The sequence below is a fragment of the Brienomyrus brachyistius genome, chromosome 25, assembly GCF_023856365.1.
Source record: "Brienomyrus brachyistius isolate T26 chromosome 25, BBRACH_0.4, whole genome shotgun sequence".
NCBI lineage: Eukaryota > Metazoa > Chordata > Actinopteri > Osteoglossiformes > Mormyridae > Brienomyrus > Brienomyrus brachyistius.
In genome coordinates, this window is record NC_064557.1 from 12,066,298 (window position 1) to 12,137,017 (window position 70,720).

The 70,720-nt window shown below is 52.6% G+C and overlaps 2 protein-coding genes across 9 annotated transcripts in view; both read left to right on the top strand.

Moving 5' to 3' along the window:
* LOC125720723 (zeta-sarcoglycan) overlaps positions 1–827 on the top strand; it is a 62,733-nt gene extending 61,906 nt beyond the window's left edge. For all 5 annotated transcript variants that reach the window (XM_048996502.1, XM_048996504.1, XM_048996503.1 and 2 more), the window contains exon 8: positions 477–827. In XM_048996502.1, coding sequence (XP_048852459.1) covers positions 477–668 — 192 coding nt within the window. In that variant the 3' untranslated portion in view covers positions 669–827. The remainder of the gene's footprint in view (positions 1–476) is intronic.
* Positions 828–14,038: 13,211 nt separating this feature from the next.
* LOC125720619 (rho GTPase-activating protein 7-like) lies at positions 14,039–54,308 on the top strand. 4 transcript variants are annotated; one of them, XM_048996264.1, is made up of 17 exons: positions 14,039–14,631; positions 15,867–17,106; positions 20,735–20,869; positions 27,313–27,346; positions 47,376–47,447; positions 47,717–47,798; positions 48,043–48,106; positions 48,676–49,892; positions 50,048–50,227; positions 51,285–51,444; positions 51,570–51,768; positions 51,978–52,191; positions 52,491–52,605; positions 53,020–53,223; positions 53,484–53,701; positions 53,878–54,051; positions 54,151–54,308. In XM_048996264.1, exons 2-17 carry the CDS (start codon positions 15,952–15,954, stop codon positions 54,248–54,250), a joined length of 4,323 nt encoding a protein of 1,440 aa, XP_048852221.1. In that variant the 5' UTR covers positions 14,039–14,631; positions 15,867–15,951; the 3' UTR covers positions 54,251–54,308. The 4 variants fall into 4 exon arrangements, with proteins under 4 accessions (XP_048852221.1, XP_048852222.1, XP_048852223.1 ...); XM_048996265.1 differs by lacking the exons at positions 14,039–14,631; positions 15,867–17,106 and adding an exon at positions 19,179–19,202 and having other exon boundaries at positions 54,151–54,306; XM_048996266.1 differs by lacking the exons at positions 14,039–14,631; positions 15,867–17,106; positions 20,735–20,869; positions 27,313–27,346 and adding an exon at positions 43,904–44,207 and having other exon boundaries at positions 54,151–54,306.
* Positions 54,309–70,720: the final 16,412 nt, after the last annotated feature.

Below are 70,720 nucleotides of genomic sequence, written 5' to 3' on the forward strand. Positions count from 1 at the left end.
ACCTGAATACATGCTCGACAGAGAAACCACAAACAGGCACAAGCAAAACATGGCTGTTAGTGAACGGGAACGGCACCCCCGCCTACCTCTAGCCACTTCTTGTAGCCACGGCATGATTTGCCATTTACGAGCTACGAGCGCACACACCTCTGTCACACAGGGAGGACAGTAATGAAAGGCCTAGAGGCTGGGCTGTTTTACATATCCAGGCCGGGACAGAGGTGCTGTGGCGAGGGACCGTTCACATCGGCCCTGCAGGCCAGCAGGAACCTGAGAACCTTGTGCTAATTGCTCACGGAGCTGGTGGTCCTGAAGTAAATGGTTGTTTTTGCCGTGAAGCGGATGCCCTAACCATGTGTGTCTCCCGCAGGATTCATGTGACCCCTTCATAGCTGGGCTGACCAAACAAACAGAACAGAATCTGTCACTTTCTACCAGCCAGTTAACTTTCTCGCCCCCACCATCTTCCCCTGCAGATATTTTTAAATGCAAAGACCATCCGGCTGGGGAGTATTCCACATGGCACACCGCCCAGCTCGCTGGGGACCCCCTACCCCCGACAGACTGTGTACGAGCTCTGCTCCTGCCCCAACGGTCGACTGTACCTGGCCCCCGCGGAGGCCGGCTCCACCTGCCAGGCTGTCAGCAGCGTCTGCCTGTGGAGCTGAGGACCACCCCCTCTTCCCAGTACCAGAGAAGCCTTCCTCACCCACCTCCTCCTCTTCCTCACTCGTGGACAGAAATCAGGAATCGTGTATGGAACTCCTAGTCGGCAAGGGATGTGAAAATGCAATTTTTCATGTCCCCCAATTAATGAGGGGGGGCAGAGCAGAAAATTTACACGGGTGCCTTTGGTGTTGGTAAAGCACATAGTCTCACACGAACGGTGTCAGGAAGCGCCTCAACACCACCCTCTGCTGGCGAGACGAAGGACAGACTTGTGACGAAGTATGCATTTTCTCTACTGTTTTACTAAAAGCACAAATTATGCCATGTATATAAGAAATGAGATGTATGTTAATAAATGGGCGGGTTTATAAAGACTGTATGTGAGAATGCTGTCTTTAGTTAGCACAGTCATGTCTGTTTCGATGTGCTTGTTTTGAGGTGCCAGACCATTCCCCCGCCCCGCCATGTACAGGCGTGAAATGTTGCCGGCAGAGCGCTGGGGGGGTGGGGGTTTAGAGTTAGAGGCCTCCTTTCTGTATCACCCTCGCTTCTCTCAGAACAGAAGTCAGCTGCTGCTGTTCGTCTCAGCTGAGGGACACTATGGACAGGAAACGTCCGTTTACACAGTTAAATAAGCATTGGCTGACGGGATGTGAGATGCCCCGTTTGGGGTGTTCTGGTGGTTCCGTCTATGGAATGCGACGTTACGCACTGTCACGCCTGCACCAGGTGACAGGAACCCCAAGTACCCCACCGGCTGGTTTGTGCATCCCGGAGCAGGTCTCTCTGTCAGCACTGTCGGGTTTGGGGGGGGCAGGAGTGGAAATCCAAGCTGGTACTGAGCTGGCCACTCGGGGTGGGCTCACGCGGGGTCACGCCTCACTTCAGTTTCTCTGTTCTCACCACCAAATGATATTTATATGATATTTATTGTCCATTTCCTTTCTGAGACCAGTATCCATTGTTAGACATGTTCCGCATGACTACAGAGATTATGATATCAATACTGTTTATAAGAGGGCAGGGTTTGAAAATAGGCTCCTTATTCCATCCACTGCTGTTAGCATTGTTTTTCATATTGTGTTATTTATTTGTAAAGTATTGTACATTATCGATTTTAAAAGTAAAGAATGATATATTTTCTCACAAATTAATGAGTGTTTTTGTATAATTGGCTGAAGGTTTCCTCTCAGCATGTTCCCCTATAGCAGTGTTTCTCACCCCAGTCCACATTTTTGTTTCCTCCCAGCTCCCTGTCAAACAGTCCACATTTTTGCTCCCTGTCACAGTCCACACTTTTGTTCCCACTCAGCTCTCTGTTACAGTCCACATTTTTGCTCCCTCCCAGCTCCCTGTCAAACAGTCCACATTTTTGCTCCCTGTCACAGTCCACATTTTTGTTCCCTCCCAGCTCCCTACCGGGGTTGGGTTGGGAAACATTGCCCTATATGGATGGTTGCACCCTAACCTTTAAAACATTAGGGATTTGTTTACTGCTAACCCTGCATGTGTCTTTTTCCACAGTCCCTTAACCTTGGCCTGTACTGGCGATGCTGTGTTCTTTATGCCTGCTGGAGGTGGAGTCTTTTAAAGGGGAAAGGTCAGGGAGCACATTGCCGTTGATCAGATCTTTCACACAGATAGGGTTAGCTTTATGATCCCTGCCTGAAAATCCCAATCGGGTTTCTTTTTTCCTGGAAGTCATTGAGTGTTTCAGATGAGCACATTAGCATTCAGTAATTGACCATTAAGACAGACCGGTTAAATTTCTCCGTTTCCCCGTAAAGGACAGCCGAATATGTCAGGCTGATGCACGCTAGCTAGCGTGAAATGTCAGCGCTGTTCCTGGGACCCTGTTTCTCAAGAAAGGCTGGGTCTGGTCTGAAGAGAGGTGCGGGGGGGGGGGGGGGTGGACCAGCCCTGGGTGGGAGTCGTGGAAACACTGCTGATTGGGCGTGGCAAACTCAGCCAGGGTACAACGGCTGGTTCCATAACCGTCATCCTGAGGCCTCCTACCTTGTGGCTTATTAACGTGAGACAGACGCTCCATCAAGTGTGCCTCCCTATCGGTCCAGGGAGGCAGCCCTCGGGCCCCCACCCCAGAGAGGCCCGGGCCGCTTTCGTGAGTCACCCCCAGAGCATGTCAGCTATTTTCCAAATTTAGCCAGTAAGACAGAGCTGGGTAGTTTGTCAGTGCCAGCCTGCACACTGGCACGCACACCGATTATACCCCGGGGTGTGAAAAGTGCGCGGAGTGTGTCTAAGGGGTGGAGGGAAGTTTAACCTCGTTTTCAATGACAACATTCATAACTGTCAGTCACACAGTGGCCTCTGACATAGATATGAGATGTTTCTGATAATCTGGTACTATGGCGATATCAAAAATGGGCTAATGTCTTGGGGGGCACTAGCTGAACAGTTGCACCGGCGAGGTGGGTGGTCAATCTCACAGCAGGACAGAACTGTGCTGTACAGATTCTCATGTGTCAGTTCTGTTTACCTGCTAAATAATTTCATTAGTAACTGTAACACAGCTCATCAGCACCAGTGCCACTTTTAATGAGATTAAATGTCTGACCTTTCACGGCATCCACTTCCAGGACTTGAACTGGAGCAGCTCATTAGTTAATTGAGTGATGGATGATACAGTTGTCTTCCTGCTGGATGATCTGAAGCCGTTTACTTATGATGACAGATCACTGGATGAACTATTACTGTGGCTTCAGCAAAATCTGACACCAGCCCGGTGCAGCTAGAGATCGCCAATCGGTTGCCCACGGACTGGACCTGATGTGACGGGATCTGATTGGAGGTTCAGCGGTGGACTGCGGGGTTTGCATGACCCTGCTGACCCCGGACCCTGTTTCCATGCCACAACGGGCTGGGACTTTTACAAATAATATGATGGCCATGAATTTCACAATATCCCTCGGCTCAGTCAGTTCTAAGGGGGTTGCCTTGGTGCTTGACAACAGCCTTTATGCGACAGCATCCCTGCCGGGCCATCTCCAAGTCCTGCGTCACCAGACATTCCATAACCAGTGTGGGACAGGAAGAGGAGTAACTCAATGGATTATAACACTTTTCAGATCTTCTGCCATATCGTTCCTCTTCACCCTAACCCCAGCAGGTGGTGCTCGTCTGCTCCGGTCCAGTGTGAGTCTGCTCAATTAAAGAACCATGAAAATATACGCAGATGGTTCCTCTTCACCTAAGCGTCTAAGAGACCATGATTTTGTTTCAACTAACCAACTGAACATAAAGAGTGACAGTCACAGTGTACGCAACTGGTTGCTTGAAACAAAATCTTGGTCTGGATTTATACTTTCTGAACTGCCATAGGTGAGATTCCATCAGGACTAGCAGTCGGTGCTCATATCTGACCTTCAATCTCTTTAGTTTACTTACTGGGATCGTTAAGGCCTGGTTGGGTTTGAACCAGCACATGGCCGGCTCGTGTCAGTCAGATAATGATCTGTCTGCAGACTTACAGGTTTGTGTCTGCGGAAAGCAGCTCTGCGGCTCTCAGCTTCCCTTTAACCTGCCGTCCGTTCAAGCATCAGGAAGCGGCCTGGCTTTGATGCTGGATGAGACCCAGATACTCAAACCCAAGTGCTTACTATATAAATGATCTTCAAACTGCTCTGGGTGAAAGTGACTAATAAGTTAGCCCTCTAAGGTTTATCTATGATACAGGAGTACCAGTGAGTGTCAGAGTACATTTTAAGACAGGCAGTGGTGTGGACGTTCTGGAGCAGGGCAAGGCTAGGTGGTGAGGACCCCAATTCACTTCCTGTCATTCCCATTCATTCCTGATAGGTGTGATTTCTCTCTTCTCTGGGCCTGAATACAGAGTCAGACCCCAGTGCTCCTGCTGTCACTCCTACTAAAATCGACTCCCCTGTCACTTCCTCCTGAAGAGGCACACTCTTACCTCCCCACCTCACCCCCCCCCCAAAGTCCCTGTCCCCTCCTGTTCCACCCTGTGTTTCACACTCATCCTGATGTTATTACATAGGCGCTGATACTACAGGCAATGTATTTCAGTGCTGAGCTATAGCACAACACAAATCTCAAACTGAACGCCACAGACTGGCCTCATTACCTTAAGAAAGAGCCAGGTAGCGGCTCATGTGCTGATCATTCGGCCCGTGGCCGATTCCCACCGCTGGGAATCTCCTGGCTCTTAACGTCTGTCTGGCACATAGACCCTTCAACCTGTCCACTCTAGCCGTCAGCCTGACTGGCGGAATCAGAGACGACCACTCACATGTGGCATCAGTGGGCAGAAACGTATCTATAATTTGACTGTGTCATCGTTAACCTGCAATGGAGCTGAAGCCATGCAAAGGGCTGTTAGCTTTGTTGCGGTGCATGTCCATGGAGATAGCAGGGATCTGAGTTCCTCTTTGGTTACCTGGTATTATGAGAGTACGTCAGGATTGGTGCGGATTCGCCTCGATCAGCCCTTTTTGGATAAAATATAGGTGAGCGTGTTCACGGTGGATCGCAAACGCCGTTTAATAGGCTAATGGGCCCCCGGCCGTTAGCACGTGGCTGACAGGAAATCGTTACCACGCGAGGTCCATCTGCTGCCGCCCACCCCCTCCATGTGTGTAATTACCACTCTTTCTTATGGATTTATTTACTCATTTCAGCAACACATCATTTATTTTCCAGTAGAGCCTTTCCCAGGAGCTCTGTGACACTGACCTCACAGCGCTGCTTGGAGGGGATGTGGTAGGGGCAATGGGAATCTCACCCCACCCCCACAGGGATCACACCCCCCGCCCCCCGCAAATTACTTATGTGTTTATTGGTATTTATTTATTGGTACATGAGGGGAAAAGGCGTGACCAGTGTGTGTCTATGAGAATGGATTAACGTACCAGATGGCCCTTGAGAGTCTCTTACAGACCGGGATGAGGGTGTCCGAGATTCACCACAGCACGTGCCTTTGTCAACAACCAGGATGGTGCACGCTGACGAATCAAACGAGAGAGGCTGTTCACACGTTGCCCGGACGAGCTTGGCACAGTCCTTTGTAAACATTTGCGAATGCTCTGTGACGACGAGACACACGACGAGCAATGATGCATATCAAGCTGATCCCCACGTCCCGTCCAAAACGACAGCAGGAAGGGGAAGCGGAAGGAATTCTGGGTAATCTGTGTTTAGGAACAACCTAACCGATGGATGCGTGTTCTCATTCTCAGCATCACGCTGGAGGGAGGGGTGTCAGACTGTATATCATCACCCTTCTAACCGCTCCACAAACACACACATTCTGTTAACAACACCTCACAGACGCTCCAGTACAGATGTCGGGGGAAATCGGGCCAGCCTCTCGTCGCAGATTTGCCGTCAATATGAAATTGCTTTCTGTTTGAGTGAAGAAATGCAAGTAGCCACAGTGCAATCAGAATTAGCAGTAAGCATTAACAATTACAGTAATTTAGGAATGATAATGACTCTGATGACTCTGACCCGGCGGGAAGGGAAATGCCCTTTTGTTGAAGGTTAGTCCAGGTTAACATTAGTTTAACTTAGCTGGTTATTTTTGTTTTGTTCTCTGTAGGTTGACTCTGTCTGATGGATCATGATGATTCATGATGATGCCCGTGCCCAGAGCATGTTGGGGCCTGGGGCTGGTGTGTCAGCGCTTTTACCCCCCCCCCCCCCCCCCCCCCTCCGCTTACTCCTGCTGTTGAGATCCTTTCTGGCCTGCAGACAAACCTGCGCCCTCTGAAACCTCTGTGCTCAATTTGCTGCAGATTCGATTTCAGATCGCATCTGCCAAACTGGGGGGGGGGCATTCCAGGCCGATGGCCAGCAGTCACACCCGTGGCCCGTACTTCCTGCACATTACAGCACTGCGCTTGACATCTGATGCTAACATTACAGTAAGTCTTCTGGGATTAAACCCCGCTAAAAGCTTCTGAGTCTGACAAATGGACTCACCTGGTTCTCAGGAATCTGATCAGGCCTCTTCCGGACCGCCTGGTTCTGGTTATGATTATAGGACATAATCTGGTGTTCGAGGGGGGTAGGGCTACAGGGTGGGGTATATTTTGATGTGCAGGGGGGGTTGGGGTATGGGGTGGGAAGGTCTCCCAGGAAAACCCTCTGCGGCAACTCTCCCGGGGCAAGGAGTATGAACAGTACTGCACTAAGGACAGCTCTGCAGTGTCCGCACCAATAAGGAGCGAGAACAGTACTGCACTAAGGACAGCTCTGCAGTGTCTGCACTAGCAAGGAGCATTAACAGTACTGCACTAAGGACAGCTCTGCAGTGTCCGCACCAATAAGGAGCGAGAACAGTACTGCACTAAGGACAGCTCTGCAGTGTCCACACCAGTAAGGAGCGAGAACAGTACCGCACTAAGGACAGCTCTGCAGTGTCCGCACCAGTAAGGAGCATGAACAATACCGCACTAAGGACAGCTCTGCAGTGTCTGCACCAGTAAGGAGCAAGAACAGTACTGCACTAAGGACAGCTCTGCAGTGTCCGCACCAGTAAAGAGTGAGAACAGTAAGGCACTAAGGACAGCTCTGCAGTGTCTGCACCAGTAAGGAGCGAGAACAGTACTGCACTAAGGACAGCTCTGCAGTGTCCGCACCAGTAAAGAGCGAGAACAGTAAGGCACTAAGAACAGCTCTGCAGTGTCCGCATCAATATGGAGCGAGAACAGTACTGCACTAAGGACAGCTCTGCAGTGTCCGCACCAATAAGGAGCATGAACAGTACCACACTAAGGATAGCTCTGCAGTGTCTGCACCAATAAGGAGCGAGAACAGTACTGCACCAATAAGGACCGAGAACAGTACTGCACTAAGGACAGCTCTGCAGTGTCCGCACCAATAAGGAGCGAGAACAGTACCGCACTAAGGACAGCTCTGCAATGTCTGCACCAATAAGGAGCAAGAACAGTATCGCACTAAGGACAGCTCTGCAGTGTCCGCACCAATAAGGAGCAAGAACAGTATCGCACTAAGGACAGCTCTGCAGTGTCCGCACCAATAAAGAGCAAGAACAGTACTGCACTAAAGACAGCTCTGCAGTGTCCACACCAATAAGAAGCAAGAACAGTGCCATGCTAAAGACAGCTCCGCGATGTCCGTACCAGCGAGGAACGTGAATGGTACTGTGCTAAGGACAACCGAATAAATATCGATGATGTCTGGCAAACATTATCGCTATGTGAGGGGGGATGGAGGAGTTGAATGGAGTGGGAACACAGGTAGCAACACTGGCACACTCACCTGGGGCTGGGCGCAGTGCTGCTCATCTGATGGAGTGGTATCATTGCACACACTGACTGCCGTGTGTGTGAGGTAGTGATGAATGTCAACCACGTGCAGAACTTTGAGTGCTATTTAATGTGCCTTATTTGCACTTGAGTGTTATCAGTCTGCTGTGAAGAGAGCAGTGGGTCCATTTTAATTAGAGCCTCTGACACGTTCACGGGCCGTGGAGAGAATGACATGCCATGGGTCTGAAGCTGATCATGGTCCTGAGGCTGCACACGGTCGAGAAGCTGGAAATGATCTTGAGGCACATGGTTCCAAAGTGATGTGTGAGCTTGTATGCTTTAACCGTCTCTCTATTTCTGCTCTACATTGCTGCCTTTAATGTTCTCCTGGCGCACCTATGATTGTAATGGAAGGCAAGCTGTGCATCATGCTTCATCCTTCCACCAGGGAGCATAATGGTTAAAGAGCACGACCATGTTCCTAGGGCACTGAAAAATACCTTGGCAGAAATGCCTCAGTTAAACGTGGAGTGGTTGAAAAAATCAGGAAAAATCCATTAAGCCATTTTCTTCTGCTGTGACGGTCGTCTGGAAGCAAGATTTACGCCTAATGAAACGCCTTTAAGTTCTTTAAACTGGAAGCTGTGGCTGAGGAGATTTAACCGCTTTACAGTGAATTATGACTGATTGCAGAGAGCAATCAAACCGTAAATGATGCCATATTGAAAATTAAAAATGGATATATATCTTTATGTCTCGAGGGCAGAGCTTGGCGGTGAGAGGCAGTGCATTTGGCTGCTTCAGCTATACTGCTGCTTCACTTAGCTCTTTCCTGTCTGATGGGAAGTTTGGACCATCTGGAGAAGTTAATCGCTGGTCTGGTTATGGTTTGTTTTTTTTTTCTGTGTAGTGTATATCTGTACACCTCTCATGCCACAGGGCCTGGATCTGCCGCACTGACGCTTGTCTTCCCACAGGGGGTGCCTTTCACCCTTTGCAGCAGTAAGACACACTGTAACAGAAAAGTGCAAGAGAACTTTATAGTTCATGGAATGTCGGCGACAGTGAGAGGCTCAGACGGAGGCAGCAGGTTTGCTGGGTGTCTGCGGTCACTCTCTGGCGCAGGGTGAGCCGAGGGCACTGTCTGCGGGTCTGCACAGCTGCCGTCTGTCTGCTCAGACTGCCTGCAGTGATTTCCATGTTAGCTCCACCTGCAAATCCACTGCCTTTCCGAGTGTGTGCCCCCTGCTGGCCGGCCTCCAAGCTGGCACCCGAGCAGAGACCCACGCTTTGAGCCGGTGTCCTGACTGTGGCTGGGTACCTAATCACGCTGCTCGCACAAATCTGGATCCCAGCCCGCTAGTGGGTGGATGGACCTGCTAGCCGGCGATTTCCTCTGGGCCTGGCTGTCTCTGCAGGACTGACTTCAGGTTAATCCCGGTGACCAAGGCAGCGGAAAATTCAGTGTAGGATTTGCAAACGTTGTTTGTTACGATTCTGCCCACGTCTGCCAAAACATCAGCTCTGCAGTCCCGATCAGAGAGCACTGGTGGGCCACGGGGGGGATGTTATCCGCTATTTGGGGTACTGGCAGGGGGGCTGTCAAACTCCTATGATCAGAAATGAAGGGATTGGAAGAAACCAGGCTTCAAATGCAGTTTGTGGTGCCTTTGAGAGAATGAGTCGCCGGCAGGGTCCGGAGAATCCGGAGCCCTCGTTCAGGCAGCAAGACTCTACAACTGTCACTTTGATGGGTGAGACTCCCAGGAAGATGGGATGTGACTCATCATTCACCCAGGGGCAGTGCGAGCATACAGGTGATGCCAGCAACTGCGCCACCCACCCTTGAGGGAGACTCAGGACGTCTACTGGGGGTCAGACTGGTGTCTGTCAGTGGGACTGCTGGGTGTTGCTGTTTCACTGTGACAGTTTACGCACATATGAATATGAGTAAACATGCAAGGCAGGTCCCCAGGGGCCACGCTGACTGCCAGGGGTCGCAGAGGGTAACTGCCAGTGGCTAACCAGCCACTCAACCCGCACCTCCTCTGATTAGCGAGCAGACACGGTGATGGGGGCGTCGGGGGATGGGTGGATGTTGTCCTCCCCCCAGAGGAAGCGGACACAGCGGGAGCCCTGTCTTCATGTGGGGGAGCTTTTCCCTCCAGACTGAACCCAGATGTCTCTGCTTGTATGGAATTCTGATAAACTTCAGAAAAAGGACACAAATAGAATTTTTTAAAATGAATTTCAAGCCCCCCCCCCCCCCTTGAAATAAGATGGTAATTAAAGCCATAAATAAAGCTTCCTGAAATGCTGAGCATGCTCATGTATACAGAGCCCCTGTCTGCCTTGCTGTTGGGGTAGGGGAGACCTAAATACCAAACTTATCTCCCACTACTCACGGTGGGTAAAGCCTCACTCATGCCCCTGCGGGGGCTTGCCTTTAATGTACCACTGAACACTCACTGCAGTCCCGCACATGCGTGACCCAGCCAGTAGGGCGACAAGGCCATTGCATCACAGGCCTTCACTGTGCTGATCTTTCCCAAGGAATCAGCATCCCGTTGGATTCCACTGCGCACACCATGTTCCCTGCACTGGCCCTGTGCCTGTTCCCAGGATCTGAAGGGGTGCGTTTCTGAAGTTGGCCTCCAGAGGGACTCACACATCTATTTTTATGCAGAGAGTAAAATCTTATTTAGCTGTTTATGCACTGTATTTAAAGAGGGTTTGTATGCAGGCCATCACACGTATATCTTTCTTCTGAGCCTTGGGTTATAATTACTCACAGCTCTACTCTTATGGAACGAGCCTGCTTCTGATTTATGGGTTATTGATATGAAATGTCCCGTTGTGACTGGGGCGGGATTCAGTGCCCCACTGTAACTGTGAAGGGAGGTCAGAGCCCCACTGTGACTGAGGGGAGGTCAGTGCCCCACTGTGACTGTGAGGGGAGACAGTGCCCTGCTGTGACTGTGTGAGGGGGTCAGAGCCCTGCTGTGATTAAGGTGGGGTTAATGCCCCGCGGTATCTGTAAAGGCGAGGTCAGTGCGCCCCTGTGACTGTGAGGGCTGATCCATCCAGTAAGAATCCTGAAGCCAGTGTTGCCCACGTGCTGCGTGCTGTCCGTGTCCATGGTGCTTTTTAGGGAACATAGCGTCAGAGGAGTTGGAGCCCCACACAGAAACACACAGTTAACACTGCCGCACAAACGTGACATGGCAGCTCTGATGTAATACAATGAGGCATTATATGAGCTGTCTAGATCATCGTGCGGTCGGCTGATCTGGGACCTGCTAGCCCATACCAGTGACGCTCTGTGCCAGGCATGTCCTGTAGTAACGGTATCCAAGGACAACAGTGGCCCTGCCCTGCATGTGATGGGCTGCTCGTGGGCATGGCGGCGATGGCGACTTAACTGACACTCGCCTGGTGTCCCCTACATCCCTCTCGGCCTAATTGGCACCCAGCTCTGCATTGGGATATGAGAATAATTCTCCTAATGCTCCTTTCATTCACCGATTTCTACCTTAGTTACAGATTCTTCATGTTCCATATGGAGTGACAGCAGGCTGGTGGAAAACAGAACTCGTCTCTCCTGCACCCGCACCTACCCCTGCGAGAGTGCTGCATGGACATACCAGTGATTGATGAGAGCCTGAGAGCAGGTACCTGCCTGTGGCCTGTTGCCCCTGATGGTCAGCTGTCAGGCTGTCACCTAGCAACCTGGACATGCTGCTCCCGTGCCCCAGATCTGCCCGCAAGAATCAAAGCAGCCACACTGCGAAAGCCTTGCCGAAAACGGGTGTGATTGTTAGCGTCTGACTCTTTGCACTTGAGAGAGTCTGGCAGAGAATGGAGGGCTGATATATCTGAAAGCAGAGCAGGGACATGTGGGTAGCCCTTTGTGGGAGACTTCCTGTCAGGGCAGCAGTGCTGGGCACCGTCCTCGCGCTCACGTCGCCGTCCCAGGCGTGAGGGGCTCTCGCCGGAAGGATCCCAGCAGCACAAGGAGTAAAGATGAGATCTCTTTTGGGTCGAATGTGTCACAGCTGATCTTTCCTGACCTCCACATCCTGTTCCCACATTCACAGCACTGCGTATGAACTTAGGCCCACCCACACGCACAGAGACAGATCACGTTCTGTGGGATGAAGCAGCGTTTCTAAGCCTGACCGTGAGAGTGGTGGTTACAGAGCAGCCCTGTCAGTGCGTAGCGGTGTGTGTTAATGACACGTCCTCACAGCACACTGTGTTATCATAATACTGCTGAAGACTGAGTGCTTCACACAGAGATGGGAAACTCGGCAACCCTGGTCCATCAGAACCATCGAGGAGCAGTGTATTATTCACTTCATTCCAGTGTACTATACACTCAGCCCCATGCCCTGTACACTCATTCCAGTGTACTATACACTCAACCCCGTGCACTGTACAGTCATTCCAGTGTATTATTCAGTCAGCCCCGTGCACTGTACACTCATTCCAGTGTACTATACACTCAACCCTGTGCACTGTACAGTCATTCCAGTGTACTATACACTCAACCCCGTGCACTGTACAGTCATTCCAGTGTACTATACACTCAGCCCCATGCCCTGTACACTCATTCCAGTGTACTATACACTCAGCCCCGTGCACTGTACAGTCATTCCAGTGTACTATACACTCAGTCCCGTGTAGTGTACCGTCATTCCAGTGTACTATACACTCAGCCCGTGTCTTGTACAGTCATTCCAGTGTACTATACACTCAACCCGGTGTACTGTACACTCATTCGATGTACTATACACTCAGCCCCATGTCCTGTACACTCATTCCAGTGTACTATACACTCAGCCCCATGTCTTGTACAGTCATTCCAGTGTACTATACACTCAGCCCCGTGTACTGTATAGTTATTCCTGTGTACTGCACTAACAGGATACTGTGAACTATACTAACTTGTTTCCATTAACTCATTAACTCGGAGCATGTCCTAACATGGATTTCAAAGACTTTTAGGGTTTAACTTCCTCTAAACAGCTGATTATGTCTGACATTTCAGATATGGCTCTGAATGGCTACGGTTAAAGACAGGGAATCCATTACTCTGTACTGGATTTTGTACTACATTTTAGTGCTATTATAGGTTATGACTCATAATTTAAATATACAATTTGGAAGGTTTTTTTTTATAATTGGCCAAGTGTGCATGATGACTTCATAGTCATAGACATTTCCAGGATAAGCAGAATAAATGTGGTTTTGTGCTGTCGCGCAGTGCACCACTTTCCTGAAAGATCTCAGAAACATACAGGCTTAGTCAGTCATTGGCCTACTCTGCTACCGAAACGTAATTTAATGAGAGTGGGAATCAGCAGCCAGGTGATTAACTAGCAGTTAGGCAGCTAGTCAGGGATACACAAATGGGAAGAAAGCAGAGTGGTCACGGGTCCAAGCGCACACAGTGTATTGAACTGTAACACACATTTTTGTACGTTATACCGAACATCCTATGGGGGCGACAGTGAGCGGCAGTTCTCCAGCATGCAGTGGAATTTTCCACTAATAAATGATGTGGGTCAGGAATGTGAGGCCACTTCCTGTGTAGCCAGCGAGGGCCCGTGGGGCCGTGGTGAGGCCGGGCGTGAGCGCGAGTGTGAGTGTGCTCGCACTCACTGACTCATTCATAGAGCCGCGCAGGAGCACGCCCTCATGTGCTGGAACTTGGCCCTGCACTCTGGAGGCTGACAGGGTTATATCTGAAGCACAGAAACGCACATCAGGTCCATTGTTAAAGGGCCAGGGAGCAGATGCAGAAATGCGACCCTCTCAGGTCTGTTTCAAAGCTGCCAGGTTCCCGTGGGTAAATCCAGTCGCTTGAGCCGATGAGCAGTGATGACAGGCCAGCCCGGGCACTTTAAGGGGTGTGTCATCATTCTAGACCCCTCCATGGAGGGCCAGTGGATGTCTGGATGGTTCCGAGCCACGCAGGGACCCCCACTGCACATGCGAGAGGTCTCTTGGCGAATGCATTTACGTGCCATAACACGGGCCACCTTGGGGGTCAAAACGGCGGCCATGCTGATCGCCCATCGGCAGCAATTAGAGAGGAATCTCCATCAGCGGTGCAGACATTCCAGAGCGGCCTGGGCCCGGCACAGGGAACAGCACGCACCCTGTGCCGAAAAACGCCCCTGCATTTTAAAAAAAGCGCTGCAGCTTGGTCATTCTCCTGGCTGAGAAATTCCGCGTGAAGTTGGAAGGTTCTTATCCCTTCACAAGGCACGCTACCTGGGATCATGTGTGCTGTGTGCTGGATGCTGGCAGCATAGAGCTATGCCACAGCACTCAGAACACTCCGGAATGACCAGTAGGGCGTCACAATCTTGCTTGGCTCACGGCCAGGCTTCCACAAGGCAGCCCGTCTGTTTCTAATCAAAAGCAGGACAGAAAACGCAGGGCTTCCAGTGCGGGAGAGCCGGCGGCTGCGAGGAGAAGGAGCCACAAACCTAGCAGCAAGGGAAGCAGAGACGCAAGCCACCACGATGTCGACCGGCCCCGGGGCCCGGGAGCAATCGGGCTGGGATGGGGTGGGGCAGGGCGGGGAGGCATGGTGGGCCTGCAGCCGGAGACGAGAGACAGCTCTTCCCCGATGTCCGAGCGATGGCTTCTCCACATTCACATGCCACAATACAGAGGTTCTGGGAGCTCTTCAGAAAAGGTGAAGACTGTGTGTGTGTGTGTGTGTGTGTGTGTGTGTGTGTGTGTGTGTGTGTGTGTGTGTGTGTGTGTATGTGGAGATGTTAGATGGATTCTTTGACAGGACTCCTTGTCCTGCTGCACTCCTGCATGTTGTAAATAGATCTCCTCCTTTTACTTGGCTCTTCCTTTCACCGCTGTGTGTGTCTTACTTTATTTATGCCTCTCAGGCAACAGCAGATGTAGCATGACGGGGACATGACTGCTATGTAGGTACTGCCTTGAGACCCATCTTAGCACAAGGACCAGGGGCTTCTCGGATTAGGCCAGCCGACACATGGCACACGGAGCTAGAGATGGAGATAGACTCACCATGTGGAGCAGGTCTACGTTGGCATGTTGGCGCACTCAGTCTGCGGCGTGCTTGACGTGTGGAGCAGGTCTGCGGCAGCGTGGTGGCACGCTCAGTAGAAGTGGGTCTGCTTCAGCACGGTTGGCATGTGGAGTGGGTCTGCGGTGGCGTGCTCGGTGTGGGGAGAGAGTCTACAGCGGCGTGGTGTTGCGTTGGCCGTCATGACTGGGTCTGCTGCGGAGTGCTGGTGCGCTTGGCATAGGCAGAGTGTCTGCCTCAGCGTGCTTGGAATGGGGAGGGAATCTGCAGCAGCATGACAGTACGCTGGATGTGAGGAGTGGGTCTGCTGCGGCATGGAGTTGCATTGGATGTGATGATCGGCTTTGCTGGGTGGGTGGGTATGTCGCAGGATGCTCGGCCTGGGGAGCAAGTTTGCTGCAGTGTGACAGTGCATTGGATGTGAGGAGCGGGTTCGGCCTGGGGAGTGGGTTTGTTGCGGAGTGGCAGTGCCCCTGGCATGGGGAGCAGGTCTGCCGTAGCATAGTAGCATGCTTGGCAGGCGTAGCGGGCCTGCTGCATCGTCGCGGTCCGCTAACCGTGGGAGGCGGGTCCGCCATGTTTGCTAAGCAGTGCTGTGAGGCCTGCTGCCCCAGCTTCCTCTATGCAGACCCGCTCTGTTTACATTTTTCTCGCGGTACTGCTGTGTGCTTCATTCCAGAGGGGGAGGGGAGGGGTCAGTGGTTCAGGGCTGGGATTTGGCAGCCACTAATTAGATACAATCTCACTTACCGAGGTCCTGAGTAAAGCAGGGTCACTTCAGCATGGAAGGTGCTTATCTTTAATCCTCAGGAGATGGGGCCGTGACCCTTTGAATGCCCCTCTGTCACACCTCTGTTCCCCTGCAGATGGGCAGCTTGGACTAGACCCGTATCCTGACAGCATCTCGACAGGATACAGCGCAAGGTCGGGAACGACAGGTGGAAGATAGTGATGATGCCAGTTGCCATGGGGACCAGACGCTTTGACCAGCCTGGATCCGGATTGCAGTACAGTTACGATGACCTGGATATTTGTGCTTGTCACAGGGCCCCCCCTGGAGCCACATGCCCCTGGCAGGGGGTTCAGGGGCTGTGTGCCTCTCTACCGGGGCAGGGCCTCAGTCCGCACCCTCAGCAATGCTGGTTCATGCTTGTGGGGGGCCAGATCTCAAGTGAAATGGGAGCCCCTGCTGGTATGGCTGAATGGGCCCCCCCTAGAGAAGTGGATCCTGCTGTTTCCTGCGGGGTCAACCAAGTTGGGACTCTGAATGGCTTTATCACAGAGGTGGGGGGGCGGCCTCACAGCAGTGCTCAGGAGGAGGAAGGTGTATCTCAGGGTGACACTGAAACACTGGGGGACATGTCAGAGTGCCGGGTGTCACGCCCATTCCAGTGTGACAGGATAGCGGATCCTGTCTATGAGCTCCCACCAGCTGGGGGCGCCAGAGGCCCAACAGAAACTGCTGACCAATCTGCCGTTCCCCAGAGCAGTAAGGATTCGGCAGAGCTGTGCTGGGCTGCCAATCCCGAATGCAGCGGAGATGCCCAGATGGACGCGGATGCCAAGGTTGAGCCCAGAAGCACAGAGCCCCGTGACATCACTGGGATTCTGAGCTCCAATGGGGAGGAGCTCAGAAAGACCTCAGAGTGCTGCCTCTGGAGAACCTCCTACCAGAAGTATTCTAGCAGAACTTGGGAACTTCTGCAGGACATGGGCGCCATCAGAGAGGATGGAGAGATACATCAGGAAATGACAGAGGACCAGGGGACACCAAGAGAATGCGATGGAGTAGAGACAGGAGCTGAGATGCTCTCACGCCAGGGAACTGATGGCCCAACAATGGCAAAGGAGCAAAGTCCTGTAGCAGGAGGGCTCTGGGAGGCCCCCAATCAAGCATGGAGCCCAAGCGGAGAAGAGAGCAGCTGGCCGGCTGAGCCACGCTCCTTCAGTGAGACCGCACACTCCCCAGGCGATCACAGCAAGCGCTCACTGGGAGGGACCACCTCCAGGCTGGGGGACCGAGCCAAAGGTGCCCATGTGAGGAGGGGAGAGGCACTGTGCAAGCACGGAACCGAAAACACAGCCATGGAACTGCGGGTGAGAAAGGTGAGTAGATTGATCCCACTGCTGAGAGTGGAGGGTAACTCTGGCTACCTCCTTAGCCAGGAATGGCCTTTAAGCAATTAGATGAAACTGTGTACTGTGTACTGTGTACTGTGTGTCTGCAGTGTGTACACAGCATGTCCACAGTGTGTCTGCAGTGTGTACACAGCATGTCCACAGTGTGTCTGCAGTGTGTACACAGCATGTCCACAGTGTGTCCTGCTGCCCAGCCCAGACAGGGTCAGCCTTCGTCTAGAGACATATGATCACAGCTGCTGTCCCTACAGGGTGTCAACTGTCACGGGGACTAACAGAATGTTCTTGAACATGGAGGAGACTGAATCTGTGCCTCTGCTGCAGCAGGAGTGTAGATAGGCCTGCCTGTGCATGTGTCTGTGGCATGTGGAGTGGCAGTGCGAATAAGCAGCAGAACTCCCTGTACAGTGTGCAGCTGTCAGGGTACCTTGGCCCACACCAGGGCAGGCTATGGCAGAACTGTATATTAGGAGAATGTGGGCTTTAGGGTCAGGGTCGGACTGCTGGTTTGTGCTCTGATGTTAGGGTAAGGGTGCCAGTATGGACTCTGACGTTGAGCGGAGACACTGACTCCATGGCTCCCCCATAATGATTTTGCCATGTTGCCGATGATCTCTCCATGTGGAAAGTTTAAGATGTTTTTCCACTGTACACCAGTAAAACCATGTGAGCCCTTTAGCATTAGAACAGTGTTACCTCTCTCACCGCCCCCCCCCCCCCCCCCCCCTTGATTGCTAAGATGCTCTGATTCTCGCAGTGTGTGCCTCTTCCAGTGTATGGCTGGCTCTTCTGTTGTGCTGAGCTCTGGCTCTCCCAGTGTACAGCTCTCCTGTTGTTCTGAGCTCTGGCTCTCCCAGTGTACAGCTCTCCTGTTGTGCTGAGCTCTGGCTCTCCCAGTGTACAGCTCTCCTGTTGTGCTGAGCTCTGGCTCTCCCAGTGTACAGCTCTCCTGTTGTGCTGAGCTCTGGCTCTCCCAGTGTACAGCTCTCCTGTTGTTCTGAGCTCTGGCTCTCCCAGTGTACAGCTCTCCTGTTGTGCTGAGCTCTGGCACTCACAGTGTAAGGCTCTCCCACTATGCAACTCTCCTGTTGTGCTGTGTTCTGGCTCTCCCAGTATACAGCTCTGCCAGTTTACAGCTCTCTTGTCATGCCACGCTCTGGCTCTCCCAGTGTACAGCTCTGCCAGTGTACAGCTCTAGTGTTGTGCTGCGTTCTGGATCTCCCAGTCTAAAGATATCCTGTCGTGCTGCAGTCTGGTTCTCCCAGTGTACGGGTCTCCTGTTGTGCTGCATTCTGGCCCTCCCAGTGTACAGGTTTCCCAGTGTACGGCTCTCTTGTTGTTCTGTAGCACCATCCAGCCAGCTTTGGCTGCTCAGCTTCTTCCGAAGCAGGTGTTTTTGTCACTTTGGAATGGGCCGCTTCCTGTCGTAATGAAAGCTGTCAGCCACTCCCCAAGGGCCTGCCGCTGGATTCGTAGTGACACGGCAATAGGAAAGAAAGAGACCCCCCTAATTTCAACATCATTTTCCTACCCAATCAGAGAGCACTTCCTGTCTCTGAGCTATCTCTTTCTGTGAGTGCCCTAAGGGACATGCAGTGTAAGAGACTGACAGGGTGCCATGGTGTGAACCAGTATGCTCTCTGTGCCCGGGGGCTTCAGGTAGCCACAGTGATGGCAACATGTCACTGGAGAGCTCCCGGTCCACTGGAAAGTGTGGAGAGTCCCGCCATGCAAGGCCTGGGCCTGGTAACACGAGGGGGAACAGTAAAGTGAATGCTGGATTCGGAAGGCTGCCACTGCAGTGCTAAGGCATGAACATAACCCCACACGGTGTGCAGTGTCACATGAAACACACACATCACAAACCATTCTCATACACGTGCTGTTAACTCAAACTGCCAGTGTTTGACAGTGTATTTATATTTTAACATGAAATTTCACTTTGTATTTGAATGAAATTATACAGCCACACATATACATGTCTTATTGCATAAAGTCACATTAAATATCTTCTTGTAGCTAAGAGGGTGGGACATTCCTGCAGTTTGAAACGGCAGGCTGAGGTGAGTCACCCTGCTCTTCACCATTGTGCCCCCTACTGCTGAAGCTGAGGTGGTGCAGGTGATGCTGCTGCTCTATGCACACAACCCGACCCAGAGGAATAAGGCTGCAGAGAGCAGGAAGCAGGCAGCTCATTCTCCAGCTGCATTTATGGGAATTAACCACATGGGGTCACTATTGGCCCTGCTACTAAATGATGTCAGGAGAGCTTGTAAGGTGGCCCTGGAGGGGAGGGGGGGTGCTGGGTTGGAGGTGGAGCTGCAGTGTTTCCCCTGGGGGGGGGCAGACAGACACCGACAGTATTCATGGTGTTCATGTGTTTCTTTTAATGACAGCAGTCAACATAACAACTGAACTAAACATCAGAACATTTCTTTTTATGACAATTATCCACAAAGTTTGCAGCTTTTGTCACTGCACTGTATCTTTCTAGGCTTCTGGAAGAACAGTTCTACAGCCTCTTGATATGGGAAGTCAGAGGCGTCTGGCCCATTTATTGAGATCCGCATGCAGGCTGCAAGATGGTCTTCTTGCAGCCTATTGCGGATGTTTGTCTTGACCTGCAAATACATTAACTGTTAGGCTTCTAAGTAATAGCTGATAGCTTAACATAGTGATAGTTTAAAGCAGAAAACCCCATTGTAAACTTTATTTATTATCATGTTCATTTTTGTCTGCTTTTCAGGTGGTTGACGCGACATAGTTTCCGACGTACGCTCTCTGTCCGCTGGTGGGTGTGTGCTCACCTGTGTGTGCGCGCACGTGTCTGTGAGCGCATCGGGACGGAGCTCCACCATGCGCGATACAGAGAACAGAGGAGAACTGTAAACGCGCGACCGTGTACAGACAAAAATGACAAGCTGTTGTGTAAATAAGATAAATAACATAAGGCTATTTAGTTTGTTTAATAAAAGGACAATGTATAGACCTGTTCTATAGGAAAGGTAACCTTAAATGACTTCTGTTGTGATCTGGCGCTAAAATAAAAAATTAAATTAACTTGACCTTCAAGAGGGGCAGGAGGTGCCGTTGGGGGGGTGGGGCACCCTTCCTAATACAAAAGTAGCGGAAACACTGAGCTGGGTGTGGGATTTGTGATAGTTTGGGTTTGAGTCTCTGGGTGGTTCCCCTTTAGGGTTGGTACTGCATGATGCAATTGCTGTGATTCGGGTGCCCCGATGGATGTTGTGTAAGTGACACCAGAGCGACACACTGGCCTCACATAGGGGCTCACATCAGCGACCGTGTTAAGAAGGCAGCATGCGTCTGACTCTGGGCCGTCAAACAGGACTGTGTCAATGCTGCGACAAAGCTGCCACCAGTTTCGGCTCCAACGGTCTTCAGAGCTTCAGAGACATGTTATCCCGCGCTGAGGAGTGCTATCCTGTGCAAACGCGTCTTATCCCATGCAAAGTTGGGTTATCCAGTGCAGAAGTGCGTTGGGCCCCTCCAGTGCCAAGAAGCAATATTGACTGTTATACCCTCAAACCAAGGTCAACCCCAAATGCTTAGAGGCTTTTTCTGTCCCTGGAAGGTGCCCAAAGAAAAGCCGCCTTACATGGATTCCATGGCTCTGCTGATCCTGAAACTGGACCAGCTGGACCAGGACATCGGGAAGGCCCTGGACGACGCCTGCACTCAGCCTGCCGGCCAAGGGAGGGAGCACCCTGTGAGTGTTTACCGGGGTTACTAGGATAACTGGTGTGATGGTGCATGTCCAGATTCATGCATATATAACAAACAGTGGGGGCGGCATGGTGGTGCAGTGGTTAGCACTGTTGCCTCACACCTCTGGGACCCGGGTTCGAGTCTCCGCCTGGGTCACATGTGTGTGGAGTTTGCATGTTCTCCCCATGTCGTCGTGGGATTTCCTCCGGGTACTCCGGTTTCCCCCCACAGTCCAAAGACATGCTGAGGCTAATTGGAGTTGCTAAATTGCCCGTAGGAGTGCATGTGTGAGTGTGCCTTGCGATGGGCTGGCCCCCCATCCTGGGTTGTTCCCTGGCTCGCACCCCCCGCGACCCAGTAGGATAAGCGGTTTTGGAAAATGGATGGATTGATGGATAACAAACAGTGATGGGGGAAATGGGACAGAAAAAGCCGTGTGTGGAGTTATGGTGTGCAGTTCGTCACTGGTGTGAACCAATGAGAACCAGCCTTAGTAGCACTGGGTGGGAAGTGAAACTCCCTACCTGCCTTATCCTGGGCATGTGGCAAGTGGAGAATAAAGACCCTGGTCAACCCATGCCATCTCTGACCTCTGGCTGCCTGCATTCTGTTTAATAAGGACAATGGGACAGAGCATGTGTGTCCCTGTCCCCGTGTGTGTCTGTCAGCTGTGTGTGTGTGGTCTGGAGCGGCTTTGCGTGATAAGACCACCAGCCACCCCCCTGTCCTTCCTGCTGTGAGCCCCTCCCCCACCCTGAGGCAAACTGACAAACATCCTGAGTGGCAGCCTCCCCCATCCCTCCAACCTGGCGCCGTTTCCTGCCAGGATGTTCCGAGAGCGCCATGTTCGCGAGCTGCAGACCGTCTTGTATTCTAAACAAACGCCCGGCCTCTCTGGCGCTCACTGCAGGGTGACAAGCCCCCCTTTCTGCACGCTTGACACGTGCACCTGCCCATCCTTCTTACAGTTTCTTCCACACTCATCACTACCCACTGATTCCACTGGATAAAGATTACAGGTAATCACCTCCATACTTGAGGTGCTCTCCTTTAGTTCACTGGACTGCCCCATTGGTTGTCATGCCACCTGCTGGTGCTGAAGGTCATTGCACTGGGTACAGTCCTGTGATGTAAGCTTACAGGATCAATGGGTGCTGAAAGGAGAATTTTTGGCAGAAGTCGTAGTACAGGAACCTCACATCCGTCACGTCCAGCCAACTACTTTCCTGTGTAGGCATGGCTGTTTCCGACCATCGCCCCCTAGTAGTGGGACAAGAACAGCAGAAGGAGGGGGCTGGGGGTACCTTAGTACCTGCCCATTTTTCCTGAACTATTTTACATATACTTGTGCATGAGCTTTAAAGGTACTGAGTGCCCCTTTTAAACCTTTGAACACTTGTACTTCTCAAAGTCTCTGCACAGCCCTGAATCTCAGACTGTGGAATCCCCATCTGTCACCAGGACAAGCTGAGAACACCCCAGAATCATATTTCCTCTGCTCTGCTGTGCTGTCCAGATGGGTCCCTGTGAATAAGGGAGCATTTCCATCTTTTGGAGGGAACACTGTAATACTCAGTCTTCAGGAAGTGACATCAGTGCCAGAACTACCTAATCTTGGGGTAAAAATGGCTGAATTTGCCTTTGAGTTTGAAAACACTGTTTCGAAGCTTCTTCTCAGTAACCCAAATCTGGCATTTCTTACCCCAAACATAATGACTTCTGCCATAGAAATCACCCTGTCCGCTGGCAGGGCTGTCCCACGTCAGCACTGCCCCCTGGCAGGGCTGTCCCACATCAGCACTGTCCCCTGGCAGGGCTGTCCCACGTCAGCTCTGTCCCACGTCAGCACTGTCCCTTGGCAGGGCTGTCCCACGTCAGCACTGCCCCCTGGCAGGGCTGTCCCACATCAGCACTGTCCCCTGGCAGGGCTGTCCCACGTCAGCTCTGTCCCACGTCAGCACTGTCCCTTGGCAGGGCTGTCCCACGTCAGCTCTGTCCCACGTTAGCTCTGTCCCACGTCAGCACTGTCCCACGTCAGCACTGTCCCCTGGAAGGGCTGTCCCACGTCAGCACTGTCCCACGTCAGCTCTGTCCCACGTCAGCTCTGTCCCACGTCAGTACTGTCCCCTGGCAGGGCTGTCCCACGTCAGCACTGTCCCCTGGAAGGGCTGTCCCACGTCAGCACTGTCCCACGTCAGCTCTGTCCCGCGTCAGCACTGTCCCACGTCAGCTCTGTCCCACGTCAGCACTGTCCCCTGGCATGGCTGTCCCACGTCAGCTCTGTCCCACGTCAGCACTGTCCCACGTCAGCTCTATCCCACGTCAGCTCTGTCCCACGTCAGCTCTGTCCCATGTCAGCACTGTCCCTTGGCAGGGCTGTCCCACGTCAGCTCTGTCCCACGTCAGCACTGTCCCTTGGCAGGGCTGTCCCACGTCAGCTCTGTCCCACGTCAGCACTGTCCCCTGGTAGGGCTGTCCCATATCAGCACTGTCCCCTGGAAGGGCTGTCCCACGTCAGCACTGTCCCCTGGAAGGGCTGTCCCACGTCAGCACTGTCCCCTGGAAGGGCTGTCCCACGTCAGCTCTGTCCCACGTCAGCACTGTCCCCTGGCAGGGCTGTCCCACGTCAGCACTGTCCCCTGGAAGGGCTGTCCCACGTCAGCTCTGTCCCACGTCAGCACTGTTCCCTGGCAGGGCTGTCCCACGTCAGCACTGTTCCCTGGCAGGGCTGTCCCACGTCAGCACTGTCCCCTGGAAGGGCTGTCCCACGTCAGCTCTGTCCCACGTCAGCACTGTTCCCTGGCAGGGCTGTCCCACGTCAGCACTGTTCCCTGGCAGGGCTGTCCCACATCAGCACTGTCCCCTGGCAGGGCTGTCCCACGTCAGGTCTGTTGCCTGGCAGTTCTGTCCCATGTCAGGACTGTCTCTCTCTCAGCATGCATTAGATTACCCCCCAGCCCCTGTCCTCCCCCAGGGCTTCCTGTGTGTCAGTAGCCTTTAGTTGTGATCCACTTTGTTGGATCCCCAACCCCATCTGTCAAAAGCAGCGACCTTCTCAGATCTGCTCCTGTTCAGCGATTTCACAGCACCTTGGGGTAGCTGGCTCACATGCCGAGCTCAAAGCCTGGGTTTATGGGTATGAACAAGGTCAGCGTCCATGTGACAGTCAGGGCGTCACGTCAAGGAGACACAGTGAAGATGCATGGTGATACATGGACGTCCCCAACACTCCTTCAGCTGGAATCTTTTAAAGACATTTTCCAGGGAATCTAGTGTCCTGAGAAATGCCCACCTTACATCGCTATACAGCGCCATTCATGTAACGGGCCTGGAGGGACCTTCCTGGAAACCTTGAGTCAGTTTCAGGAACCCCTGGTCTTTCCATTTCATGGTCACCACTTTCGCTGAAATCTTCGACACGATTATATTTGATTTCCTCATTTAAGCATTTTCACAGAGGAAGTGGGAAAACCCAGAGAGGAGTGAGGTATACTGGGCAGGCACTCGGCTGGGATTCGGAGCACAGGGGTCAGAGGTCACAAAGATTCTCCGAAGACATGCCCAACCCCCTGAAAGCACACCTCATTGGTGGTGGTGAGGTGGGGGGGCAAGGAATGCAGCAAGAGGAAAGGGAAACAGGGGCAAAAACCAGCAGAGAGAGGGCAGGGGTGACAGGTCAGGAGGCAGAGAGTCGAAGAGGCCTGCCTGGACCCAACGGCGTAGGGGGAGGTGCAGCTTTCCCACGCTGAGTGCAAATTTATGACTCTGCTTATCAGAGTCATTCCTGGCGGTTGGGGACATTATGGCGACTGTCTGAAGGTGCACCTCCCTTAACCTGCCTCTTCTTATCTGTTGCTAACACGCTAACTCTTTGTCGGAGTTAGTGGGGTGTGCGGTCACACAGCGACGGAGCAGAACCGGCGTTTGTAGCTGATCTGCGGGTCTGCCTGGAGACCGTCCCTAAGAGATCCCTTAAATGACGGCATGTCGGTCACCCGGCTGCTGAGGCGTGACGATACTTCCTGTGACTGTGCAGCGCTTGAGAATCCCAAGGCGGAGGAGGCAGTGCTTCGGCAAGATCGCCCTCGGCTTCCCGGCGCTGCCGTGTTCTGGGATGACCTGGAGTTAAAGGTCTGCTCTGCTCTCTCGCCTCTGCCCATCGGCTCGGGCGGCAGCAGCGGGGAATGATGTCAGCATCCCCACACGCCTCCAGCTTAATGCCAGCTTTTGTTCAGTGACAGTAAAGGCTTTCTCTTGTTCATCTCCTCCTCCCGCGGCTGACGTCTCCTGCGTTTTACCTGCAGGACTAAGTGAGGAGTCTAAGAGGTGAAGTCAGCAAGCGTGTGGCGTCCGCTTGTCACCAGGAATGCTGCTCTGATCCACCTGTGGTGTTAAGCTCATAGCGTGTAGGGATGAGGACAGACACAGTGGTATCTCCTCATTAGGCAGCAGGAGGTGGGTTAACGTTGGGGTAAGTGTTAGCATTACGGCTAGGATTAGCATCATTGTTAGCGTTATGATTAAGATTAGAGTTAGCATTAGCATAATGATTAATTTTAGGGTTAGCATTAGCATTATGATCAAGATTATGGTTAGCATTAACTTTATTATTAGGATTAGGGTTAGCATAAACATTATTATTTTCATTAGCATTATGGTTATGCACCAAAAAGCTTGAGCATGTGTTAACATGGCCTGAACACCTAAGCTTAATTTCCAGCCATAAAGGAGGCTAAAAGTTAGTCCCTAGGCAAACAAACATGGTGTGTAAATCGACACAAAGGCACCAGACAGAAGAAAATGTCCAACAGCGATCTCTGACCCACAAGTCTGATCGTCTGTGTTTGGGAAATGCTATATTCGCAGCCACAGAGGACATGGTGTTACTCAAACATAAATACTTCCTTAGTCAGGCAAAGTTTAGGACAGATGTGCAATCAGCCTGTAACTGCGTGACTCTGGAGGCGCCGGAGTTAAAGCCGAGTGCAGGAATGGAGGCTGTTTGTGGGGCTCGGGCTGCCCTGTGCTCCCATTTTCTGTGTAAACTGGGGACGGCGTCATACTGCGCTGATGAAAAGGACGTCTCTCCACATCCCTGCAGGAACGCGCCACCCTTACAACACACAGCAGGCCATGTGTTGCTCACTGCCACATATCCCACAATGCACCCTTCTCACAGATAAATATACATGTATATAAGCTGTAGGACATTCCAGGAAGCAGACACTGCGGCCTCATGGTGCTGTGTGGTCTTTAGCAGGACCTCTGCCCCCCTCCACCAACACTGCTCCCCAGATGTGTTACTGAAAGAGCTCTTTTAATGTTGGGAGGAGGTGGGTGGCAGGTCGGGCTGCTCACGCTGCCCTCTTTTGGCATATCCAGGCATTTTGGATCTATGAGCATTGGGTGTTGGGGGGGCACGGCCCTGCTGTTTTATTGCTGTGTAATTGTGCAGCAAGTCAACTGTGTAACTGTGCGGCTGTGTGACTGTGCAGCTGTGTGACTGTGTAGCTGTACCCTGGTTGACCACCAGTCAGGCTGCTCACTTTACTCACAGCTGAGCTGAACACAACATGCTTGTATCCCTCCATGGCATAACACAGCAGCTCATCAGCTGGGCCTGGGTGTTCCTCTAATCAGTTCCTGCGCTCGTGGATTAAAACAAGGTCAAAGGTCAGTATCAGGACGATGAAAGAAAGAATGAAGTAGGACAGAGAGAGTCCTGCATTCCAAGCCCTGCAGAGGAGCACACCTCCCCGCAGAGGAGCACACCTCCCCGCAGAGGAGCACACCTTCCTGCTGAGCCCGGCTGCCTGAACATGCATGTGGACCCCACCTCTGCACACAGCATACTTAGCTTTGACGTGGAAAGTACATATTTATCATGAGGTGCGAGGCATGTTTTGCCCTCTGCAAGGAATTTCAAACTTGAGACGTTTCCACACTAGAAAGGAATGTTCTAGAAAGTGTTCTGTCCCAGGTGGAGCATGCCGTCCAAAAGGGGACTTGTCTCCCACACAGGCCGCCCTACGCCTGCATCCTGCCGAGCATTTTTTTGGGGGGGGGGGGGGGGGGGGGGAGGTTATGGGTGGATGCTGTTTCCAGAAGGATGCTCGCATGCCGCCCCCGCCCACAGTCTTGCATTCCTCGACAGGGTGATGCTCTTACGCTCCTCTCCCTTTGAGTTCCTGTGTGAACGGGGCTCTGATCTGGGGAGGCTCTGATCTGCATGGAGCGGCGACCAGGAAGACCAGGGTCTGTGCTGTGCTGAGAACTTCTGAAAGTACAGTCATGCTGCTTTTAAGATATCAAAGTCAGCAGCATATTAGATCTACAGTGAGTGTGTTAGTGGACTGTGTTATTTGGGGGGGGGGGGGATGCTCGCTTGATTCATAGGAGGATCAGCACACTCTGTGACCTGTCACTCTGTTCCCTGTCTTTCAGGTGTCACGAGCCCCAGTGAGGAAGGGCAGAGCAGGTAAGCATGGGTGCCACCTGAAGATGACTGTGACCTGGCTTATCAGATGACCTGCACATACTGGAGTGCCTGCATGTCAGTGTGTCAGATTGTGAAGACTGCGCAGTGTGTTTGTGTGATTGTGTCAGACTGCACTGACTGCGTAGTCTGTATGCGTGAAACACACCTAGTGTGATGATTGCGCAGTGTGTTTGCGTGACAGCGTTTCAGAATGCACTGACTGCGCAGTGCGTCTGCACAGTGTGTTGGGTATGTTCTCAGTCTGCAGTGACTCTATCTGAAGGTTTGAAGGTGTCTGTAAAATCTTGTTCCCGGCTGCCTGTCTCATTGACCCTTACAACCTCTGCAATACAGTTTGTAATCACATTTGCTTGAGCTGCTTGGGGGGGGGGGGGGGGGGGCAGGACACCGCTGTGATGCAGACGAGAGTGAGGCAGAGGGCCAGCTGGCTAACAAGAGGCCAGTTGCCCCTGGGGGTGTCATTAGACTGACATGGGGGTGCGTGCCCGCATTCATGCCTGTAGCGACATCCATCTATTTATGGGGGTCACTATCAGTGTGGCCACGGTGACGTGTTTCCCTCCTGTCTCCATGGAAACGCCCTGAACTGCAGCACAGCGATCCTGGCTTGTCCCTATCCATGGCTCATTTTCGCCAGTTCTGCACACATTCTGCTTTGTTCACCTGCTGGCTGACACCTAACAGCAGGGCTTTTTAAATAGTACTGCGTGAGTATATAAGCAACAGTCAGGAGTTGTGGCTTTAGAGAGCCCACCGCGGGCTGAGTAGGGCTCCCCCTGACTGCCCCCCCCCCACGGGGCCGGCAGGACAGAGAATCCGTAGGCCTCCCACCTACTCCGCTTATGTGGACCATTTGCATTCTGTTTATTTGAGATTTTTTACTCTGCCCTCCCAACACTCATCCTCTTTCTAAGGAAGACCGACAGTCTCCCAAGGTGCAGTGACTCGCAGAGTGACTCACACGGTGCCTCATGTATTGTGTTTTGCAGTGATTCGTGTGGTGCCTCACACAGTGCCTCATCCAGTGCCTTGTGCAGTTGCAGTGCCTCACACAGTGCGTTGCAGTGGCTGCATTTTCTCTGAATGAGAGGGACACTCAGATATTTTTACCTCTGGCTGGCTGAGACTTTTTGCCCCTGCTGGTTGACTCGCGCCGCTGGGTCACGAGGGGGACATGCCCCCTCAGAGAAATGTAGCCTCTTCAGGTGGCCTGGCATGACCTTGCACTCTGAGAGGATGGGAGGGCTTGCAGTGCAGTCTGATGCAGGACCCACAGTAAACAGACTATAAAAAGCTGTTGCACGTGTGTGCAGAGCCTTGGACTCACATTGTGTGTATGTACCTTGACCAAGGGACAAATTATACACACAGGCAGAACAGGAAAGAGCACTTTCTACCTTCTGAACAACACCTATGCACTGCCCCTGTTTCATAATCAAGCTTTGTAAAACCAACTTTGACCGATTTGAGATCTGTGCTTATGACCATCCTATGGTCAGGAGCAGCTGAGCACTGGCTTGGCGGCCTCCGTCCTCTGGGGGAGAAGGGGGTGTGGTCTTCCTACTGGAGGGGCAGTGCACAGATCCGGGTGCATGTCAGGGGGAGGGGTTGCCTGTTTAACAATGGGGAAACATTTGTTTACCTCAGCATCATAGAGACAGCACTCCTAGGTCACGTGTCAGACGGAGAGGATGGACTCACATCTGAGGAATCTCTTAATGGATCCCTGGGAACTGGAGCACTGGAGAGCAAACAGGTGCTGGGCCTCTCTCCCACCACCCCATCGCACTGAGATTTCCCAGCATCCTCTCTGATACCATGCCCACTATTGGCCTCGTCAGGAATGGAAAGGAATGAGCAGCATCAGTATGGTTTAGATGAATTAGCATCTGTGTCTGCTGGGTCTGTCCGCACTCTGGGGTGGCAGTGCCCAGTGTTTCAGAGCTTGTCCTGTACTGTGAATAGCTTCCCATTTCGTGGAAAGGTACGTCAGAGCTCCTCTGCATGTGGAAATGTGGGGGCGTCGGATGCCACGGCGACTCCCACCAGGTAATGGGGAGTGCCGCTTCAGGACATTCTCACAACTATCCGCCGCTTCATCCCTCCCCTCGATTCCTGTGATGCTGCATCACTTACAGTGTGGGGGTGGACAGACTCCTCACCGCGAATATAATACCACAGTTAAAAATTACTAGCAAAAGTAATGAAGCTGATCATACTGTGTCATAACATAGTAGGGATCAGTATCCTCAGTAGCCGGATCTTAGTACTCAGTCCTAGTATTCCTCAGCTGGGATCAGTGTCCTCAGTACTCAGTCCCAATATTTTACAGCTGGGATCAGTGTCCTCAGTACTCAGTCCTAGTATTCCACAGCTGGGATCAGTGTCCTCAGTACTCAGTCCTAGTATTCCACAGCTGGGATCAGTGTCCTCAGTACTCATGGGGCAGTATTTTATAGCTGGGATCAGTGTCCTCAGTACTCAGTCCCAGTATTTTACAGCTGGGATCAGTGTCCTCAGTACTCAGTCCTAGTATTCCTCAGCTGGGATCAGTGTCCTCAGTACTCAGTCCCAGTATTTTACAGCTGGGATCAGTGTCCTCAGTACTGAATCCTAGTATTCCACAGCTGGGATCAGTGTCCTCAGTACTCAGTCCCAGTATTTTATAGCTGGGATCAGTGTCCTCAGTACTCAGTCCCAGCATTTTACAGCTGGGATCAGTGTCCTCAGTACTCATGGGGCAGTGTGTGGCTCAGTGGGCTAAGCCTCTGTGCCTGTGATCGGAAGGTTGCTGGTTTGGGCAGGATGCTTTATGGGTGCTGGGGGCACATGGACGATGTTTTTCCTCTCCTACACTGGTATCGCTATGGATGGAATGCTCCGCATACCCAAACAAAATGAAGTCTGGTGACTGAAGTGTTTGTCCCTAACCAGGCTGGCCAGCTGCATTTCGGAGTGGGGGCGGTCAGCCCAGGGGACCACCCTCTTGTGCTGTATTTCCTGGACCGCAGCAGTAATGTGGGATGAATGGAGGATTAACTTTCCCCCATCATTAGTTCTCCACAGCCTGTTGCCACTATGCATGACGAGCTGTGTGTTTACGCGCCACCCCCCCCATGAAAAGGGGCGGCGGGGAGATGAACTCCCCTCACCCTCCGAAAAGCACACTCAGAGACCCCCAACTGGACAGAGCTTCCTAATCGGCCATTTAGTCCCAGAACTGCACAGTGAGCATCTCATCGCAGTAAAAGGAAAATACCTGGAGCCTGAGGGACGCGGCGGTCTTATGCTGCATGCTGAAATGCAATGTATGGACCCTGTATTCGCAGGAGAGTGCTTAGCCTTGAAGAGCAAAGAATAGCTGCATAGATAAGCAGTTCAGATAAGCTGTATAAACATGAGCGATTTGAGCTCACTCACAGCCTCACAGCAAGATAATGAGCTGCTGGCCTGGGCTAGTGTCTACATGGGGCTTTGCAGGGCATCCTGAGTGCCGGTCCGTGTGAAAATGGGTTAGGGTTAGGGTTAGCGCCGGGCCTTCTGCACATCCGGAGCACATGCCTGTTTTAAAATGGAGTTAACGCTAGGCTTTCTGGGGTGTCCAAAGTGCCTGCCTGGTTTAAAATGGAATAGGGTTAACGTGGCGACCAGAATGCCTGCCTGTTTTTAAAATAATATGCATACTTGACTGCACTTGCGTTGTCATGTACCTGTTTTACGTTGTCCTCCATTGCCAAAGACCAGTTCCAATACTAAGATCACAAGATCAGAGGTCGGTAAAAATCTCCATATGTTGGTCTTGCTCCGCCCCAAATATCAAGGATACTGGGTGCATCCTCACCAAACGAGACCAATCCTGTGATTCATTGTGTGCTGTTGTGATGGTGGAGGAAGAAAGAGCAAACCATAACTGTACTACCTGAATTACTGAATTATCTTCATGGGAGTAACGTTTCCGTCATTCCTATGAGATAGTTTTTCACTTTTTTGGCTTGTGAGACTCTAGAACTGGAGTGGTTACGACCTGCGTATAGCATTAGTAAAGAGCTGAAATAAATACGAATATTTTAAGTGTAAACTTTATTTGTGGAAAAAGCACAAGTAGTCATACCAGGAATAATTAGTCATTTAGACTGGACATTTCGATTATGTATCATTTATTAAATACTACGATAAAAATTATGGCCGGGGTAATTAACTGGGCGTCCAACATAGTGGAACAGCAAGTACGCATCTGTCTCAATTCACTGCATTTTCTGTCCTCATGATCTTGTGAGATTGTTCTTGGAAGGCAAGTTCACAAAACTGGTTTTGCCAAGACCACAAATATGATCTTTGCGTTCTTGGTACTGAGATTCACCCTACGGCACCTTGCTGGACATGCGGAGCACCTGCCTGTTTTAAAATGGGTTAGGGTTAGTGTGGGGCCTTCGGAGACGTCCGCATAGCATGCCTGTTTTAAAATGGGTTAGGGTTAGTGTGGGGCCTTCGGAGACGTCCGCATAGCATGCCTGTTTTAAAATGGGTTAGGGTTAGTGTGGGGCCTTCGGAGACGTCCGCATAGCATGCCTGTTTTAAAATGGGTTAGGGTTAGTGTGGGGCCTTCGGAGACGTCCGCATAGCATGCCTGCTTTAAAATGGGTTAGGGTTAGTGTGGGGCCTTCGGGGACGTCTGGATTGAGGTGCCCTTACTTGAACAGCTCATGTCCTCCTCCGGGGTGTATAGGTCCTGCAGTATTGTGATGGGTTGTTGGAGGGGACCTGCAGTGCAAAGAGGTCTCCTGCGTAACCCCCCCCCCCCCCCCCCCACAGCATTATACGCATCACTGAAGGTCCCTGTAAGCAGGGAGCCGCAGAGCCTGTGACATTCAGACACAGAGATCAGTCAGATTGCTGGTCCCCTCAGGCCCCCAGCCTGTGCTTAACTGCAGTGCCTTTAAGACGGACATGTGGACTGACCCCCCCCCCCCCCCCCCACCAGGGGGGGTTTAAGGTTGAGACACAGATAATTTCACAGGGGTCATTACGCGGTTGGAGTGCGCGGCTCGGACACGGTCCCCTCACACAGGAAACAAGCAAATTAGATGCTGGATCTGCATTTGGACAGGAAGTGGGCGGGGAGGGCTGACCGATAGGCTGAGCCTAGTGGAATGTGGGGGTGGGTCCTCAGGCCAAAGTTTAGCAGCAGGAGGGGGAGAGCCGCTGTTATCCCGGGACCTCAGGAGCGTCTGCTATGCATGTGGGTGCCGCCCGGAGACGGTCGAGCCGGCAGCGACTTCCTGCGGCCCCCCACCCACCTACATGTGGAGTCCCCCAGCTTCCCGATACTCCAGCATCTGGATACTCGTTGCATTATAGTTGAGCCCAGAGCAGCCGAAAGCGAGACACCCTGCGCTGTGGGAAAAACACGTGCGATCGAGAGGGGTTACACCTTTTCCCCTCAACTGGAAACTCTTTAAATAATTTCTCAAATGTATGAAACATATTCAGACAAGGATATACTCACCAGATATGTGTTTCCTGTCAAGGCATTTTACCTCTGTGGACCTGTGGGTGGCGATCTGCTGCCCATAATTTATGGATCATAGGTTTCACTGCCATAATCATCATCAACTCGCACACGGAACTGCACCGGCCCTTTAAGAGTGACATGAGCAAGCTTCAGCAAAGGTGGCCCACACCCCCCAGGGGAGAGAGACTCTCTCTCTCCCCAGGCGCCTGCAAAGCCTATGCTCAACAGTGATTAATGTTTTAAATACAATTGCAGAAGATCTGATGGCCAATTCTCTGCTTCTTCTTTCATAAAATCTTTAGAGTGTTTAAAGTAGCACCAGGACTGGGGCACACTAGGTGCTTTGACACCTGCAAAACTTTTTTCTGGAACCGTAACATTTTTCCGGAACCAGGACTTGTGTCATGTTCACATCGCAGGAACTCGGTCCGATGTTAGTTCTTTAGTTCTTTTTTAATGCCTACTCACTCCAGACAAGGTGTTTTTTGTTCAAACATGAACTACTGCTGCTTGCAGTGATAGGGTAGATGTTTGCAGTGATAGGGTAGGCACTTGCAGTGATAGGGAAGACGTTTGCAGTGATAGGGTAGATGTTTGCATTGATAGGGCAGACGTTTGCAGTGATAGGGTAGACGTTTGCAGTGATATGGTAGAGGTTTGCATTGATAGGGCAGACGTTTGCAGTGATAGGGTAGGCACTTGCAGTGATAGGGTAGACGCTTGCAGTGATAGGGTAGATGTTTCAATTGATAGGGCAGACATTTGCAGTGATAGGGTAGACATTTGCAGTGATATGGTAGAGGTTTGCATTGATAGGGCAGACGTTTGCAGTGATAGGGTAGGCGCTTGCAGTGATAGGGTAGATGCTTGCAGTGATAGGGTAGACGCTTGCAGTGGTAGCTTGCTGATTGGTTGACCTCAAGCACCAGCACTAACTTGGAAGTTACACGGAAGTGCAGAAAATGAGAGGATGTGGAGCAAAAATTGAGCAGATGGAATTATTTCTATACCCCTATTACATTAAACACTTTTGTCCGATATCGTCGGTGTCTGTGGTGAAACTTGCCAGCGCATATTAGCGGGACAATGTTACATAGTTTTTTATCTTGTGGAAAATGAAAGATTGACTACTGGGCAGATTTAATAAGAATCATGAACGTCAATGGGTGATATAAGTAAGATATGAAATAAAAGGCTGTATCTCATTTTGATTGCAACTGACCTCCCCAATAACTAACAAATAACTAACAAAACAGCTTATTTATTCTCCATTGTTTTGGGGTGGCGGTGTAGTTTCGTATGTTTAGCATCAAGGTCCCAGTTCCTGTTGTGCGGTTTGAAAGCAACACACAGAAGTAGCCAGGAGTCCTCAGTTGAGGTGAGCCAGGAACTTGTTCTAGAACTTTGGTGTGAAAGCTTCTACTGATCCCTGAGAGTCCCAGGCCAGGAGACACTGAACCCTGGGAGGAGCGGGCAGGGAGACTATGAACCCCGAAGGTACCAGGCCGGGAGACACTGAACCCCGAAGGTACCAGGCCGGGAGACTATGAACCTCAAAGGTACCAGGCCGGGAGACTATGAACCCCGAAAGTACCAGGGCGGGAGACACTGAACCCCGAAGGTACCAGGCCGGGAGACACTGAACCCCGAAGGTACCAGGCCGGGAGACACTGAACCCCGAAAGTACCAGGCCGGGAGACTATGAACCCCGAAGGTACCAGGCCGGGAGACACTGAACCCCGAAGGTACCAGGCCGGGAGACTATGAACCTCAAAGGTACCAGGCCGGGAGACTATGAACCCCGAAAGTACCAGGGCGGGAGACACTGAACCCCGAAGGTACCAGGCCGGGAGACACTGAACCCCGAAGGTACCAGGCCGGGAGACACTGAACCCCGAAGGTACCAGGCCGGGAGACTATGAACCTCAAAGGTACCAGGCCGGGAGACTATGAACCCCGAAAGTACCAGGGCGGGAGACACTGAACCCCGAAGGTACCAGGCCGGGAGACTATGAACCCCGAAGGTACCAGGCCGGGAGACTATGAACCCCGAAGGTACCAGGCCGGGAGACACTGAACCCCGAAGGTACCAGGCCGGGAGACTATGAACCTCAAAGGTACCAGGCCAGGAGACACTGAACCCCGAAGGTACCAGGCCGGGAGACTATGAACCCCGAAGGTACCAGGCCGGGAGACACTGAACCCCGAAGGTACCAGGCCGGGAGACTATGAACCCCGAAGGTACCAGGCCGGGAGACTATGAACCCCGAAGGTACCAGGCCGGGAAACACTGAACCCCATGTGGCCTTGTGTGAATTAGGCTGGCATCTCCTCAAAGATGCATGTGCTCCCTGTGAGCACAGGGCCGCTCTCCCCATCTGTCACGTTCTGTAAATCGCTTTCCTTCATTTTCTTTCTCTTCCCCACTTTTCACATTTCCTCACATTTCAGCTGCTCAGCAATTGCTTCGGCAAACACATCTCTATGGCAACGCCACAGGCCCTTCGCCATGGTCTCCCCGCCACCCCAGGGGTCCTGTGGGCGGCTGGAAATCGGGGGCCTCCTTCAGGGTCGGCTTACTGCGGTTCATGTAAATGATCTGCAAAGATCACACGTGCTGATATGCCAGTACACATATGCAGAAGAAGCAGGCGTCTGCTGCAACCCCACCAAGCATGCATTTCTGCCTCTACCTCCATGGGCGGTGCACAAAAGCAGGAGTCCTTGCACTGGGGTCCAGTGCTTTAACTTCTATGCCCCCTGTTTCTCAAGAGGGGGATACAGTGGAAAGGCGTGGAGCCCATCTTAATTTGGAGGAAGGTATAATATTTTTAAACCACTGAAGCTATAAAGGATACAGATTGGAGCAGTGTGTGGTCTACAAAAAATAACACAAATAAACGTGAACAGTTTATCGCTAAACTGAGACCGTGACCAGGCATGAGCAGATCGAGCAATTAACTGCTAATTGGATCAATTAAGCCGGGGGCTGGGGGCACTGGGAAGAAAAGCAGCACTGCTGGAAGGGAGCCCCCCCCCCCCCCCCCGCTCTCAGGGAAGTTGAGGGGTGATGAAAAGGTGATTCTCAAACGTGCCGCTGACCCCGTCCTGGCTGCTCGGCCATCGCTCTCTCAGGATGCAGGCTGCAAAAACAAAGGGAGCCACTGCAACTTCTGATGTTTGATCACTCTGGGCTGTCATGGGTTCGAGGGAGGCTCTCATGCCACCAGCCACGAGCTGTAAGCCCGGTGAGGAACCTCCCCATCCCCCCGCATGTCAGGGGATGCGAGGAGGCCACAGGGCAGCACAGCCTCATAATGATCGCTTTGTCCTGCCGCTTGGCATGCTGTCACTGGGTCACAGCCATGGGGTGCAGAGTCACAGGCAGGGGGCGCCGTGAGTCCCGTGCTTACAATGGCTCAAACCCAGTCTTTGTCTGATGGTGCCGGTGACACGTGGTTCTGGTACCGTTGCACAACGACGCGGTTTGTTCACCGACGGGATAAACAAGAGGGGCATGCTGGCCGAAACACAAAGGCCCAACTGTGCATCTGACACAAGGGCCACATACAGTGTGCCCCCAGCACCAGCCTGGACCCCCTGCCCAAAACCAGCCTGGACCCCCTGCCCAGCACCAGCCTGGACCCCCTGCCCAAAACCAGCCCAGACAGGCACCAGCCCAGACTCCCTGCCCAGCACCAGCACGGACCTCTTGCCCAAAACCGACTCAGATCCCATGCTTCGCGTCTGCCTGAATTGGCATCACCATGGACCCCCAGCCCAGATCCCCAGCTCGCAACCAGGCCGGCCCCCTTACCCAAAATCAGACTGGACCAACACCAGGCTTGACCTGAGCCTCAGCCGAACCTCTCCCTCCACACACTAGCCCCCCTCCCCCCCCAGAGACACATGCACTGTCCCCTGATGCCCCCGCCTCCTCCCAAGGTCATTTGGCCGGGGTTTCTGCTCTTATCCTGAAGATCCCCGGATGTTCACCGCAAGGCCGCTACTGTCTGAACTCGAGACAGAAGTTACAGGGTCTCTCAGCTGTCCTGTTCCAGCACCCTGCCCCCTCCCATCTCCCCTGCCTCATGTCCCCATGTCACAACAAACCCAGCTGCACAGAGTCTGCCGACGGGGGTGGGCCACCATGAGCCGGACTAGGTCGGCTGGCAGGGGGCAATGCGGCACCTCCTCATAACCTGGAGCCATCAAGCTGGAGCGTGCCACGTCTCCAGGAAATGCTGCTGTCGCCACGTATACTGGTGAGATGCAGGAAAAGGCGTGAGAAGGTACAGGCCAGTGCTAATCATTCCTGCTGCCATGTACGTGGAACGCTGTGCATCGTTAAAGAGTAACTCATGGGAGGTAGCTATGAATATTATATTGCGGATTCTTCAGCAAACACAGATGCACACCCCCCCCCCACCAATGACTGCCCCGTCTGAGGGGATGGAAGCCGGTAGCTCTGCAAATCTGACCATGGGGGGGCAGTGAGCAGGCAGGTGCCCCCTTGCCCCTGACTGTCGTGTCAGGAAGTGTCAGCACTGACAGATCCCAGGCGTCCGCGCTGCACTTTGATGTGCAGCTTGAGTCTCGTCGAGAGATTTTGTTCCCGACCAAGAGCAGCCGCGTGCGTCTCTCCCCCTGCGAGGGCCACCTTCCAGTCATTCTCTCTCTGTCTCACTATTCCTGTTTGTCATACCCCCCCCCACAAATATGTGCCAGAAACCCTGGATTCTGTGCTCCTGGAGGATTTTGCACCTGTGAATTCCTCCACGTCTTTATTGAGCCCGTGCCAGTGACAGGGGTCACGCCTCTTTTTATTATCAATCTCTCATTCGCATGGGTGTGATTTTTGGATGCCTTATATAACCCCTAACTCTAATCCCGCAGATATAACCTGACCCCAACATTCCTGCTCTATCCAGCTCAAAAAAGTTCCAGTATTCATAAGCGTTATAATTATAACTCATAAACACAGGCGTGTCTAAAAGCTCACACTTCTGAGGCTGTTCCAGCTGCCAACGTGTAAATTCTGATGCAAAGACTATAGACGCTGCTGGGTTTGAAGACCTGTGAATTTCTCTTCATTCCTGGAGAAAATAAGCAATTCTTTACCTCAAACCAGGCTCCTTATCTCCGAGAACCGTCCTCCTCCGGCTTTGGCAGGCAAAGCCAGATCCCTGGAAAGCAGGGCTTTGGATGTGAGCTCTGAGGTTGCACAGAGAGCCGTGCCTTGCTGTCAGCTCTGGAACCATCCTCAGGGTGCCTGCCTCCGTCAGCGCCCCCCCCCACCATGGCACGCTTAAACATAAACAAATTCCTTTCCTATCCCGCTATTTGTCCCAGGAAACTGTAAAGCGTATGAAGGCCCCTGTTACTCCTTTGATGAGAAAAGTGGGGAATTTGCTGCCTTTCGCTGTGTGTTTGCTGTACTCTGAGAGAAGGTGCGGAGTGCGTGAGATTCACCACGTCGCCCTCAGGACCCTCCGCAAACAGCGGCCCCCGTCCCCGCCTCCTGTGCTCCCCATCACCTGATCTCTGATCCTGGGGCGACTCCCATTTCAAGAAATTTCCACCGAAGTTCTCTGCGCTCACACGTCATCTGTGGTTTTGAGCCACGCTGTAATCAAAGCCTGCAGGCCATTCATCTTTAGAGCAAAACCATTCTATGCCTATTTATAGCCGGTCAAATAGCAAGCGGTTTCTACCCATAATGCACTGCCAAGTAGGAATTTAAATTTGGGAAAGGCATGGCTGACTCGTTCACTGTAGATGGGGTCAGAGGGTGTATGAGGTTGGGGTTTAAGGTGCCAATCCACTCTGCCCTGACATTTCGGTTGAGGAGCGTGTTCCCAGTGACACCCGCACTGACTGGGCAACCAGAGGGGTCATGAGGGGGCCTGTGTAATACCAGGGTAGAAAACCTTTCAATCTCAGCCCCCCTGCCTGCTTGTGTGCAAAACATGACCTCTGACACACATCCCTGAACATCCCATGCAGAGCCGTTAGACATGGATGGCATGTTTGCGTCTCTGCCATTCCTGCTATGAGTCCATCTCCCGTGCAGATGCGGTGATGCTGCCATTTGCCCTGCTCACACCCTACCCCCGACAAGATGTACGGGAGATGTAACGGACTATGTACACATGCAGCATGAAGGTTCCACACACAAGCATTTGGCTGAAAACACCTGGAATACGAATGGTCAATGAAAGACCCTAATAACATCACTGTGGGGCTGACCACAGCACATTGACTGCCCCCAGGCCAAGGCCCCGCCTGTAAGGTCACAGCTGCAACAACAAACAACAACAACAAACAAATTTATTTTTGTATAGCGCATTATCACAACATCGTCTCAAAGCGCTTTACAGCATCCGCACCCAAAGCCCCCAGTGAGTAAGCCAAAGGCGACAGTGGCAAGGAAAAACTCCCAAGAAGGAAGAAACCTTGGGAGGGACCAGACTCAAAGGGGGAGCCCATCCTCCAGGGGCCGGCAGGGATAGTCAAATAAGAGTCAAGTCACATTGTCCCAATCATAAGATTTGGGAAATAACTGGAAAGCAGGGAAGATGACAAGCCAATGCCGAGTCTTCTTCCAATCGCCAGGCAACTAGAGGTAAGGCAGCGGGTCAGCCATGGAAGATGACACAGGCAGATGGGCGAGCTGGATGCAGGGACGTCACTGGTGGTGGCGACGTCACATGTAGTAGGCTATGCTGGACATCTTGATAGATTGAGGTCTCCAGGCTTCACCCCCCAGGAGGAGTAGGGGAAATAAAATGTACAATTAGTCAAAGTAGAGGAGGCTATCGGCAGTGCTAAAAGCTAGATGAGTGCAATATGAAGTCCAATGTACAAGCTCCGGCAGATATGGCTATGGCAGCATCTTTAGGAGGGAGAGGCAAGTGGGAATGCAGGCATGGGGAGTCCCTGAAATGTCAGCACTCCAGCTCCACAAGGGATTGCGAAGCTAGAGTGACAGCACTGACAGTCCAGTTAATCCAAAGCCAATGGCACCGATCCCCACCCAGCTCTACACCTCACACTACAGGTCTGACTGGGAGTGAAGAGTTAGCTAGGGCTAGAACTAGTGTCCCTATACGCTAAACTAAACAGGTGTGTTTTTAGTCTAGACTTGAATATGAGCTGCAGGCTCCACTGGCAACCCCAGGCCAAGGCCCCGCCGCTAAGGTCACAGCTGTAGGCCTCACTGGCAACCTCAAGCCAAGGCCCAGCCGGTTTCCTAAGGTCACAGCTGCAGGCTCCACTGGCAACCCCAGGCAAAGGCCCCACCGCTTTCCTAAGGTCACAGCTGCATGCCCCACTGGCAACCCCAGGCCAAGGCCCCGCCAGTAAGGTCACAGCTGTAGGCCTCACTGGCAACCTCAAGCCAAGGCCCAGCCGGTTTCCTAAGGTCACAGCTGCAGGCTCCACTGGCAACCCCAGGCAAAGGCCCCGCCGCTTTCCTAAGGTCACAGCTGCATGCCCCACTGGCAAACCCAGGCCAAGGCCCCACCGCTAAGGTCACAGCTGCACGCCCCACTGGCAACCCCAGGCAAAGGCCCCGCCGCTTTCCTAAGGTCACAGCTGCACACCCCACTGGTAACCCCAGGCCAAGGCCCCACCGGTTTCCTAAGGTCACAGCTGCACGCCCCACTGGCAACCCCAGGCAAAGGCCCCGCCGGTTTCCTAAGGTCACAGCTGCACGCCCCACTGGCAACCCCAGGCCAAGGCCCCACCGCTAAGGTCACAGCTGCACGCCCCACTGGCAACCCCAGGCAAAGGCCCCACCGGTTTCCTAAGGTCACAGCTGCACACCCCACTGGCAACCCCAGGCCAAGGCCCCACCGGTTTCCTAAGGTCACAGCTGCACGCTCCACTGGCAACCCCAGGCCAAGGCCCCACCGCTTTCCTAAGGTCACAGCTGCACGCCCCACTGGCAACCCCAGGTCAAGGCCCCACCGGTTTCCTAAGGTCACAGCTGTACGCCCCACTGGCAACCCCAGGCAAAGGCTCCGCCGCTTTCCTAAGGTCACAGCTGCACGCCCCACTGGCAACCCCAGGCAAAGGCCCCGCCGCTTTCCTAAGGTCACCACTACAGGACCCAGATTCCTCCTCCTCAGTGTGCTGGGGGTCAGTGAGCTACAGCTTGTCACCTGATCAGTGGCACCTACACACTGCTATTTTCACCGCTCCTATTGAGAGCAAGGAGAGCAGGTTATCTCCACACTGGGGAGTGGGATCCAGGGCCTCGTGGGGGACATGCACATCAGAGATGAGATTCTGCAGCTTTTCCTGTAGTAACATTTCCCAGAGTCTCCCAGCTGCAGCAGAGATACAATCTGGCATGACCTGCGAGACTGATTGGCTTGATGCAAGTGGGAAAAAGGTTGGAATGTTTTAAGGAACAGGCCCACGGGCTATCAATGCTTGTGGACCCTCCAATTGCTGATCAAAACTCTTGTGGACATGCCCACCCCCTCAAAATGGTCAGAGCACTAAACTGCCTGCTCAATGAGATTGAGGAGCCCTTAGTGGCACTTAATGGATTAAAAATCTCTGCTGTAATGGGTCGTGGCTCCCTGACCCCCCCAGCTCAGAACTCTGTCTACTGCACAGCTGACCTTATGCTGTGTTCCACTTCGACTCCAAAAGTCAGAAATTCCAAATTCATAGCTGGAAACTTCAACTGGAGCATCCCCTGAAGTCGGAATTCTCACTTAGAAAAATAGAGGTGTCTCTACATCTCTGACCTTAAGTTTTACTTCTCTTGTTATATCAGTTGTACACACAGTACTGTTCCCACTATCTGTGGACATGCTACTACAATGTTTGTATGCGCAAAATTCTGCATAATGCATCATTATGAACTGGTATTGCTAACAATGGCTAACAATGAACCAGGCTAGAACTGGGGCATGTTTCAGAAAGCAGGATATCTTGCTTAGCCGGATAATTTGTTAGATTTAAAGAACTCTGGGCTTAATGTAAGCAAACGAAGATAAAAGTAATTTAAACTGAGGTACCTTAAATCTGAGAAGTTGTCTAGTTAAGCAGGAAATCTTGCTTTTTGAAACGGGTCCCTGGTACTGCCAAATGGCTCTGCGACTTGCTGTGCTAGAACGCTGTTAATCTCGTGTGTGACGTCACTCCCAGCTCTGACTTCTGACCTCCGAGGTAGAAGGAACGCAGCAATATCAGGGCCCGATGATCACTGTATTACCCAGCAATACTCAGCACAGGATGCGGCCTAAAAGTCTTAATGATTTAACTGCAGTGACTAATCTAAATGTGGTTGCAGTGAAGGCCTGACTGCTCTGCTGGGGGGGGGGTAATGCGGGCTTGGAAGCCTCTTATCTCCCTGGCCTTTGTTTACTTGTTTGAGAGCAGATCTAATCATGAGGTCAGCAGACTCTCACCTGGCCATGGGTGGGGGAGGTCAACCCCGAAGCAGGGGTGGCGGTGATCAAACAGTATGGGATGGGGGGGGGGCACATGCGCGTGTCTTTCTGCCATCGGCTCAGACCTTTTTTATTGGCCTCGTCTTCCTTGCTGAAGGTGGTGATTGTGGTTCTTTGTCCCTGCCAGTCGGGGGTGGGAGCTCTGATAATGGGGGGTGCTGTCGTAAACACAGCCCTAATGGGAACTGAGGGGGGGGCTCCATGCATGAGGGGGACACGATCACAGCACTTGGGGATTCACACCAAAAATCTAAACAAAGTGTATTATGGAAGCACATTGTGAAGCACAAGTCTGGCAGAGTGACACTGCACACACACCCAGTACTGCGACCCGCAAACCAAGGACCCCCTTTGGGGGGCCTGAGTGAGGAGGACACTGAGAACCGTTGGCTGCAGACTGCGAGTCTGTTCTGAGGAAATTAAATGCCCGGGTCCACCTGTAGGGGGCGCCCCTTCTTCCCACTATACTTATTCATTCAGAGTCCTCTCACCTCACACAGTTCTTGTCTTTCGCATCACGTAAACTTGCTAAAGGTGATGGCGACACACAGCTGTCCACTGCGATACCAAATCGCTTCCACGGCGAGAGAGAGCGGAGGACGGGGGGGGGAACCTATCAGACATAAGTCCCGCAATTGCATTCAGGAATTTATGAAACGGACAGTGAGCGTGATCCAGTGCACCCATGCCACAAATCCAGTGGCCCAAACCACCCTCACGAGAGCAGAACGGTAAAATCTGCAGCAAGCAAAGCTGTGCGCATGATGTACCAGGCATCACGCGCTAAATATTGTAAATTAGAAGAAGAAATTTCCGAGAAGAAAAGTTTTGCCTGCACTGGAAATATGTTAATAAGCATGTGTCTCCGTCCTGCCCTGATAATTCTTGCTTTTTTTTTCGAAAATTGGTGTTTGATGTCGACTCAAACGGTTACACCCCCTCCGGGCCTCCATAAGGGTGGAGGTGACTCCTTACCCCCCGTCGTGCGTGTGCTACGTGTAGGAGAGCAAGGGGGAGGGAGGCGCGCATTCGGGACAGCATGTCCTCCCTGGCTTCTCCAATTAATGGACCCTAATGGTATGCTAACATCCCGCCAGCTTAATCGCTGCCCCCCGCCCCCCAAACTGGACACGGGCACCAGCGCGGCCGATCAGCCAGGCACTTTCGATTTTAAACAATTAGTGTGTTATCACGAATTAACATACATAAACCCATGTTTAAGACAACGATCAGCGCGCTGCACGGTATTTATTATCTAAATTCACTAACAGTAGACATAAACTACCTTTTAGAAGGTGCTTAAAATGTAAATTTTACGAAATGAATACATTTAAATAGAGTAATTTGAATTTAAACGGCCTATCGTCAGTTTCGATGCGTTGCGCATCTTTGTTTTTCTAAATTATGCCATTATGTCACAGTCTTACTGCATCAAGACACTTGTTACGAAGCCGAAGCATGGATAATGAAGCGCCCTATCGGGGGCGGGGTTCTGTGAGATGGGGCGGGGTTTGGGGGCGTGGCCGAGCCATGGGGGCGGGCTCCGTGCTGCGATCTACGCCTGAACTTTCCAGCCTAGGGTTTCATTCACATTCCGCTTGTGAGCTGCCGGGCAAGTAGCGCAGTGTACTTGTCGGTTCAATACGCGGCGAGAAACACGAAAGCCATGGATCTACTGCGGGGGACGGAGGGAGCCTAGCCTGGCCGGGCGTTATGTGACGCGGATCGCGACAGCCGTCCCCTGGAAGCCGAATGCATGGAGGACTGGGCTTTAACCCAGGATTGAGTCTGAGCGGACCGCGGTGTCTGCCGCTGGAGAAGAAGCTTCGTGTCTCAAACCCAGATATGATCTTAACCCGTAAGTCTTGCGTGTGTGATACTATTCAGATGTGTGGTTTGGGTTTGGGCCACTTTCTGGCATGCATGCCGCGAAGTTTCCCACTTCGACTTTTTCGTCGCGTTTGACAGCACTCAGCATGTCATCCTAAATGTGCATGTGAGGCACACCGCCCAGGGTCGCCAGATAAGTGGGGCGACAGTCGCCGGCTGATGCCGCGCGGGCTGCGTGAGCCCCGACCCCCTCGCTGGGACCCCCACTTGGCTTCGATGGACGTTTTGTGGGTCCCGCCTGGTTATCCGGGACCCGCTAATCGGACAGAGTCTGGTATGCAGACGGATAGGGTTCTGAGGCTCGTGGCGCTTTATTCCCATATTCATATCGGGCGGCATCGCCGAGGTCGGGTTATTAATGGGTCGGGTGCCGCTTCTCGCCAGTGCTGCGCAGCTTTTGGTGCCGAGGAATGGCTGTTGAGCTCAGCGCTGCACACCTGAGCTGCCTTTGATCTCCCGCTGGGGGAAGGGGGGCTCCGCCTTTGAGGATGTCTGAAACAATGCTGCTTTATAACATAAAGGGATTGAGGAAGGGAGCTACCAGCCAAATGGCCACAGATGACCTTAGTGGTTTGTAGGGGGGTGCGACTGTTGGACAAGTGTACCCCTATGCAGTTACCGGGTATGTTTGAGTGGGTGGTGATGCCGTCCCAGAACGGAGGGTGTAAGCAGCTGTGTGTCTTTGCTCAGCTCTCTCTCCCACCGCCCCCCCCCCCCCATCCCCAGCCCACTGTCAATACTGTGGTGTTTTGTACATGGAGTAGGATTATGCTGCTGTAATCTGATCCTGGATCAGTGCCTGGGAGTGTAACCCAATCCGCTATGCAGATGGAAGCACTCTGCCTGGTTTCCAGGGTACCAGTTTGCCCAGCGAGCCCATCTGGCTGGGGCCGTGCTGGGGGAGGCGGGGATCTGGGATCTCTCACATGAGGAGCGTCTGATCGCCAGCCGCCAGCAGATGGGAGTCACAGGATCCACTGAGAGCCACATGACATACCTCACTTGGTGGCAGGAGATGCCCCCTCCAGGTACGACATGTGGTGAGGCGGATGTCAGAGGAGTACAGAGTAGATCCAGAGAGTGTGAGTGTGAAAGCAGCCGCCGGCCCGTTACCCGAGACAGGCTGATTATCCTGGGAGCGGGTGCCCGGTTAACCTGGCAGAGCGAGGCTGGTTATCCTGGGAGCGGGTGCCCGGTTAACCTGGCAGAGCGAGGCTGGTTATCCTGGGAGCGGGTGCCCGGTTAACCTGGCAGAGCGAGGCTGGTTATCCTGGGAGCGGGTGCCCGGTTAACCCGGCACAGCGAGGCTGGTTATCCTGGCACAGCGAGGCTGGTTATCCTGGCACAGCGAGGCTGGTTATCCTGGCACAGCGAGGCTGGTTATCCTGGGAGCGGGTGCCCGGTTAACCCGGCACAGCGAGGCTGGTTATCCTGGGAGCGGGTGCCCGGTTAACCCGGCAGAGTGAGGCTGGTTATCCTGGGAGCGGGTGCCCGGTTAACCTGGCAGAGCGAGGCTGGCTATCCTGGGAGCCCGTGCCCAGTTTCCCTGCCCTGTGATGTATTTGCAGAGCAGCTGAGATGTGAGGTGATCATAATCAGCAGTGCACAGTGCTCCTCACTGCGGCATTTAGCTCTACTCAGGCCCCTGTCCAGCTGCTGTGAGAACTTCCTGCGGCAGGAAGAGGAAGAGGCGGACGGGACAGGACCAGACTGGGGGCAGGATGTGGGTAATTTTAGACACTGCTGTGAGCTCAAAGCCCAGCCTTGGGGGGGCTGAGCTCTGGCCCGATTCGGCAGCAGCCCACCTGGGTTCCCCTAATTCACATGCATTGTCAGGTTGTAATTAGGCCTGTAGTCACTCTCGCTCTTTCTCTCCTTTTCTTTCTGCCTTTCTCCTCTCTCTCTCCTCCTTTCTCCAAGGGAGCCTGTATCTCCATGTGAATGGGGCACTTTCCCTGAGTTCATTAACATGTGGGGCATCACTGATGATTCGTAAATGATCATGAAGAGAGCATAGGTGTGTGTGTGTGTGTGTGTCGGGGTGTCTTTTTGTGTCTATGTGTGTCGGTTATGTATATATTGCACATTAGGGAAGAAATGTCCCCATTATGTGATTAAAAACCTATTGTTCTGACCTTGTAGGGACTGACCACAAAGATTGTGACTGCAATCAAAAAACTAGAAATGTCAAAAGTCTTGTATTTTGTTTGGTTACTTATGGTTAAGGTTAGGGCTGGGTGGGGGTTAAGGTCGTCATTACTGGGATTAGGGTTATGTCCATAGGAATGAATGGGTGCATGCGAGCGCGTGTCTGTCTGTCTGTGTCTTTCATTATCACGTGTCTCCTTCTGGGGGGGGGGGGGTGATGGCGACACACAATGTTGCGTACTTCCTGCTCAGGCCACAGTGGAGGGTGGGGGTCAGGCCGCAGTAGAGGGTGGGGGTCAGGCCATCCGCACCAGGCGAGCCAGAGTGTCTGCACACTCGTACGTGCGAGACGGGACCCAACATCCTGGATCCAGGGAGGCAGAGCGAGCGACACACCACCCTGATAATCAACAGGGCACTGAAGGGACACAATGAGGGGCAAGGCTCTTAATCTGTGTTCCGTGCTACGCACCCTGTGTGTGTACGTCTGTGTGCCCTGTGCACATGTGTGCGTGCCCTTTCCTAAATGTGCCCCTGGTGCAGAGACAGCTGGCTGTGGGACCATAAGGTGACTAACTGCAGCTGGGGGGGGGGGCCTGGACGCTCGCAACAGTAGCAGTAAAACCCCCAGCTGTGCATGTTTACCCCATGGCTTTTACACCGACCATAACAGGAAGCTTTCGTCTGTTTTGAGTTGGGGGGCTTTTGGTCCCTTTTATTATATCCCCATTCGGACTGACATCTTCTTCTTCTGGAAGCTGTGACCTTGCACGGTATCCCTGGCCGTTTAGACCTGACTGGCCCGGTCCACTGGAGAGTTACAGGCCAGGGTGGGGGTGCCACTGGGTCCTCTGCCTTGTCCAGATGCAGTCCAGCTGCCTGGTTGTCCCCGTTAGGTGTTCGGCTCGCTCTTAAGAGGACGCGTCTCACTTCCGGCACTTCCTGCCTGGCAGGCGCCTGACTTCCTGCTTCTTGCTCCTCCCCGCAGAGGCCGAGGCCAAGGAGGCGTGTGCCTGGCTGAGGGCAGCAGGCTTCCCACAATACGCCCAGCTCTACGAAGGTGAGAGGCACAGACACGCACACTCACAGGCTCACAGACAGGGGGCGTGACTGAATCTAGTCTCCTCCTCACCTTGACCAGCTGTAATTACAGTAGGGTTCCTGCAGGGTTCCACTTGGTTCCAGAGAAGTTATGCATGTTTGCCGGCTTGAGATTTTCTTCCTCCGCAATTTCATCACAGGCAGGGTGCTACACCCCCTGCAGGGCTGTCCTGCATTCCCTCAGGGGATCAGGACTGTCAGATGACTTTGTGTGTGTCCCCCCCACAGATGGCCAGTTCCCCATCAACACCACCTCCGTCACCTGCGATCACGACTTCCTGGACCGGGACGCCATCGAAGCCCTGTGCAGGTGAGGTCCTCATAGCGCTGGGTCGGGAGGGGGAGTCACAGCTGGCTGACGGTGCAGATTGACCCCAGGTGACAGTCAGCATCTGGGATGCATTAGTGCTGGAATGAGATGACTGGGGGAGGGGGAATGAGACATCGTTTGACGGGGGCAACCCCGGCTTTCAAGGTGGCTTCCTGTCCAGAGGAAAAGCCCTGATGGCACTTTAACTGCCCCTCTGTGTCTCTGTCTCTTTGTTGAATCGCAGGCGCCTGAACACCCTGAACAAGTGCACTGTGCTGAGGCTGGGGATTCCCCCTCAGAGGAAGCAAGTAAGTGATCCTCTCCATCTGCCCCATCCACCCCTGCTGTCATTCCCACATCTTCTATCCTCCTATCTCCTGCTGTCCTCCTGCCTCTCCTTGTCTCCTCCTGTCTTCTCCACCCACTCGGCTTTCACTTAATTTCGGTGTGCTGCGATTAGCATCATGCTGGGTTGACCTGCGATTTCTCTGTGCCTGGAGTGTCTGCGAGCAGCAGACCAGACAGCCGGGCCACGGTGGGGCCTTTCCCCCGGCTGCTTACGCAGGTTTATGTCACCACGGTGACCGGTGGCTTTGGGGTCCACTGGGCTTTGGGGCTTTCGAAACAGCAGATACCAACAGGTGATAGCCTTGAGCTACAACTCCGACCCAAGGGGGAGGGAAAATCAGACCCATCTGTTGGGGGTAAAGGGGGCAAGACGCCCCACGTTCTAGGCAACCGTATCAACTTACTGAACCAAAGCCGAAGATGCGATCACAGAACCTTCTGGCCATGAAGCACAAGCCATCAGTCACCCCCCAACTCCTGCTATCTCTCCCTACATTTCTCACGCCCCTTTCCCTCTCCCCCCCCCCAGAGCGAAGATTCCGACGATGATGAACCATGTGCTATCAGTGGTCGCTGGACATTCCAGAGAGCCAGTAAGCGCTGGTCTCGGTTGGAGGAGCCGGACGTGTTTGAGCCCAGTGGGGACAGGTCCCGGGGCAGCGCTGAGAGCCTGCTGACAGACCCAGGCTGGCCCCCCAGCGGTGGGCCACACTCCCCCATCCCCGCTAGCAGCGGCACCACCCGTGCTGGTTCGCTGGCCAGTGTCTGTTCCTCAGGGACCTCGGTGGCCACAGAGGACTCTCCTTTGGAGGGCCCCCCCTCGCCGTCACCCTCTCCCCCCTCCCCAGGCGACTTCCTCTTTGACGCCCCATCCAGGAGCATGACCAAAAGCGCGCGCTCCAAAGCGCGTAGCCTGCTGCGTCGCATGGAAAACCTGGGGCTGCGGGGGCCGGCTTCCCGGCGCCGCAAGAAGCCGTCCGCAGGGGCCTGTGGGCTGGAGATTAGCGCGCCGGTGCTGCGCCAAGGCCCGGACGAGGACTGGCTGAGACGGCTGCACTGTGTGGACGTGTCCGTGCTGCGGGAACGTGCCGCCTCGGGCTCCGAGCCCAGTGGGGGCAGCAGTGCCGTCAGCACGCCCAGCCCTGTTAGCCGCAGCCGCAGCCACAGCCACAGCGCCGCCAAGCGTGCTGGCGTGTACCTGGAGGGGTTAGACTTGTTCAGCTTCCTGGAGCCTCAGGCTGGGGGTGTGGCCGAGCACAACCGACGCAATTGCATAGAGATGGCATGCGAGGATGAGGAGGATGAGGAGGGCGCTATGTTCTTCTTCGTCCCCGATGGGCACAAACCCGGCACCTTCCCAAAGACGCTCTGCAATGGCCGCAGATCCTGTGGCAGTAATATTTTGCGTGGCCCCGCCCACAGTCATGGCTCCTTGGACAGCCGGCTTAGTTTCTATGACAACGTGCCACTGGCGGAGGAGGAGTCTCTGGCTTACAAGCTGAGCAACGTCCTGCGTGGTTTTGGCGAAGCGTGGGTGGGGCGGGGGGGGCGTGCCAGCGAGGATGGCGACTCAGATTCCGCTCTGGACTCGGCGTCGCCCTGCCCCTCGTCACCACTGCAGAGCCACCTGGAGGAGGCGGAGAATGGCTCTGATCTGGACAGTCCATTAAATGATCCCGACGCTGGGCCGGGCCAGCAGGAGCGCCGGGACTCCAGGGTCGGACCCTCCCTGCTCAGGACCAACAGGTAAGGGCTGCCTGCTCTGCTCACACGCAAACCCAGGGTGGGAGGGGTTCACACTAACAGGCAGACCGCATTCAGATTGGGTTGTCGGGCATTTTCACCGACCTCCCCAGGTGTGATTTTGTGAGCACTCTGACCCCCACCCACCCCGACTCCAGGCCCCCCAAGCTGCGCTGGCCCAGCTTCCAGGACTCGCACCGGGCCAGTCTGCCCTCGGCCCCCCGGCAGCTCAATGCCCAGTCTGTGCTGCAGATGAATCTGCTGCAGAAGTTCTCCCTGCTGAAGCTCACAGCCCTGTTGGAGAAGCACACGCCAGCCAACAGGCACGCCTTCAGCTGGTTAGTTGGTCCCACTCATTGTCATGCTGCCATCCTGACAGGCTTTAGTCACCTGCTGACTGATAGCTGCTGCACCCCCTGGTGGCACCAGAACGTTTGTGGTTCAGTGTTTTACTCTCTGACAGGGTTCATGAACACAAACGGCTGATCATTTGTGCCTTTCAGCGGTTACGATTTACGATCACCCCCCAGCCAGCGACAGGCCCTTCTAAGTGTGGAGGTCTAGTCGGCATCTTTAGTCCCTGTTACCCTAGTCTGGGGGGGGGGGTTGGCAGCCTTCAGCCTGGTGTGTGGGTAGCACCCCCATGAGGGCTGCCACCAGAGCTGAACACATGGAGTGTTTGTTTGCGAATGGTGGCTCAGTGGCATTTTGTGTCCTCCAGGGGGTGCTGTTGTCACCATCAGATGATGATATGAGGCATCCTCTGTGGGATGCGGTGGGATTAAGGGTGAACCACACAAAGTGCAGTACTTTCGGTACTTTCACTTTTCCATTGACTTCCGGTCGAGTGCCAGTCCCGAAAGTGGGACTGGCAAACGCATTTGCTGTCGAATGGTTATGCAAATAGCCTGCCGCTAAAACACAAAATACAACAGGCATCACAGCGAGCAGTGAGAAACAAAATAAAACGCAGTAGAAACAAAAATATAAGAAAAGTAAAATGGAAGGATGGACAAACACAGGCTTTAATCGCCATATGGTCGGATGAACAGATCCAGCGTAGATGTAGATGCACGGCTCGAAATACTTCTTTATTTGCCGTAATAGCAAGCCGCTTGGAAGAAATGGGGCACACGCGAAACACCGAACAATGGCGCTTGAAAATCAAAAAACTTAAGCAGGACTACAGGAAAGTGAAGGATCTTGTAATAACATGTTTGAATTCAGCAAAAGAAATACCGCACCGCGCTTTGTGATGATGTCAGTCAGGGGCGGTCACTGATGATGTCATTTGGTGCCGGTACCAGTGGAAATCCGACACAAGTACTGAAGTCCTGAATGTACGGTACCTGGTGCGGTGGAAAAGCGCCCTAATTGGCCGCCTGTCCTCCACAGGGCTGTGCCCAAGTTCATGAAGAGGAGCCGCACGCGGGAGCAGCGTGGCCATGGCGTGTTCGGTGTGCCACTGCAGACCAATGCATGCCGCACGGGACAGCCCCTCCCCTTGGGCATCCAGCAGGCCATGCGCTACCTGCGTAGCCAATGCCTGGACCAGGTGAGCCCCGCCTCTGCCTGGCCCTGCTCCCTCCCGGCCCCACTGCCACCACCCACTGCGTCCTGGTCCTGCCCCCGCCGGCCACTGGCCGACATCTGCCTGATACTCCCCATCGCCCCCTATAGGTGGGCCTGTTCAGGAAGTCTGGCGTGAAGTCGCGGATCCAGGCGCTGAGGGAGATGAACGAGGTGAGCCCCGACGGGGTGAACTACGAAGGGCAGTCTGCCTACGACGTGGCCGACATGCTGAAGCAGTACTTCCGGGACCTTCCGGAGCCCCTGCTCACTAGCAAGCTGTCTGAGACCTTCCTGCAGATTTACCAGTGTGAGTCTGCGTCGTTGTGGCGCCTGTGGGGGTGGGGGGGGGGGGGGGGGGGGCGCGGCGCGGGGCCGGAAATGCCAGTCCCCCGACGTGGTGGCTCACATTCAGTCATTCGCTTGTTTTTCCTTCCTTTCGCGAAAGCTTTACATTCCTGATTGGTGTTTCACACCGCCTTGCCACAACGCCCTAACATTACTCCCCCCCCCCCCCAGGCGTCCCCAGAGAGCAGCAGCTGCAGGCCGCCAGAGCCTCCACTCTTCTTTTGCCCGACGAGAACCGCCAGGCTCTGGAGGCGCTGCTCTGCTTCCTCAGCGACGTGGCCGCTGCAGCCCCCCACAACCAGATGACGTGCACCAACCTGGCCGTGTGCCTCGCGCCATCGCTCTTCCACCTCAGCGCCTCGCGGCGGGACAGCTCCTCCCCTAGGTACAGGCCCCTCCCCCAGCATTAGTCTGATTCCTAACGCCCCCTTGTGGCTGTAGGTGTCCCTCACACCACTCCTGAGCGAATTCGCGTATTATGCTGCCTCAGAGTGTGGCACCATTACACGGGTTGGTGGGGGGTGGCTGTTGATCGGTTACCACCGCGCTGGGTGGGGCCCGCCGGGCACGAGCCCCCGGGGTCAGCTCCAGCACCAGCACAGATTCCCTGTGTGCCAGTTCCGACTCGTTCTGCCTGCAGTTCTGCCTGCAGTCATTGTGACAGACCACGTCGGGTTCCCACAGGGTGATGCACCGCAAACAGAACCTGGGCAAGCCGGACCAGAGGGACCTGAAGGAGAACCAGGCAGCCACGCGGGGCCTGGCCCACATGATCTCTGAGTGCCGGAGGCTCTTCCAGGTGTGTGTGGTTGCCTGAGGACAGGGGACTGAACAACGTGGAAACATTTTTCTGTTAAATCCACTGTTACTCGCGCGAAGGCAGCGCAGATCAGGAGGAGGCTCAGGGTGTTTTCCTGGGTGATTTCATGACCCTTGCTGGCTGTGGGCCTCACATTTCCTGGGATGGTCCCTGTGACTAAACCCCCAGTCAGAGCCATCGCCGGCCTCCCCTGCAGTCAGTAACCGCTCCCTCCATGAACAAAGAATCAATTCAAGCCAAATTGTTTCATTCTGACTGGTAAAGATGAATCAGCCTGTTCCGGTAATGACCTCATGCGCTGTGTTTAAGGAAACTAAGCAGAAAGTTCCTCTCATTTGGCTGTTTTTTTCTAGTTTCTGAGACCAATCAAATTTTATGACGCTTATGTTTCAGATCCCAGAGGAAAAAGGCTTCTGGTGGGACTCATACAAAGAGCAGGGTCTGCCCCCTGCTGGTCTGGATGACCTGGACGAAAGCGCAGAGGGGCTGTACCTGCGCGACGCCCTAGACAACCTCCTCAGAGAAGCCAAGGACAAGTTCCGTGGCTATGATAGCTGTTTCACCCCCGAACAGCAGGTGGCGCTGGCTTACAAGAAGGTGTGTCCCACTGCATGCAGCGTTTCCTCTTGGCCTGGCCCCTTCCATTTCTCACACTTCCTTACAGAGCCCTCCACCCTGCTTCTCCTAAATCCAACCGGGAATGCTTTGTGTCCCAGTTCCGGAGTGTCACAGTGTTGGCGCATGAGTGTCTTACACAATTCCGGACCAGCGTCCTGTTTATTTAGAAGCTTCCGGTTTGGTCTTTTATGGAATTGGGTCCTTCACCCCAACACTGACCACCCCACCCGGGCCCCCAGGTTCAGGACGACTTCCCCCTGCGTCTCTGGAAGGCGAGTACAGAGGTGCCGGCCACTCCTGAGGAGGTGCTGACCCGCCTGCTACGGGAGTGCCATCTCTGGGACGAGGACCTGCTGGAGAGTCGGGTGCTGGAGGTGTTGGACTCGCGGACCGAGCTCTACCAGTATGTGCAGGACAGCATGGCGCCATGGCCCCCCCGCGACCACGTGGTGCTGAGGTAAGCAGACATCCGGACCGACAGGGGTCAGTGTAAACAGCCTGGATGATACTTGAAACATAAGAGAAACATTAAAATGACGCCTAGTTGACTGGGACCAGGAGCTGCTGTAGCTGTGCTGGTGAAGCTCCTCTTAACTGGCAGCTGCTCACATGCCCTGTGTGTGTTTGAAACAGGACGTGGGTGACGGACCTCCCCAGGGGTGCCTGCGCTCTGGCGTGTGCCTCGGTTGACCACCCGGGGGTGGCACTGCGGGGAGTGCGGACCAACGTGCTGGTGTCTCGCTACTTCATGGAGCCCTGTGGGTCTGGCCAAACCCGGCTCACCTACCTGAGCAGGATGGACTGCAGGTGAGGGAGGCGGGGGCCCCGTGACACCTCAAGCCGCCTTTCTGGTTCTTTCTGGGAGCTGTAGTTACAAGCTCATGTTGTTCTCTCTTTCACCTCTAGAGGGCACTTCCCTGAGTGGTACAACAAGGTGTTTGGACACCGCTGTGCCTCGAAAGTGGCGCATATCCGGGATTCCTTCTCTGGAGCCCTGGACAAATAGACACAGAAGGGACTCTGCCCTGGACCTCAGCCTCCTTTCTGGAGGGCGGGGGGGGCGGGGGAGGGGGTGGCATAGTGGTTCTGCAGGCTCCTCCCCTGCAGGGGCTTATGCTGCTTCTGAGAAGCAAGTGCAAGAATGTCTGTATTCCTATGGTGCTGAGGGAGGAGAGGATGAGAGTCTGAGGAGGTGGAGAAACAGGAGGACAGGCTGCGGGAGGAGGAGGACAGTTAGGATTGTCCGAGAGAGGGGAGAACAGTGAGGTGGAGGCTTGTGGAGACAGACCTGCAGGGACCACAATAGGTGGGTGAGGCTTTTAAAGCGGGACCCAGAGGCGTGATAGCCTGGGCCGCTGGACGAGGGCCGTGCGCGTTACTGCCGACTAAAGGGTGCTTAGGTGACCTAGCCGACTCTGTGGATGCAAAGCAAAAAGAAGATAAAAGTATTTAAAGGTGAGGAAGGGCTCCTTTTATAAAGGAGGGATTTGTACAGGTTTTACTGTAAACATGGATGTGTGCATGTGCGGTGTTCCGGATTGTTCTGCGGCCTGAGTCACTTAACATGAAGTAGACCACCCCCTGGGTGAGATGCTGCTCGCTTGAACACAACTAATCTGTGTGGTCTAACGTTTGTACTGAACCAGAATCACCACGCATGACATTAATTAATTTAAAATATATTTACGTGTATTTATACCTCATTTTTGTACTTTTCCCATCGCAAATGTAATTCTAGAGATGAAATTGATCTTTTTTCCATGACCAACTTTCAGTATGAAATGCACTATTAAATCGAATAAACCTTAGTGTGTATGTGTCTGTCTCAGTGCTTATTCAAACATGGCTCTGTGTCCCTGGTTCTCTTCTTTAAGGGGTCACTCCCCCCCCCCCCCCCCCCCCCATTTGCAAACTGAGCCAGTCCATAGGCAGATGGTCTGCATCATGTGTAGCACCCCCCCCCCCCGAACCTTATCTTCAAAGCTGGAGCTGTGAGAATGTACCCCCTCCCCCCGCCCAATCATTACCTGCACTGCTCCAGCTGTTGCCCCGCCCCCATGTCTGCTGGGGAGTACCACTGTTCCCGATTTCCCTCGGCCTACCCATCTGCTTTGTGCACTGCGTGTTCTGCAGGTGCTTCTACTAAGCATGATAAATATGTGTGTGGTGGGGTGGGGTGGGGGGATAGATCCCAAATAGATGATCAGGTTTTCAAATGGAACAATTCCCAGAAAAGGAACTTCCAGACTAGTGATTCTGTTATTATCCTGGCCTTGAAATGGGTCTTGTTTTTAATATGCATGATCAGTTATAAATGTTTTTTGCCTCTTCTGGCATGGAACAGGCCAGCTAGCCTGGTTTCCCCCTGTAATCCACCATCTTCCTTGTCTTCATCAGCATGCTGAAAGCAGGAACGACAGCGGGAAAAGTTGCCACTTCGTTTGCAAAACTATCCAACATTGCCCCCTGCTGGTCAGGGGAGCGATTGCTGATGAGCACCGTTGCCGCCGAATCCTCACTGGTGCAGCAAAGGTCCGTCAAAGCAGCTGCGTGTGACAGTGACCAGCAGCCCGAGCATCTGTTTGTGAAAGGAGAAAAGTCCGGAATGGCTGAATGCCCGATAAGGGCAGGATCGCAGCCTCTCTTAATGCTGCTTAACCCAGCGGCTTTGCACTTCATGTGAGACCGCATTCACTCCCACAGGCCGGCTCTGAATTCACTTCCGCTTTTGAGCGAAGCGTTTTGAACCGATCTCTACCAAACGTGCTTTTGGGCGGCTGGGCGATTTTGCCTCGTTCGTTAACCACTGCGCCCGCTGGATCGCTCACCGGTCTGGGTAGCCAGGACCGTCACGGAGTTGGAGGTCTCCCCCAAAATGTGTGTCAGACTTTTATAATCCCGGCTTCATCCCCAGTTAGGTTATTGATGTGGAGACGGCCGGGGTATCCGCCCCTAGGGCCATTGCGGCAGATGCCTCACCTCTAAACTTACAAGGGAGTAACAGACATCAGGAAAATTCATGACAGGCCACCGAGTTCCCGGTCGGAATTTTACCGAGGTGAACCCCCCCTGTGCTGTGAGACCCCTCCTCTACTCTTGCTCTGACACTGGGTAGGACTAGTAACCGTACAGTGGATGCAGACACGAACCCACACGATGACTAAAGGCATTTGGAGCCTCTGCCGTTGTGCCCGGCAGCTTGATCACCTCTGCCGGGCTGCCAGCAGGTCACGCACCATACAAAGCAGCCAGTGACCCCCACTCCCGCTTAATTTACTACCGGCTACACCATCCACCACGTTTACCTACTACTATTACCAACAACAAATGTTAATAATAATGAAAATTAATAACAGTAGAAGCAACAGCAGCAGTTGCTGCTGCTTGTTTACCACTGTCGCTGCTATTATTGTTTCCTAGTACTTGCACTTCCATGAATTGCGATCCTCAGCACCCCACGGTCCAGTAAGCGGCCGGCTGTAAACACGCTCGCAGCCGCCTAGGAAGCACCTGTGCTGCGCCCGCAGCATTGAAATAACCTGCCATATATATGCGGCGTAAATGCCGGCGGCCTTGGCTGACACATGCTCTGGGTTTAGCTGCTTAACTGGATGTTTGCGAGCCGCATTGTTTTCGTGAGACCCAGGTGCGCCTGCCTGAATTCACCCTATGGACACACACATGGCGACCCGAGGAAGGAAGAGAGAGAGGGTGGCAGGAAAATAACAGGGATCAATGAGATCAAGGGCAGAAGAACGAAACCTCCCAAGCACAACACATCTGCAAGAAAAAGGAAAAAATAACAATGGCATTATTCAGCGGGTTTTGCCATACCTGTTCCGATCATGGTTCAGATATCACGACACCCAATGCACTTTTAGTTATTGGGAATGATTCATTTGGATTTGGTGACACCAGCCCGGTTCAGTTTGCCTACAGCTGTAAAACGTCCATCCAAGTGGCGTCTGTCTGTATACAACATTATACATTATCGCTCGTGTCCTGCGCTGTGTTCTCCGTGTTGGCGGACTCAGGGCCAGTCACTCCGATAGGCGGCCGCCTGGGGCATCACCTTCTGGGGGGCCACCGACTTAGCCCGCCACATTGACTAGGACCGGTACTGGTCGTATACTATTCTACATAAATAGTGTGTTAAACAGACATCTCCAAATATATATACAGTACACGCTACTGATACAACCGGATACAATCATGGGTAAATCAGGGTAAAAGCTGTAGATGGGGGGGGGCGTGACAGCACAGCGCTTATGGATTTAATGGATTTCACACCTAACCCTGTTAATCCATCTACATCTGTGGAGAAAATTAACAGACAACAGCACATTTTTTTGTTTCACTCATTTCTCAATTTATGGGTCTGTGTCTGTGAATAATATATATTTTTTGCAAATTGCAATCTGGTTCTTCACCGTTTCTCATTAATGAAGGGCTTCTTCCTTGCTTTATGGGACTTCAGTCCTGCTTCTAGGAGCCTGATACAAACTGTCCTAGCAGTGCACTTCACACCTGCACTTAATGTTTCCCATTCCTTTTAAAGGTCACTTGATGCCATCCTCCGATTCATGAGAACCTGTTGGATAAGCTATCGGTCATTTCTGGCATTAGAAAGTCGCTTCTGCAAAGTTATTTAAAAATATAGAATGGTCTTTTAATTTTTTCCACGGCTGTATTTTCCGGTAACTGCTTGTCCTATTCAGGGTCAAGGGAACAACACCATTACCTCTCACATACAGGCAATTTGGTAACTCCAAAAAGCCTCAGCATGTTTTTGGACTGTGGGGGGGAAACCGGAGTACCCGGAGGAAACCCCACAACGACATGGGGAGAACATGCAAACTCCGCACACATGTAACCCAGGCAGAGACTTGAACCCAGGTCCCAGAGGTGTGAGACTACAATGCTAACAACCATGACACCATCCCTCGGAATGGCTCTTTTGACAGTGAGGGGCACTCAGAACAGCTTCTTATACTCTCTGATCTTACTTGTGTGTCTTTGTCACTACCGTGCTGCCAAAGGTGTCCCCGCCGTTTATGAGCCTACATTAGACGTGACTTCATGAGACTTTTTTATGTTGTAAACGTGCCACAGAAATGCGCACTATTTCATTCAAAAGCTGCGTGTGTCGTTTTGAACATTAGTATTTCAAAAACACATGACTGAATAGACAGAGCCGGCAAGCTGCTGACTCTTTTGAAGGAGCGTTTTAGAAACGGCTCCTCTGACAGCGCGGCTGGAAGCCGACGCTCAGATATATAAAGGTTTCCGGCGCACCTTCTCTACTGCTTTCGGAGCAGCTCTTCCGAAGCCCGGACTGTTATGAAACTACCAAACGGGGGTTTTGTAACGCGGCCAATGGAGACCAGCAGTCGCGACCACGTCATGCCACTTTATATACCGGAGGGGTGGCAGTGCGGATACGTGCATGGCGTTCAGGAATACTGCCCTGACAGCAATCCTCCGACAAAGAACCTGCACGGCTTTTGCATAATTACAGCACCAGTCCCCGATGCCAGCGCAGGAAGCAGCCACTAACCTTGATCCATTCAGATGCCCCGGCTGCCGCGCCTTTCTCGGCGAGCCCGTGACGGTGCCATGTGGACACTCCTTCTGTGAGCGCTGCTTGGACCTTTTAGCAAGAGCAACGCGTACGGTCAGGAGCTGTCGGACCCGTCGGAGGAGCCGAAGCCCAATGTGATTCTAAACGGCATGCTTCAGAAGTGGTTCCCCGATGATATGGAGAGATACCGATGTGTGAGAGAGGTGGAAGATCTGACCAGGAGGAAACGGCTCCGAGGAGCTCTGACGCTCGTCAATAAGTTGTTAAAGTCAGGTGAGATCTTTCGGTGCAACTACTCTTTTCAAACTTGATTCAACAGGAAAAGTTTGTTGCAAGAACTGGTATGTTGTGTCATGCATTGCATCCTGCATCGCATGCAGCCATACCGTCCCAGGCACTTAATGCGTAGCGATGAGCAGGTGAAATGCAACCCCCATCCATGCCTTTTACGACCCAATTATACAACGTGAGTGCCGTGCATGTGCACTGGGGCGCGCGTTTGCGTGAGGCAGGTCAGGACTCCGAGAGCGTTTTGTAAGGGCGGTCGATGTCCTGTGAAGGCAGAGGACGCGACTTTATAGAAACCTCCCTAAGATTGATTGCTGGCATTATGTTCAGGAAGTGTCATGGAGAACTTCAGGACTCCAGTTGTTTGTGGCTGCAAGTAAGTCTACTGTCAGAAGCAGGGTGTATTGTTACCTGAGAGTGTATTTTTGGGGCTGTGTCGGACTTCGAGGAAGGGCTTCGGTGCACTTTGGAAGGCAGCTAAAAACCACATATGTGGTAACGCAGTGGTACTCCTCTCATGTGGCCAGGTCACGTCAGGTCATGTCAATACAAATATCATCTCTTCCCCGAACTGTCTGGCATCTGAACTCCACCCCAGCCTCTGCTAATAAACCACCTGTCTTGTGTTTCAAGTTGCTCTTTCTCTTGCTTATTCATGTCGAATTGTTTCCCCTTCAAGAACATCTGGACCTTTTCAACGTACCGATTTGTGTGAGCGATCCTGGGATGGGGCCGCGTGCTTTGGGCAGTTGGCACACTCATTTAGGGTGGTCTGCCGCTTCAGAGTGCCATGGTGCGTCATCGCTTCTCTCACTGCGCAGTGACGGTACCTGTCTCCTGCTGGATGCTGATTTCGTGCCAGCTAGGAGGAAAACGGTGGAGGTGAGGGTCAGAAGCGTACAGAGATGGCGTCAGCTGCTCCCCCGCAGCTTCCCACGTGATCCTGGATCGGAAATCCTGGGCCGTGAACTCAGATACTGTGACTGAATGGGGACGGAAAACACCATCATAGTGACGTTTTGGGAAGTGCAGTGTAAGGTTTACTTGTGTAAGTGACACTGTATTCTTAGAACAGGCCCGTAACTGGGTCTGGGAATCATGGCTACCTGGGATCCATAAGTAGCCTCACACACACAGACACACATACCTGCTGTCTCCCTGAAGATTCTGTGTGATCGATTGTCCTCCTGCTGTGACGTGGAAGCCAGCCTTCACCAGGCCACTGTGAGCGTGGTTGCCACTTGCCCAGGTTCTGGTGCGCACCGCCCATGGTGAGGCCACTGCTGAATAGCATGCAGAGGTACAAACTGGAGTGGATGCCCCCCCGAAATCTGAGACCATATAGAGGTATGGCCCATAGGAGCCGGGGTTGGACCCCTGGCTTCTCATCGCCTTCTCCCTTTCCCCAGGGAACAGAGCAGCCCGCCCTAAGGCAAGCCCCCAGGGTAGGAAAGGCGACAGCGGGTAATGGTGTTCTGGGAGGTGGGGCCCTCTGCGATCCCCAGGGTAGGACAGGTGACAGCGGGTAATGGTGTTCTGGGAGGTGGGGCCCTCTGCGATCCCCAGGGTAGGACAGGTGACAGCGGGTAATGGTGTTCTGGGAGGTGGGGCCCTCTGCGATCCCCAGGGTAGGAAAGGCGACAGCGGGTAATGGTGTTCTGGGAGGTGGGGCCCTGTGTGATCCCCAGGGTAGGAAAGGCGACAGCGGGGAATGGTATTAAGGGAGTTGGGACCCAGTATGTCCCCTGGAATGAGGCATCTGTGAAAAGTGAACATGAAATGATCAACCTGTTTTTAAAACTGTTTGACAGACGTCATGTGGATGCTCATTTGTGTCTCACCTCTTCCCCTCATGTCTCTGCTTCCTGCCCCCTCCCAGGGTCCATCCCCCACAGAGCCTCCGACTTTGAGTGCTCGCTCTGCATGAAAGGTGCCCCCCTCCTCCTCCAATTTCTGAGGGGTGTGTCACAGATGCTGACCTCTCCCCACCCTTCTTGCCATAGGCCGTTCTACACACCATTGTCCACGCCCTGTGGCCACACCTGTAGGAGCTGCCTGGAGCGATGCCTGGAGCACACCCCCCAGTGCCCCCTGTGTAAGCATAGCCTGAAGCAGGTCAGCCCCCCCACCACATGCTGGGTCTTCAAACACTCGAACCCTTGCTCGGGTCCCACCTGCCATGCTACACTCTCCCTCTCTCCCCCCCTCAGGAAATACCCGGTGACACAGCTGCAGGATGATGTCATTCAGGAATACCTGCCTGTGGAGAAGCTGGACAGGCAGAAGAAAAGGTTTCTGTCATTCTATTTCTGACTCTGTCTTTCTCTGTCCATCTCTTTATCTCTCTCTCTCTCTCTCCCTCTTTGTCCGTCTCTCCGTCCTTCTTTCTGTCAGTCTCTCTGTTAGTTTGTCTCTGACTTCCTATCTGTCTCTCACTCTCACTCTTCCTGTCCCTCCCATCCTCCAGTTATGTCGACTCCGGCTGCATGCTGCTCATGCGCAGTGTCCACTTTCTGGCAGACGGCCGTTCGGTGCTGGACACGGCATGCGGCATGCGGGACGGCTACTGCATTGCTGACATCAAGTACTTGGAGGATGTCAAGGTGAAGTGCTCTTCCACCCTGGACACTAGGTGGCGGAGTGGTGAAAGGTCATAGACAGGATGGGCTGTAGCTTTGTATTAATTGTACACTTTTTGGTGAGACCTGGTGAGTAACTTAGCATGGCTTATGGGAACCTGGTGTTGCTGTCAGGTCCAAGATGGCCCGGAACTGTCCAAGCTGCAGGTGCTGCATGATCAAGTATATGAGCAGGTTCAGGCTTGGTTCCAGAACCTAAATAAGCACTTCCAGCGTCAGATCCTGCAGCATCTTGGACCCATGCCAGAACGGGAGCCTGATATCCAGGTATGGCCCTTCCAGGGTTGGGGGGTGATGTAGAAGTGTGATGCACTTAATGATGCTGTGCCCGCCGACCCGCTTTGCTGTGTCCTCAGGCCACGGTGGACGGGCCGGCCAGCTTGCTGTTGGTGGCTGCTGGCAGTGTTGCCCGTGGACCCACGCTACCAGTTATCCCTGCTGTCTCTTCGAGAGCGATTGCTCAAAATCCAGCACATCCTCACCTACCTACAAAGAATGCCTGGAGACTAGCTCCGCCCCCTGGCTCTGGCACCGCCCCCTCAGGCTTGAGCTTTTGTCAGTGTGCGTGTGGGGGGGGGGGGGGGGGGTGTGTCCTAGTGATGGGCAAATGAAGCTTCATAAACCACTTTATGTATTTTTTGGCCACTGTAGATGGTACTCTTAGGTTTGCATTGGGGCATGAATTGAACCCTTTTTTAAATAGAGAGCACCATCTAGTGGTGTTAGAAAATACAACAATTGGTTCATGAAGCATCAGTTGACCATCACTACTGAGTCCCATAACATGAACCAGCAGTCATCACTGGGCACAGGGGGTTCCGCTCTCACTGCACGACCCATTGGACCGGACTCGCCTCTGCACTTGGATATCCACGCCGGGTCAAACTTAAGCTTTAATTTATTGCTGATTCCTGTGTGCTTGGCCAAGATGAATTTTCTGGAAGAACTTTTCCGGACATTGGATGTCTGTGGTCCACGTGCCCTTCCTAGAGTCCCACTGTGTTTGTCTGTAATAATGGGCTTCACTCTGTGTGGATGGTTTGTAAACTGCTTTTGCAGAGATTTTCATTGTAGCTTTTTAATTGAGTATTTATGTTACCAGCTTTTGTTGATGAATTACAAAAAACAACCTTTTGTACCCTGTGTGTTTTGTCAACAGGTGATAAATGTAGTTTCCCATTCCTACCAATAGATGGTGCTCTTTGGCAAAGATGCAGGGGAGGCCACTGGAAGTGAACGAAGAGTGAAACTCGGAGCTGTTCGTGGGTGTTTTGGTGTTCAGGCGTGTTCAGGCGTGTTCAGGCGTGTTCAGGCGTGTTCAGGTGTGTTTAGAGCTTTTCAGGCTTGCCAGGCCCAGCTGCTCATGATTGGCTTGTCTATTTCTCCAGTCAGATCATAAGCCCAGGTGGACATTGAATGGCCCCCGTGAAGTAATTTTCGCACCCCTGATACTCTGAGGATGAGGTGTGTTGGGATCTGTGGCCCCATGGAGGCCTTGCACATTGCCATTTAAAATGTGAGGTTACACTGTAATACACCCCCACTTTTAACAAGGGCTTCAGGTGTCATTTATTTAAATTATATCAAATTGTCCACTAGGTGGCAGTATTGAACAGAAACAAAAGAATCCTGAAAAATGACGCTCATTGTCTAGTTCATTACACCTGCTCATTAATACAAACAGCCTAACCCAACAAAGAGCCAAACGCGTCTGCAACTCGATATACACTAAATATATGTACAGCTTGGGTTTTCACACATTGCAGTGCCTGGAGTTTACAAAGAGTGGTGTGATGAATACATTTAAAAACGAAAGTTCAGTCTGACATTTCAGTAGCTGAAATCCGGTTGATAATATCAACAGAGAATCGCCACAGTCGGTAAAACTGCAAAAGCCGCAACTGTAAAAAATAGCAGGTCAGTACAACAGTTGTCTGCAACGCGGCTTTCCTGAATGTACATCTTTTCTACTCCTAGAGCGATGCTGGAGAAGAGGCCCGGTACCAGATAGGTGTAACTAATAAAGTGGCCGCTTCTTGTGTGTTTTTCTATTCCAGTTTCTTTGCTGAAAATACTTCGATCTGATTCCTGCTAGAGTGAACCATCTTTTTTTTGGGGGGGAAGAATACCTTCCTATCAGGTAGGAGCCATCAGCGGTGCTTATAAATAACCGGCACTCTTACATAAATCTCACATTTACGTAACTGTGCCCTTGACATGCAGTCATAAGCGCTGTGTGAAGGGCATTGTTCGCATGAGCATCGGCGTGTGCGACCGCCAGCCACCCACATCGCCGCCGCGCCGCTGGCTCTTCTGGCGACAGCCTCGTGTTCTGCTACCGTGGTGACAGCGCCATAACAAACTCTGCGGAGAGGAAAGTGGCGGAGAACGAGGGAGGATCGGCTGAAACTGAAACAGGTGCTCAGAGTGCTGCCCCTCCCTCCCTTGCCACGGTACGCGCTGTCCCTCTTCCCCGGGCTGCTGTGCGCTGTAAATGTCACTCGTCCCTGACAGACGAGGGAGGCCCCCCAGAAGTTTCCTGTCTGTAACGTTTATATACGCCTGGACCCGCTTCCTGTAAAATCCGCCGTAAACACTCTTCTGAGTGTGTGACACCTCGCCCCCTCTCTCACTGCGTGCGAATGCACTTGCAGGTATAAATGACATGCTCGGTGACATCACTTCCTGTTCCAAGGCGAAATACACTTAACCTGGTGACAATGGACTAGAGCCACCCTGCAGTGTGTGAGGGATGTCTGTCTGTCTTAGGAGTATCTACCCTCTCACCAGTAAAATCCACTGCCCTATCCCCATTAAGGTCCAGGATCAGAAGTAGCATTGCTAGCATTATTATCACTAGCAGTGGCATTGTTAGCAGTGGCAGCACTAGCAGTGACATTGCTAGCAGTGGCATCGTTAGCATTAGCAACGCTAGCAGTGGCCTTGTAATCTGTTTTGCAGCAGTTGCTTGGTGGTAGCAGTAGTGTACCCTGGGAGAGCTGGCCTCCCTTCCCTGTTTGAATGCACACCTCAGCTTCCTCATCCCTAGCAAAAGTGCCGTCTCCACCCTTATTCGGGGCCCCATGGGCTCCCAGAAGTCCTCTCCCCCAGCCCACCCACTCCGGTCATTTGTCAGAACACATTTAAAACAGCGAAAGTTGACCAAAGTGCTGTACAGACCACAACATAAAACAGAAAGATGTATGTATTATTAATTGAAACATCCATCCATCCATCCATTTTCCAAACCGCTTATTCTACTGGGTTGCGGGGGGTCCGGAGCCTATCCCGGAAGCAATGGGCACGAGGCAGGGAACAACCCAGGATGGGGGGCCAGCCCATCGCAGGGCACACTCACACACCATTCACTCACGCATGCACTTCTATGGGCAATTTAGCAACTCCAATTAGCCTCAGCATGTTTTTGGACTGTGGGGGGAAACCGGAGTACCCGGAGGAAACCCCACGACGACATGGGGAGAACATGCAAACTCCGCACACATGAGACCCAGGTGGAGACTCGAATCCGGGTCCCAGAGGTGTGAGGCAACAGTGCTAACCACTGCACCACCATGCCACTCCTAATTGAAACATAAATACAATAAATAAAAATAATAAAATAGAATAATAGTAAATAAAACCTAAAATACGATTAATAACAATCATGCTTGGGTCGACTGAAACGCTAGCAAAAATGAATGTTTTAAGATGAGATTTATAGGGGGCAGATCTGATGGCGAGTGGGAGATTATTCCACAGCCTAGGTGCAGCAACTGAGAAAGCCTGGTCACCCTAGGCGAGACCGAGGAACAGACAGCAGCGTTTGATCAGAAGATCTTAGGAGCCCGGGAGTGGAACAGGGATGGAATAGATCTGCAATATATTCTGGTGCCAGACTGTAAAACTTTGAAACAAATAATAGAAGTTTAAAATCAATTCTATATTTGATTGTTAACCAATGTAATGAGGCAAGTACAGGAGAGATGCTGTCCTGTTTCTTTGTGCCAGCAGCCGACAGGAATGAAAAGCTTTTGTGGGTCTTAGTGTGTGGCCCGACCTCCCAGCCTGAATGATACATTTCCTGCTCTCATGGGAACACACAGATGCACACGCCTCATCTTGATGTGCTGGATGATTTCAATGAGCTCCATCTCCATGGGCTGGTAGCCCATGGTCCTCACACACTCAGCCATGTCCTTGTAATGCAGGTATCCATCCCGTACATAAGGCCACCACCAGCTCTGAAGGACAGCACAGCCGCTCAGACGCAAAAATAAAGCAGCACGTATCAGCCTGGGCTTTGCTTTTAAAGGGGACGCCCACTTAAACTGAAATGCCTCGTTAATTTACAAAGGGTTTCAAAAAATCATCAACTGAAGTATCCTTTGATAAAGACGTTTTAATGTTTTAACACACTTAATGATTCTTCATGCATCTGCTCACGCGCACGGCTCTTTAGGTTAAGAGGAAGTCCTGTCCCATTTGACCAAACCCCTTGCTGGCACAAATACTCAGAAAGCGAATCGCCTCTGATTATTCCCCAAGCTCGGGGATAATTAAAGGCAGCCAGCCTTGTCGCTGTCCGTCCGTCCCTCTTTGGAAGTGTGGCTGCGCAGGGAGATGTGACTCGGTAAATGCTCTCGAGACGATACACTTTCCTCAGCTTAATTCTGTGCCTTTTCCCTATGGAGTGTATCATCATCATCATCATCATCGTCATCATCATCATCATCATCATCATCATCATCCCCTGGAAAAAGGAAACTCTGCCATCTAGCTCGTCCTGCTCCGGCCATTGAATCTCAAACCACATTAAGAGCAAATCCTCCGGGCGTGGTTAGTCAGATTGCCACTAATGTGTGTAATTATTGTGTTATTACAGTATTACTTCTGAATGTTACGGTGTTACTTAGTAATGTGCTGTTATGGTGTCAGCACAATGTTACGACCATGTTACAACATTGTTATTACCACATCGTTGTGACATTACCACAGAGTACAGTTACTAAAGTATTACTCTGGGAGTATAGCGGTGCATAACCCCCACTTGCCAAATATGGGATGTAAGATGCAGGGTGTCTGTTGCCAGGGAGATGAGCAGCGGTTATACGTATGAAGCAGCCGTGCAGAGCAGGCATCCTGCGATAGATGCGGCCTGCATCAAAGCCACGTGCTGATCCCGGTGCGACGCAGGGCGCGATTGCAGAGCGTTACATAAATACCTCCGTGCGCACACCAACACACAGACAATGCGACTGATTAGTCAGCAGGAGTCAGCATAATTCAACTTCCTTCTACAAGCGCAGACATAAATGCATGCAACTTTCCAAGTGGAGATTGGAGGGACTGAGAGACACGGGTGGGAGTGCACTAACAGCCTCAGTGCAGTCAGGTGATCTCTTTCGCCTCCTCCTTCCTCACCGCATCCCCTGCATGTGCTAAAATTGACTGAAGGTGAGACTGAGTCAAGCTAACAAGTTATCGACGCATCTGTGATGCTGGAATGGGTGGTGGGCGGCAGGGGTGTGACTCACGCTGGAATCAGAGGTGTGTGCAGATCCTGCTCTGCTGTCAGGCGCACACAGGTCCGGGCCGGTGCCCACAGCGGGGGCCTGCTTCCTCTGCCAGGTGTCACTGAGCGGCGTCTGCACAGCCATGTTTCTTTTTGATCTTCAGTGTTGTGTAACCAGGGTATGAGCACTAAGCTCCTCTAATGACAGGAGGAGAGTGACGGGGAACTGGGGCACGTGACTCTGCTTGTGATATACGGGATGGATGTCTGTGGTAGGAGCGTCTGCGGGAGCAGCTTCTGCCGGAGGAGTGTCTGGGGGAGGAGCTTCTGCAGGAGGAGTATCTGGGGGAGGAGCTTCTGCAGGAGGAATATCTGGGGGAGGAGCTTCTGCAGGAGGAGTGTCTGGAGGAGGAGCTTTTTTTCTGCCCACCACCACCCCTCCTCTTTGGTGGACAACTTTATTTTAAATTAAAGTTACAGTGTAAAGATATTCAATTCCAGTGTGGCCACTCCGAACTCACCTGCCCTACTACCGTGATTATACAAAAAAATCAAAAAAGGGGGCAGAGGAGGACACAGAAACAACAATCGTAACAATAGCAGACATTAATCACCATGGAGAAAGAGAGAAGAAGGTAAATAGAAATAATAAGAATAATAATAAAGGTGGGATGGAGAAAACAAAGTGCAGGGGAATGCAGAGTAAGCATAACACACATAACACTCATTACAAGGACATCAAGCAACAAAGCAGTAATAGCAGGATAATGATGACAACAAAAAAAATGTTAACAACAATAATATCAACAATAATAATAATGTGCTGGCCCCCCGCGACCCAGAAGGATAAGTGGTTTGGAAAATGGATGGATGGATAATAATAATGTAACAAATAGGTATTATATATATGTAGCATACAAACATGTGATCATACACATATACACGTATATTTCAGTTCCTATATTTATAAATTACTCTAAAAAGTAATAATAATAATTATACTGATCGCTCAACCTCGTATGCGCCCATTCTTGTATGTGCAAGTGTAGGTGTGAGCTGATTTGTGATTGGATGTGCTGGTAGTTGATGTTGTCGGGAGCCCCACCCCCGGGCCCAGGGGGAACCAGGCAACCGAGACCACCCCAGCGCCCACACGGCATAAGGGCCCACGGCCACCCGTCCCCGAGACAACTACCCACCCAACCCGAGAGGAAGCCCGAGAGGGACTAAGGGGGCGCCAACCCCCGTACAACACCCCCACGAGGCAAGCGGGTCCTGGGGCGAAGGGCCCCATCAACCGGGAGCCCACACCCCCCCCCCAGCCCGCCCCCTGGCAGGACAGATCCCCGCCCACCGCAGCGACCCAGCATGCCCCCCCCCCCCCGACACTGCAGGATGATTGAAGGAAGGCCTGTACATAAAATGCCCCCCACCCGGAGGAGGAGCTTCTGCGGGAGGAGCATCTGCGGGATGGATGTCTGGAGGAGGAGTGTCTGTGGGAGGAGCGTCTGTTGGATGGATGTCTGGAGGAGGAGTGTTTGCCTGAGGAGTGTCTAGAGAAGGAGCGTCTGCGGGAGAAGTGTCTGTGGGAGGAGCGTCTGTGGCCTCCATAGCTCCCCATGCTGCCACGGGTGTCACCAGCTGTCTGATCGATCACTGGCACTTGGAGCCGTTTAACATACGCATAATGAGTTTAATTAAGCAGTTAAGAGCTGAGGCTGAGCTGAGAATTCCCTATGGTGTGTGTGTGTGTGTGTGTGTGTGTGTGGGGGGGGGGGGGGGGTAAGGTCAGCTAACCCAAGAAGGAAAGCTGAAGGGAGCAACGGTAAACCTGACTCTGAAAAGACCTTAAAGTAGGTTGGAGAACGCCAGGTGGTTGTGGAGGTTTTGAAGGTCAAGCTCCTGGTCCTTCTTCCCACCCTTGAGGACTGTGAGGAGTCAGAAGAGCAGCTCCTCTTTAGCCTACAGTAAATGGAGGTGGAGCTGCAGGAGGGGCTGCAGAATGGGCTCCAAGTTATGAGGTTCTGCAGGCTGCTGTGCAGTGGGGTGTGGTTCCCTGGAGACTGGGCCCTGCTGGATGTGCTGCAGGCGGGAAAATATATCATCTTCCTGTTCTCTCTCTTGGGAATTCCTAAGGTTTCACTGTTATATTTTAAATATAAGTTTGTTTTCATCATCATAATCATCATCCTAATGGTGGGTGCCTCCGGCACCTTCCATATCTTCATCGCCGTCATCATCCTCATTGTCAATCACTTTCCAATCTGACTCTGCTCCAAATTCCATGTCCAGATGGTGATCAAATTGAAATGCAGCACAAGAAGCATTTTTAACTTGCTTGAAGGATGATCACTTTTCCAACAGCCTTTGCTTTTCCACTGGTTCCCCCTTGTCCGATCTGGACTGATAGGAGGCCAGACAGAGTAGTTTGTTTCCCTAAGACCACCTTGTACAGAAAAATAAAACAGTACAGGAAAAAAACTGCAAGGAAGTTGTCAAGGCATGATGTAGAGAAGAGAATGAACAGATGACCAAGAAAAGTAAGATCAGTTGGAGAAACCCAAACAGAGAGACAGTGAACAGACAGATGGAGATAGTTGATGGAGAGAAACCCAAACACAAAGACAGTGAACAGACAGATGGAGATAGTTAATGGAGAGAAACCCAAACAGAGAGACAGTGAACAGACAGATGGAGAGAAACCCAAACACAATGCCAGTGAAAAGACAGCTGGAAAGAGCGAATGGAGAGAAACCCAAACACAAAGCCAGTGAACAGACAGCTGGAAAGAGTGGATGGAGAAAAACCCAAACACAGAGACAGTGAACAGACAGATGGCGATAGTTGATGGAGAAAAACCCAAACACAGAGACAGTGAACAGAAAGATGGAGAGAAACCCAAACACAATGCCAGTGAAAAGACAGATGGAAAGAGCGAATGGAGAGAAACCCAAACACAGAGAGAGTGAATGGAGAGAACCCCAAACACAAAGCCAGTGAACAGACAGCTGGAAAGAGTGGATGGAGAGGAACCCAAACACAGATACAGTGAATGGATAGATGGAGAGAGTGTGGATGGAGAGAAATCAAAACACAGAGAGAGTGAATGGATATATGGAGAAAGCATGAATGCAGAGAAACCCAAAAACAGAGAGAGTGAATGGAGAGAAACCCAAACACAAAGCCAGTGAACAGACAGCTGGAATGAGTGGATGGAGAGAAACCCAAACACAGAGACCGTGAATGGATAGATGGAGAGAGTGTGGATGGAGAGAAACCCAAACACAGAGTGAACACACAAATGGAGAGAGCAGATGGAGAGAACCCCAAATGCAGAGAGAGAGCAGAGAAACAGATGCACTAAGAGGCCCAGAGATATTAGACGGACAGAGATATTAGAGAGACAGGGAGGTCAGACAGATAGACTCCCAAGCCCAGGGACGAGTCTCCTCCTTT

What these genes read in the sequence shown, in the direction of transcription:
- LOC125720619 (XM_048996264.1), top strand. Translation starts at nt 15,952, where the DNA reads ATGATGCCAGTTGCCATGGGGACCAGACGCTTTGACCAGCCTGGATCC. An exon ending in TGGAACTGCGGGTGAGAAAG is followed by an intron (nt 17,107 to 20,734) that starts GTGAGTAGATTG and finishes TGTCCCTGGAAG; the next exon opens with GTGCCCAAAGAAAAGCCGCC. An exon ending in TTCCCCCTCAGAGGAAGCAA is followed by an intron (nt 48,107 to 48,675) that starts GTAAGTGATCCT and finishes CCCCCCCCCCAG; the next exon opens with AGCGAAGATTCCGACGATGA.